The following is a 72,089-nucleotide window of genomic DNA, read 5'->3' on the forward strand; positions in this document are numbered from 1 at the left end:
AGATGGCTGTGGGGTTTGCTCGGGCGCTCGATGCAGGTGGCGGGCAAGTTCTTGGTCATCTCCTTCCCTTGTTTCTGCCACTCCAACGATCATGGAGAGAATGAGAAGGGGTGGATTACTAGAAATGAGCAGGCATACTCTGACTTTCTGCTGCCTGACATTTCGACAGGCATTTTCAGCCACCGTCAGGACCTCCCTGGTAGCATTATAATCAGGAGAGGACACAGTGAGTATCCTTGGGATGAATCATGACCAGAACTTTGACCTTTTTGAGAGGCCAAAAGGAGAAGTGTGAGTTTTGGACCCTCACGGCCCCACACTGTATGACCTCAATCCATGTTCATTCTCTTACAAATTTTTGTTTCTTTATTTTAAAATCTAGAACGGGAATACTAACCTTTGCTCTTTGTGAGCCTGAGTCGTATAGTTTGGTATAGAATCTGATCCCAGGCATATGTGGATTGAAATCTTAGCTGTATGACATGTGGCCAAGAGGCAGGATCTTCTTCAGACTTGGTTTCTTCATCTATAAAATGGAGATAATGATAGGCCGTGTGGTTTTGAGACAAGGCTTGCTAATGAGTTCTTTCACTTAAACAAGCTCTTATTGACAACCTGGCCAAGCCCTCCTGTAAATAGCTTTGTTGGGGAGCTGGGAATGAATGCTTGGCCTGTTCTAGGACAGACTGGAACTTCCAAAGGAGCCGGAAATCAGATCTATGTCCTGAAGGACCAGCAATCCGGAGACTAGTGCCCAGATGAAACAACAAGACGGTAAAGTCAAGGGTGTGATGATTCACAACAAATTCAGGACATTGCCAAGGGGACCAAACCGGCAGCAATTATGTCTTCTGTGTCTATGGCCACTGTGGTTCACAGACGCTGCAGGTGGATTGGAAAGGGCAGAGTGAGGAGCGGCTGCTTATGGAAAGCTTCTGGGGTGGGGTGGGGATAGATGCGGACAAGACAATGAATGGCACCTGTGGTGGAGCAAATCCAAAAGGCAGAGGCAGGGGATCCAGAGAAACCCTAATGGTAGAAGGGGAGCCGAAGGGAGGGCAGGAGACACTCTGGAGGCTCTGGCGCTGTTCCTTCTGACAGAGTGATATTTCTCTTAGCTGAGGCTGAGGCTATCTCCTCCACGCTCAGGACTCAGTGCAGATAGTTTATCCAGCGTTCTGAACTGGAGGCAGCAGGAATCTCACACCTGCCTCTCTATACCCATCACCCTTCTGCTTCACTACACTTTGGGGTTTTGAAATGATTCAGGTATGATGTCTTACTGTTTATTCTCTGTGGCCCTTAATAGAAGAAAAGCTCTGTACAGATGGGAGTAGGTGCAGCCATAGTGGGCACTCAGGACTATCTGATGGGTGAACACGTAGCAGACAGACAGACAGCAACCTCAAACCCTAACCTAAGGGATTAGGATTTTATAGAAAAAAGCATCAATAAAACCCAAGTGGGGACATGTCTGATGCCGTAGGCCCTTCTGGACAACAGTTCCCTTCTTTGATTTACAGGAGTCTAGGATGGGATGAAGGAGCGACTGGGGGGATCTTCTTGGAAAACTGCAGCCTGGGTTTTAGAACCTTCTCAACCCAAGCCTGTCAGAGCAGCAGGATTCCCTCTGGTTACACATGAAACTCTCAGTTCCCAGGCTGTACCACATCCCAAATCTGAATTTTTAGGGGTTCAGTTGAGGCCTCAGCATTTTCTGAGCATCCCAGGGAGTCACTATGTAGCCAAGGGTAGGAACCTCTTTGCTGGGTACCTCACGCTTTTCCTGGCTACTGTAGGCGTGATTCATTGCTTCTCTGAGTCACATTAAGACAAGAAGTAAAAGCCATTGCCTTTTGGGATGCTTTCCACAGGTGTTTGAACATTTGGTCCTCATCTGGGAAAACTCTTTTGAGGAAGGTTATAGAGCCTCTGGTATAGTAGGGATGGATGACAGGCATGGGTCACAGGGGTCAAACATTGAGAGCTGTAGCCTGGCTTACTTCTGGCATGACCTCTATAAAGTCACCTGATCTACCAAGATGTGAACAAACCACATTGTAGACACCTACAGCCCTCGGCAGATTTCCCCCAGTTCTCTACCTTGATGAACTTGACCCTCTGAACTATGAGACAAAACAAGCCCCTCTTCCCTTAAGCTGATTCTATCAGGAGTTCTTTTATAATGAGGAGGGGGCTAACTTCCATTCTTGTTTTTGGCATGAAGACCTTATCCAGTAGTAAAGACAGTGAGTTAAGTCCTTGAATGCATTTCCAGATTTAACAGCCTGTTTTGGGAATCAGTCAGACATTTCCTTCTCCTCACATGGACCTATGACAGACTACATGGCATCTTAATGAAACATTAGTTTGGCGGCCAGCTATGGGCAGCCCTGAGCTAGCCTCTATTCTGATAGCCCTGCAGGTTGGCTCAGGCCCAGTCTCCACGTTGACCGACTGCTCTTTGTGGCTTCCATGTTGTCAACTTGTATTGATTGTCCCTTCAGCAATACTGTGGATCCATGTGACTGATATCATTGCATGTGTTACATGCTGTATGAGAGGTGCTAAGCTGAGGTCACTGACAGAGCTCACATACTCGATAACCCACTGACCTGGATGAAGGCAGATGCGGGGGCTCCCTCCCGGGAAGAGGCTGTTAAAAGCCCTTTATTATTCTTGGAATCTGCATTGGAAACCTGTTTTCTGGATGTCCTCCCTCCTTCCTCTGCCTGCCAGCAATTTTGTTCGTCTTCTTGGGCAACTGCAGTGTAACCTCTGTTGAAACCAAAGAGCTAGGTGACTCCCTTAGGCCGATGGCTAAATGGTCTCATTGGACTGGAATTAGAAGAACAGTGGAGAGATTGAGGGATGCCTCTGCTCAGGCTCTTTCTGCCAAACAAAAGAAGCAAGCAGTCGGCAAGTCAGGCAGTAGCCCCCCAAAACACATTTTCCTCATTAGCTACCTCTCTTCTTATCCCTTCTCTAATGTCTGTTTCGGAATGTGATTTTTATGACTCATATTCCTGTGTCTTGTTTTGAAAAACATGAGTAATGACTGTAAACACGACATTGAGTCTTCTGGCTTTTTGGGTACATTGTGGAGGCTAATCAATTAATTATCCCTTTATTTAACAAATATGTCTGGTGACTCAATTTATCCACCAGTGTGCCATGAGTAACTACTACATCTCAGCTACTGTTCTAGGCACCAGGGAGACAGTGAAGGAGGCAGAGGAAAGATGAGTGAATGAAGTCACCCCATCAGTGAGAACGTTATGACGGAAGGTAAGTGCTGTGAAGTCAGTCTGTGAAGGAGAAGGGGCTGAAGGGGCATGCTGTTTAACATTTTTATACTTTTCTGTTGCTCCAATTGTGACCAAACTATGACCAAAAGCAACTTAAGGAAAAAGGAGTTTATTTTGGCTTATGGTTCTAGAGGGATATGACAGGGAAGGCAGCAGGCAGCAGGAAGCTGGCTGATTACATTTCATTTATCTATAGGAGTCAGGAGAGAGAGAGAGAGAGAGAGAGAGAGAGAGAGAGAGAGAGAGAGAGAGAGAGAGATTTGAGGCTATAAACCCTCAAATCCCACTTTCAATGATGCATGTCCTTCAGCAAGGCTGCACCTTCTAAAGTTTTCATAATCACCCCCAACAACATCACTGGGTATCAAGAGTTCAAATCCACGAGCCAACGGGGAATATTTCTCATTCAAACCACCACAATTATCTTGTAGTTAAAGAAGGTAAGAAGGTGAGGTGAGAGAAGGATGGAGAGAGTTGGTGTGTGCACTGGGGTAGAAAGGCTGAGTAACACACAGTCCTTACAGAGCCCTTGGTTTACTTGGGCAAATGGATAAAGATAACAATGGAGAATTAAGAAGTAGCTAAAAGGTAGCACACAGAGGGACTGAGGAAATTCATGGGAATGGGGAGGAAAGGCTTGTCTTCTGGGATCCTAGTGCTTGACCCATGACAGGAAGGAAAGGGATAAAGGATGGAGGAAGGGAAGATACACTATCCTGTGGGGGTTTGTTTGGCCAACCACAGTTCACTGAGCCCTACTCTATGTAAGTCAGCATTGTTCTAGGTGTGGGAGTTAAAGCCAGCCTTCTGGTGTTTATGTTCTAATAGTGGGTGCGGTAGACAGTGAATAAGTGAAATGGGTGATAATTTTGAATGGTGACAGCTTCCAAGAGAGTATAGGATAATGTGTTGTTGGTTTTTGCTCTTTTAGGGGGCCCACCACCCAGTTCCCAAATAAATCACATACAGAGGCTTGTTCTTAATTATAAATGCCTGGCATTAGCTTGGCTTGTTTCTTGCCAGCGTTTCTTAACTTTAAATTATTCTGGCTACCTTTTGCCTCTGGGCTTTTTCCTTTTCTTACTTCTGTATATCTTACTTTCACTCTTACTCTGTGGCTGGCTGTGTGGCTGGGTGGCTGGCTCCTAGCGTCTTCCTCCTTTTCTGGACACTTCTTCTCCTCCCAGATTTCTCCTTCTATTAGTTCTTTCTGCCTGCCAGCCCCATCTATCCTTTCTCCTACCTCACTGTTAGCCATTTAGCTCTTTATTAGACCATCAGGTGTTTTAGGCAGGCAAAGTACCACAGCTTCACAGAGTTAAACAAATGCAACATAAACAAAGGTAACACACCTTACAATAATATTCCCCAACAATAATGATGAAGGGAGAGTTGGGATGTGCTCTGAGAGCAGTCATGGGGTGGGACTGGGCTTGGAAGAGGTGACATGTATGCTGAGATGGGACTGTGGGAATGCCTAGGAGAAGGGGAATACTAGGTAGAAGGACTTTCAAGCTCTGAATACCCGAGGCAGGAAGAAATGTACTAAGTTTGAACAAGAAGAATATGCCCAGGGTGGCTTGTGCCTGATAGGAGAGAGAGAAAGAGACTATCATTCCAGAAGAATTTAGAGATGATACACCTGGAGAAACAGGAAGCCTGGTCATGAAGCCATTGTGGAATCCAGGCTAGAGAGGATTCTGTAGTCTCTCTGATTAAAGTGGTGGTTACTACAGAGATCTGAAACATGGGAACTCTAATAAGGTATTTGGAGCGATAGAATAAGTGACACTTTTGAAGAATCAAAGCTGATTCCTGAGCAATTATTTGAGAAGATAATTCTCTGTAGCTAGAAGTGGTGACTGGGTGGGAAAGAGAGGGCGAGGAGCTGGTTTTGGAGACTGAGTTTTCCACCGGACCTGTGCACATATATGGGATGCTGATTGGACACTCCGGAGGAAAGGAAACAACTATTTTTCATGAAAGCTTGAGATCTGAGAGTAACAACCCCTCCTATGGGGCTCATGCCTGGGGACCTCATGGGAGGGATGCAGTTAGGCCCCTGGCTGTGAGGTGGGAGATAGCCTGGAGGCAGGAGGTAACTAGGATGGAAGAGCAAGCAGGTCTGTTGAGTGAGTGGAGGAGGAAAGGACAAGGATCAGCACTCATCTGGCACCTGCTCCCTCCATGTGCCTCCTCCTGCACTGGGCTGATTCATGACTCCCATTTCAGGGTTGGCTACCCAAGACAGAGGATGGGATGGCTTGGGTGGATAACAGTATCTCCGACACAGTAGATTCTGCGTGACATGACTGCAGCCATCTTGAGTCATAACCACCATGATCACCCCTGAATGGTGCTAGTTGATTTTTGCTGTGTGGTTTCCCAGAAAACTGTAACTATTTGTAAATAAAACCATTAGCATGGCATGTGGGGCTTCACAACCCAACCCTGGCTCCACGGATTCACTGACTCTTCGGTGTTAAGATAAGCCAGGTGCATTCCAGCTAGGATGAAGTCATTTTTGTCCTAGACTCAGTATGTCTTTCTTTCCGACCCAAATTGCAAGGATCCAACTGGTTTGATGTCATCCAGGACCACACTTTAGTCAGGAAGTCTTCCAATAAATGACATTCTGTCAGTTTCAGGTCTGCTTGCCTCTTTGCCTTTGGGCTGGTCTTCATCCACTAGGACCCAGTCGGTGAAGAGTGAAGGTATATGAAGTTCCTGGACCGTGTTTACCTCTGCAAAGTGCTTCCGTTGCTTTTTGCCATTTAGTCTACACAAAGATTCTAGACGAGGTGGGTGCGACTCATCCATCTAGCATCAGTGTGGTTGTTCTTGCTGCTGTTTTGTTAAATGCCAAGAGACACTACGTGGGCTAGAGTGAGAGCTGAGTTGGTAGAGTACTTGCCTGGTAGCTTGAGGATGTGAGTTCAATCCCTAGAGTCCATATTACACACACACACACACACACACACACACACACACACACACACACAATCCAGGCATAGTGATACATGCTTGTCGTTCTAGATAGAGCTGGGGAGGGAGATAAAGGTGGATCTCTGGGACCAGCTTAGTCTATTTGGTCAACCCCAGGCCACAGAGAAATGATGTATCAAGGTAGATGGTGTTTGAAGAACAAGAGCTGAGGTTGTCCTCTGACCTCCACACACATGTGTACCTGCACACACATGGATATACACGAATACACAATACAACAAAAGGACATTAAACATATTTATCTTTTTAGAATATCTATTGTTAGCCAAGGGAGTTGCCCTGTTTTCTCCGGAGGTAGTTTGTTCTCATCAATGAAGGTTCTTTTGCTTTGGACACTTAAGTAGGGGAGCATCTGGAATGTTCATCCCCACGTTACAGATAAGGAAGTTGGCTCTCAGAAGGGCAAGGTGTGCAGACAGACAGGTCCCTCTCCGTGTCTTCTCATTCCTCCTCTGTTCTGACTCCAGTCAGGGCTAGGATGGGAGAGGCGGAGCTAGTGACAGGGGTCATGAGATCTTTGACCAGAAAAGGAGCTGGGGTGGCAATCACAGAGGGATTAATGTTTCAGGCAGATGGAAAGATGTGCACATGGTAGAAGCCTTCCCATCTAGCACAGGTAGATGAGGGGTGGATCTTTGTATTTTAGTGTATAGCAGTGACTCGGGATAGAACATCAACTACAGTTTTGTGTTTGAGATAAAAAAAAAAGTATATTGATTTATTGAGGATTTTCATTGAAGAACAAGCTGCATATGGGCATGCAGTGTTTTTATTTCTTCTTTCTTGTGGTGACAGAAAAATCAACTGAAGGAAGGGAGGGGTTTAGGAAGGTTCACAGTTTGAGGGCATATTCCATCATAGCGGTGAAGGCATAGAGGAAGGCGTGTGACGTAGCTGGCCACATTGTATACATTGTCAGAAAGCAGGGAGAGCAAGCATCCAGCCTGCTTCCTTCTTTGTATCCAGTCTGGGTCCCCAGCCTGTGGAATGCTGTGGCCCATATTCAAGGTAGGTCTCCCCTCCCTAGTTAAAACATCTCTGAAAATCCTCACACAGACATGTCTAGAGATGTGTTTCCTAGGTGATTTTCAATCTAGTCAAGTTGACAATAAGGTTAATCATCTCCATCATCCCCTCCTCCTCTTTTTCGGCGTCTTCAATTTGGCTTTCTCGGGAACGAAGCAGATCTTTCTCTTCATAGCTGATCAGCTTGTTTAAGAATTAATGACATTATTTTACAACGATGGTGAACACAGCAGCTATAAATAGGTCGGGACACAAATACAATCTGCTATTGCAAAATCCATAATCGTCCAGAAGATAGGGGACCCCCTACTCACACGTCACAGGCTGCCAACCCAGGCAGCAACCCTGGACCCACGAACAGGTTTTTGCAGAGAGAATAGGTCAATAGCTGTTCTGACAAATAGATTAATAGGACTGAATGAGAAGAACATGTATTCAGTTCACACTGGTGTTTGACAAACACATGAACACAATACTTGTGTGGAAATGATTTTGCTTTTATGGTTCTTCTTTTCTTTTTTCCTGGCCCAACCTTTTCAAAAGACTGGTTCTAATTTGAACTGGTTCAGTAGGATTTGAAAAACAACAACACTGATACTGTTTTCAGGGCAGTAAAAAAATTAATACTTGGGTCGGGTTTGGAGTTCAGTTAATTAGTGTCCATTTTGGTTGGTGAGTCATATTATCCTGGTCCACATTACTCCTCCCTGTGAGAAGTGATTCAAAATCAGTTCTTGTCTTCTAGTTCAGAGTCTAAAAATGCCTCACGTTTCTTTTGTCTTGAGCTGTCTGTATTCTAAGCAGTTCTAGTGTGCCACTCATTAGACACCCCAAAACCACTAACAGGCAAGTGACCCTAAGCCCACCGAAGCTGACAGTGGCTGGTACTTTATTGTATAGGTGTCCCACATACATCATTCTCATCTAGGTGCTCACAAAACAGACAGCTCCTCCCAGCTGTGGGCCTCTTTTGCTGGGAAGAGGCCCAGACCCCTCCAGAAACTTTGTAAACTTTCCAGGAACCGGCCCTAATTTGAGTTTCCCTGATTTCTTTGGTTTGTACTTATTTCTCTGATTCTCCTCTCCTTCCGTGGGGAGTCATCATTGGCTGAACATGTTTTGAACTCAGGGAGTTGGTTGCTTTAAAAACAGAAGGTATCAGTGTCTTTATTTTAGTTACAAAGAAGCCATGGAATGTTCTCTTCAGAGCCTCAGATACCATCCCTTAGGCGTGTGAGGATGGAAGTCTGAGGACCAATCAGCAAAGGCCCATCCTTTCTGTTACACACTGGACAAAGTTGCTGATGTCCACAAGTAAAATAGTGCGTCATACATTTAATTAATGCAAATGAAATTTATTTATGCAAATTAAATTCTCCCTGTGTGTGCACATGTATGTTGGTATACAGAATGTTGATGTGCTTCTCCAGAGTCCATATACTAGAGTCTTGGTCTGTAGTGTGGCTTGATGACCTGTTGGGATTTTGAGAAGGTGCCTAGTGGATTGGATCACAGGGGACTGTCTTGTAAGGACTAAGGCTTATCATTCTCACCAGGAGTCCAGAGTGACCAGATTGCGGTAAGCTAGACTGGCATCTACTTCTTGGCTCACACACGCACGCCCCTCCTGTATGTTCCTGGATTCCTTTCTACATCTCCTCCATGTTGTGATACAACCCCATGGCACTTACTGGGCTCCAACAGAGTACTGCCTGATCATAGAATTGAGATTTCTGGATTGTAGATTAAAAGGAAATCCTGCCACGTGGGATGAAAAGACAGTCAGTGGCAACTGCTGGACACTGTGATTTTTCGCGATTCTTATGACTAGAAATTTCTCACCTACTCTCTCGCCCCATTGTGTTGTTTTCCAGATGTCAGCCTTCGCCTCCTAGCAAGAACCATGTGGCACTGATGATAGCTGAAGACACTGTATAGACTCATTTCATGGAAACACAAGTGGATTTTGATCTGTTTATGCCTGCATGTGTATTGTGTATTTGCATATGTAGAGCCTGAGCATCGAGTATCGTTGTCTGAAATGTGTGGGACGACAGTTGTAAGTACCCAGCAGTAAGACCTGATCTGTAGGATCTACCAGTTCCCACACTGTAAATACCACAGCTTATTTCAAGATGCTGACGTGATGTCATGGAATGTGAGTTGGGGACAATAAACAATAGTACATTAGCCTCTAGAAGTCCTACCTCTCAAACACAGTGGGGGAAATGTGAGAGGTAGGCATGCATGGAAAGACTGCCTGGGACCTGCAAAGCTATTGAGAGAAATTTGGACAGTAGGGGCTAATGTCCCCAGAGCTTCTGATGAGTCTCCTTAGTTTTAGGGAGTGGACATCTGCTTGATTTGCCTGGGTCAGATCCCCACCCCCAAATTGCTTGCCCACAATGCCCCAAGAATCTCACTGGGGTAAGTGGCAGCATGGAGTGTCATCAGAACCTGAAGCAGAACTTCCTGGGAAAACGCATTCTGGGCTAACACAGGCATGGAGCAGTGTGCTATCCTCTTGTAACCTTGGAAGTGGGCTCAGGTGTATTCCCCAAGGTCTTGAATATTGGGGTGGCAGGAGGTAGCATTCCTCTGGTGACCCTGGAGGAATGGCAGGGTGGGGAAAGGCCTGTGCAGTGGAGGCCAAGACAGAGTGTTCTCTTCTCTTTCTGTTTCTGTTTTTTTAACATCCTCTCTTTCCATGGCCCCAGGTAGGTAGTTCCTCTCCTCCAACACTGAGAACACAGCAAGAAAGAGGCAGGGTCTAGGTAGAAGAGGAGTGTGAAAAAGAAAGAGAGAATTCCTTAGGTGGCCAGGGTACCAGAGGCTAGGGTGTGGGTGGCGATCCTTGGACAGAGCTGATAGTTTTCACTTAGTCAGACACGTAGGAACCCGCCCCGCTCATAAGTGGAGTGACTCTTCCGCAGTCACAGGGATGGGCGTTTGGATGCTTCATTCAGCCAAACTACAGACAAAAGCGCTTGTGAGCCCTGAGCTGGTGCAGTGGGGAGAGGCACAGGCTTTAGGGTCAGAAGGACTGGGGTGAAATTCCAGCCCTAACTTTGCCCTTGGATGACTTCGAGCAAATGACCTTGCTTTTCTGTCTTATTCATACTGATTCTACGGAACACCTCTCTCTCTCTCTTCTGTATGCAAATCGTGCCGATTCTGACTGGGGCTCTTCTCAATTCACTCTTTTGTTTCTCTGTCCTGATTCCTAAGAACTGACGGCTTTGTTTCTGTTTGGGGCCAAGTAGATTCAGTATGTTATGTTACTAGATTTGGTCCTGGAAAATAACTTTGTATGTGTAAAATCTCAGCTTTGACATGACTGTTAGGAAGGTATCGATGTTCACTTCTTGACTTGTGGGTCACCATTTTCTAAGTACTAAAAGGTCATTCCACCACGTGACATCTAGCCTCACACTGAATGTTTGGCTATTTGCTATAATGCTACTCAGGTGATTCCCAAAGGTCCAGACCTGATCATGTTCTTTGCACATGTAGACATCGCCTATGACTGGCAGTGTTCAAAAGATAAAGTCCTACCTTGGGAGAACATCCATTGCTCCTGGAGTCAACATAAAAACTCAGCAACCTTCCTGTAGCCTTGCCAGCCTGTCCTTCTTTTCAAACAGACATCTGTCCACTAAGGCTCCTTGGCCTTTCAACCCGCTAGAGACCACACCCATGAAGAAACTGTCCATGGGTCCTCAGTTTGGGATGTGGCTCATGTGCTGCTCCCCCATCTCTGCTGGAATGTTGAGTGCCTTGATCGTTCGTGTGCAGACCTTATGCAGGCAACCACAGCTGCTGTGAGCTCAGGAGGGCAATTTTGATGTCACGCTCAGAAGACACTGTTTTCCCTCAGTGGCTCCTACAATCTTTCCATCTCCTTGTCTGGGATGTTCCCTGAGCCTTGGCCTTGGCGGGAGGGTGTGTGACACAGATGTCCCATTTATGTCTGAGTGCTCCACAGACACTTATTTATTCTCTGCATTTGATCTATCTGCTTTTCTTAGTGTTCTTAAAATATTCCGTGCACTATGGAGGCATCTGTTTTCAATACTGGTTTGGAAATATACTAGGTAAGAAACAGCCCATATCTTCTTACCTTTGGTTCAGTGGAACCCACCACAGTGAATGGAAGATAGAAGATAAGCAGGTGAAGGATGACTGACTCATCCTCATACACATCCTTCAGGTTCCTCTTCTGAGAAACACGGTCAGTAGCACGATCTCTGCAGTCATCTAGTTTGGGATATGAATCCTAATCCTGTTGCTTACAAATGGGCTTTAGCTGGGTTATTTAACATCTTAGTTTCTTCAAGTCATATACGGAAGTCACACTAACCTCATACGGTTATGGATTAAGTATGAAATTGTGGTACTTAGCAATGCCAGACATAGCTCTCATCCAGCGGAGGACAGCTGTGAGGGCTTGCCCAAGGTGTGCAAGTTACCTTGACAGTCTATGCTTGGCCCCATGAGGCTATAAGACCAGTATCTCGGAACAGAGACTCTATTATCACAGAATCAATCCACCTGAGAAGCAGGGCATTGACTGTGATCCTGTGGGCACTTAGCTTAGTGTTTGTATTAGTAACTGTATTTGAAGATCAGAAGGAAGACTCAAGTGAGCCCTGTGTCTTGAAAAGCAAGGAAACCCAACTGAACCAGGAACAGTCAGTGCGTTTTACTTCTAGTATTGCACATAGGCAGGTCTTCTCTTTCCTCGATGCTGGCCTTGACTGCCATCCCTGGAGACTGTTAATCAGTGTCACTGTTTGCAATTCCCCAGTACATTTGAGTTTCACAAACTCTGTGTTTTCCTAGCAAGAGTTCAAGCTCATCAAGCCAGTTTGGAAAAGCAGCTGATGGAGGCACAAACCATGACTGTAATTAACAGAAAGACTTTGACCGAATACACAGAAGGGAGATGAACAAACCGTTTAATCTTGTCTTTACTGCGCTTTAGCCATTTAATCTCTGCTTTGGCTCGATACATCTGGGAGGCATATAATTTCCTAAACATTTTATTATGAATGTTCAGGGTTTTTATCACCAACTGCTGATTTCATATGTGCTTAGAAAGCACTCACTTACAGCGCTAAAGGAAGATAGAGAGGCAGTTTAGGTTCTTGCTAGGCCAGCATTCAAGGTGAACTGCTCAAGCATTTGGAGGAGGCTGCCGTTGACTTCAACTATTTGGCCTTGGGGTACCTTACGGTGCCCGCCGAGGGCACAAAGCAGGAGGTGAAGGGTTTCGTGTAAAAGCCCCATTTGTGCATTTGATGTGTTGCGTTGAAGAATCCTGAGGACGTGGCCTTTGCCCGAATTCCTGTTGCTCTGGCTTGACTCAGTGCAAAAGAGCCACCAGCAGCTTCTGGAAATCCCCAGAGGTGTCCGAGCGAACCATGTCCGAGAGAGACTTCTGATACTTCTCCTGGAACTTGGCTTTTATCCCCTGAAGGTCTACCTGTAGGAATAAAGACAACGGCGTGGGCGATAACACCGATGGTGTGGTTGTCGTAAAAGGCAGGCCCTCTCCTAAGCCAGCATGCTCATTTATTGTAGCTTTAAACAGCCCTCGGGGGCTGAGCTGGCATTATTTACATCTTGAGGATAAGAAAAGCAAAGCCTACTTCAGCTTCCAAAAGTAAAAGTGTCATACGTGTATTCCATTAAAATTTTATCTATCGAAGCTAAAATTTAAATTGCATATATTCTCATGTGTTACAAAATAGTTTGCTTTTGAATTTTTCGTAGGTCTTTGAGAAGGAGTCATTCTTGGGTAGCAGAGCTCTACACATGCAGGTAGGAGGTGGGGCCCATTTGCTGACAGTATCTGGTAGAAGGGTAAGAAGATTTTCTGGATAGAGATTTGAAATTGAGCATTGCAGGCGGGAAAGATGGCTCAGCAGTTACGAGCACTGGTTGCTCTTCCAAAGGACCCAGGTTCAATTCCCAGCACCCACATGGTGGCTCACAACTATCTGTAACTCCAGTTACAAGGGATCCTGTGCCTTCTGGCTTCCCTGGGCATCAGGAAGGATAATAGTTCCAGGTGACATGTTTTAAGCCAATCACCGTTTGTAGGGCTTATTTTGAGTCTAATTCGTAGAAAGCTTAAGGCCTGAAGGAAGAGAGGAGGAAAATACTCCAAAGATTGTGCTGTTTCAGACTCCTTCAGCTGTAAAAGTGGGAGCTACACCAGGAAAAAACAAAACAAAACAAAACAAAACACTCCAGTCGGGACAAAACAAGTCCTGCAAAGAAACAAAGTTTGGTTTGCCGTGTTTGGGTTTTGGTTTGAACTCTGCCTTACACTCCAGACCTAGGAACTGGAGACAACCGTCGGAGTCCCTTCTCTTGCTCCAGTGAGAGGCTGGGCTGAGACAGAGAGAAGGAAAGCTAGGCGAGGCCAGGGAGGAAGGGGGTGTTTGGAGAGGATGCTGATCTCCAGTGAGACTGCTGGAGGGCAGATGCTGTGAGTGACCCTGCTGCTCTGCTTGGGTGTCCTCTGCCTGGCTGGATGCCCAGCCCTACGGGAGGGGTAGGATGGGTGGAGTACAGGATTGGGGCGGCTGGCATTTTGTTTTAGTGCATATGGAAGATTAGCAGATCTCCTAAACATATATGTGCCTGGGCCTGAAGCATTCCAAAGAGACTGGCCCCAGGTGGAGATTACCCACACTCGCATGGGGTCCGTTCTGAGGTGGGATTGAACATCCCATGGTCTATATGCAAGTGAGCCAGAATGCCGACAAGCCTTCTGCTGGAATCCAGTCTCTCCAAGAGCCAATAGAACCCTGCTTCTCTCAAGACTTCTCTGCAACTTCGGCTAGGGGCTGTGTTGCTGAGAGCTGGAGCGATAAAGAAGGCAAGGCCCCTGAAAAACAGAGAGAGAGAGAGACAGACAGACAGACAGACAGACAGACAGACAGACTCACACCAGAGGAGAGAGTGCAAACTCCAGAGGAGGAACAGAGAGGCGGCTCACAGGAGTAAGGGGGTGGGGGGAGGGCACGGAGGAGGAAGAGGGGGAGGCAAAATTCCAGGAACAGAAATAAAAAGGAAAGAACTGCCTTGCTGTGGAGCTATATTTAAAAACAACGTCAGATGTTAAGTGTTTGTCGAAAGACGTGGATCAGAATTTGGGCTGGTACCTCTCCCTCTCCGCTGAACAAATTTTTTGAAAGATGTCTGTGGTTTTTAGCTCTTTAGCTGCCTTCATTCTCCAAGGTTCCTTCCGCGGCAGTGACACCCCTGCCACTTCTCCTTTATTTCACATCCCAGTCTGACCAAGGCGCTCACTGTCAAGCCTGGTGGCTGCTTCTGGCTACATCTTCCCCTCTCTTTCTGACACTCACATTCTTCTCTGAGATGGGGTGCAAACTGGTCCTTAGGGGGTAAAAGAAGCCCATTCTTTTTATGTGTAAGGCATTCATATGCATGTGGTGCGTAAACAGACAGTCAGCATTATCTGTGCTGTTAAATTTGGGGGCGGGGGAGAGATGGTAATTAGACATAAGTCTGTCTAAAATGACCCTTTGAGAGGGCCAGGATTGAGAACAAGACCAAGAAACTGTTCTATTGTTTTGTTTTTGCTTTTTCTTGTTGTTTTATTTTGTCTTGTCTTTCTCTGAGAAACGGTACTTCTAAGGTGTGCTCTGTTAAATAAAAGGACTGAGGACATCACTTGCGCATTATCTCCGTCTTGCTGAATGATGACCCCTTCCCGTGTCTCTGGCTTGTCTTCCCTAAAATAGAGCAGGGCGTAGCCACGCTACCTTGGAACAACTCCACCAGTTCCCCTTTACACAGCGCCACCAGCCCTCTGGAGCCACAGATGACAAAAATAGAAGCAACTCTTATTATTGTATTTTAATAAAAAGGAGAGGACTGAAGCAGAGTCCAACATGTTCTGCATATTCTGGGAAGGGAAGGGCTGTCTTTGTCTTACATTTTTGATAAGTAGTCCCATCATCAATCATCATCATCATCATTATCACCATCATATGATTTGCCAACGACATGAACTGGGGAAAAGAAACTGAAGTCCCCTTTGTGGAGTCCAGTGTATCTTACCTCAGCCCTGGTCACAATGATGCGAATGAGCGTCTCCTCGTCTGTCCCCATCCCCTTCATGGCCTTGTACAGTAGGTCAGCAAAATAGCCCTCGAGGTCCTGGGCACATCTCACTGGGAGGGAGAGAAAGGAGGATGTGAAATGTTCTCATGGTTTGTCCAACAACCCAGGGACCCTGCACAGGCACAGAGTGTCCCGGCTGTCCGTGGGCCTTCTGGACGTGACAGGCAGAGGTTTGGAAAGACCTGACTTTACACTATTGTGAAATGAGATCTAGAAGTTTCCCTGGGTCAGTGTAGCATGGCTTTCCAACCAGAGCTGAGTCCAATCCACTGCAGAATGAGGAGAATGGCCTCTATTCTCTGCAAGCTCTGGGAAAGGAGAGTGGCCCCCCTCACCCTCATACTGTGGAGGTCTGGAGTCTCACTCATGGAGGCACTCACGTGCTATTCAGGGAAACCTCTGGGGCTAAAGCGGGGCTCTGTGGGAAACACAGCGTGGCCAGCAGCCTTCCACAATAGAACCTTATTATCTAGAAGGTTTGCTCAGCTGGACCACGCCCTGCTTTCTGGGTTCGGCAACCTCTGCACCCTTTGTTTTCCTGACTGCATTTGTTTGGGCATCTTTTGTATGATCCCCTGCAGGTCCCCAGCATCTTTCATCTGGTCCATGAGATAAAGATGTTTGTCCCCACTCCTAAAGATCCCCTCTTTATTTTCTGCTGTGCACTCCTTTCTGCTCCACCCTAGCCTGCCAGCTTTGATGTTTGCAAACTGATGAGGCTCAGTGTTTGCTCATCAACCAGGCAATAGGGTGAACCTCCACACTGCATGTAAGTGTATGTTGGCTAGTTTTATGTCAACTTGACCCAGGCTGGTGTCATCTGAGAGGAGGGAAACTCAATGAAGAAAGCGCCTCCATAAGATCAGGTTGTTGGCAAGCCTTTGGGGCATTTTCTTAATTAGTAATTGATGTGAGAGAGCCCATCCCATTGTGAGTGGTGCTATCCCTGGGCTGGAGGTCCCATAGGATGGGAAAGCAGGCTGAGCAAGCCAGGGGAAGCAAGCCAATAAGCAGCACCCCTCCATGGCCTCTGCATCAGCTCCTGCCTCCAGGTTCCTGCCCTGCTTGAGTTCCTGTCCTGATCCCTTTGATGATGGACTGTAATATGGGACTGTAAGCCAAATAAACCCTTTCCTCCCCAAGTTGCTTTGGTTTTGGTATTTCATCACAGCAATAGAAACCCTAACTAAAGCAGGAAGGAAGCATTTCTCACCCCTCCTCCCAGGCTCATAGGCATCCCCCACTACAAAGGCTTAAGAAGAACGAACCACTTACTCCCTAGGTTGCTGACATTTTCCTAGAAAGCTTACCAGTATTTGGGTTCTTTAAAATTAGTTTTCTGGTTTTTTTTATTGTTGTTTTGTTTTTGTTTCTTTTTCTTTTTTCTTTTCTTTCTCTCTCTTTTTTTTTTAGACAGGGTTTTGGTCTATAGCCTAGGCTAGCCTCAAACTCAAGAATCTTCCTGCCTCAGATAGGAGTTACAGTGCTAGAATTATAGCAATTTTCCAAAGTTAGTGATATTAATAAATTCAGGATAAGCCTGGAATGTGAGCCTTGATCTGTACTGGAGCAGTGATTTCATTTCCTAGGTTGCTACCTGTGTGGCTGATGTTTCTGGGTAAGAGAGAGGAGCAGAACCTAGGTTGGGAGCTAATTTCTTTTTTTTTTTTTTTCCTCAGTCCGTACAGCAGCCACCTAAGTTTCAGTGGGAACCTGGAGGGCCAGGTGTTTGGTCTCTTTATCCTAAGAACAGTTCCCAAATTCCTGGTTTGAGGTGGGTGGGAAGCCGGGTGCTACTCTGACAAGTGCATACTTGAGACTCGCTGGGGTCCCCAGGCTATTGGAGCTGCTGGCATCCACAAAGTTTTTCTATGCTGCATAGCACTAATGGATGTCCAAGGTCATCTCTCTGTTAATAGCGAGTAGCAGGACTCCCTCAAAAGGTTGGGCCATGACAGCCAGGGAATATCGGAATATCGCTAATAAAAATGTTTATGTTGAGTGGAAGCCGTGACAGCCGTGGCTCTCCATACTTTGATCCTCTTGCCTTCAAAGAGCAGGGCTTCGTAAACCTAACTGAGCACAAAACCATCAGGGGGGAGCTTGGGACAGTGGCTTTCCAGGCTCCATCCCGTTTCTGGTTTCTCTGTGGTAAACCTGGGGTGGGGTCCAGGAAACTTTCCTCAAAGGGGATTTTGAGGCAGGTGGTTCATGGCCCTATGGAAGAAGTGTATGTGGTGGTGATCACGGGATCTCAGCCCCTCTACATTTGTGTGGTCAAGTGATGTCTTTACAAGGTAAGTGGAGTAGGGTTAGGGATATCGAGAAAACAGCCATGAAGCTGTATGCTTTGTGAGGTGGATGTGCAAGGTCTTATCTAATCACTTTTACTTTTGGAACCACAAGACTATCAGCTCCTGTGGTTCACAGCGCCCACTTTTTCCTTCCTCTTCACCATCCTTGTTGTCTGTTTTCTGTCTTTCTTCACTGTTACTTAATATATTTATTTGTGCTTGTCTTTTGTGGACATTCTGCTCCTCACAAGCAAGAACTGGGTCTTTCATGCCTCTGATCCCACACTGAGAACAACTCAGGAAAGTGCTGTCCCGGAATGGTGGCACTGGTGTCTTCTGACTGTACTCTGGGGTCTTTCTGGTTCTCATGCCACAAGTTCAGGGAAGGTCTGGACCCTCGGATCTAGTCACCACTAGCCAATAACTAGCATTCTATCCATTTGGGAGCTCCTTCATGAAGCCCAAAGGACAGCTGTTCGCACAGGGCCCATGTGTGTTCAGTTGGGGCATGAGTAGTGTGGGTAACATTTGGAGTTCTGTACATCAGATTAATGTTTGTTAATCTGAATGTAAAATGAACACAGTGGGACATTGTTTAAAATAAAACACATACCAAAAAAATGCTCCCAACTCCACAAAGGGGTTTGGCAATGGGAGCACATTTTTTGGGGTTCCAGGGCTACTAGTTTGGTTCTTTTTCTTCTGGAGGGACACGTCTCTCCATTCCTGTGCCATTTGGGATGGTTCCCTGGACTCTCTACCACAGCAATGTGGATAATGGGCAGTGTCTTCATTCCGGGACTTACAAAAAGGAAAACAGAGCATGCCAGATATGGCCCCATGCCCATCTCTCTGCTATTTCCTGCCTTTGGGCAACACCTGAAGAGAAGGTCCTGGGGTTGGCTTGGCATGGCCAAGATCTAGCCCCCGCCCCCCTCTGTTTCTAAACAGACCTCATTCTTTGAGAACACTGAAGGGAATCCAGTGGGAAAAGGAAACCCTTTGGCCATCGGGCATGTGCAAAAACTTGTCCATAGGTCCTATCTGTGGGTACTTTTCAGTGTGTGTTATATAAACTGTCATCACACTGCTACCTGAGCTTAGGTAATAGTCCTGGGCTTTGACAGATGCTCTCTGAGACCCACACTCTCAGTACAACCACAGGAGATGCTGTGATGGACCACTTAGATGCTCTCTTTAGGATCAGGCACTCAGTGCCAGGGGTGCTTGCTGACTGCTAACAGCTGGGTCCCATCTCAGAAGTCACCTTCCAAGCAAGAGAGCTGACTGCTCAGTGTTGCCAATGGTCCTGCGGGTACAGACCGTGTCCAGTGACTGGTTGGTGTACAGTCATTAACAGAGTGCGGAGACTTGGCTCCTTGCCTCACTTTGGACACCCACCTTCAGAGCTCCCTGGAGAATAAAACTCCATCCCATCCACCTCCGGCCTTGCCCCGTGCTGCTTAGATGTGCTGCTTCCGAAATGACTCCTGTAAGGAGACCACTATCTCTCAGCATGGTTCCAGGGAACCCACCCTGGGGCAGCACTCCCCTAATTTTACTTTACCTATAGTTAAATAGGCCTTCTTCAAGTCTCCCGATGTCTCTTCTTCGATGGCTTCTTCCATGGCTTTGCCAATGAGCTGGAAAGACAAACAAAACCCAGCTATTACTCCAGGGTTGCTCTGGCCTCAGCATCCTTCAGCTTCCTTCAGAAGAAGTGCTGCACTGTTCCAGACTTAGTGCTGTGCCCTAAGGGTGCCTATCCTGCCTCTTGCATTGCAAGGTAGGATGGTTGCCCCACCCCATTCAAGGGTGGGGGCTCTCACTGCTGAGGAGTTGACCAAGTTGACCCCAGTCAAGGCCACTTCTTCAGCTTCCATTTTCTCATCTGTAAAATTAGAGAGTAGAGGGATAATGGATGCATACTACAAGAATATTTTTTGTGTATGTGTGTGCCTGTGTGCATTTATGAGAGAGAGAGATAGGGGAGCACACCCATTCACAGACAGTGTGTGTGCAGAGGCCAGTGGAGGACGACTGATGCCCTATCTCCACCTTATTATATATCTCTCCACCTTATTCCTTTGAGACAGAGTCTCTTACTGAATGTAGAGTTAGGTTGGCAGGCAGCAAGCCCAGGTGATCCTTCTGTCTCTCCTCCTACCCCCACCGTAACTCTGGGGTTACGGGTACTTGTGGCCACTCCTGGTGGTTTTTTAAGTGGATATAAGACTCAAACTCAGATTCTCGTGCTTGCTCATCAAGAGCTCTTATCTATTGAGCCATATCCTCAGCCTGCCACAATAATTCTTTGCATGCTGTAGCATTATGTTTTCTACTTTTCCCATGGCAAGTTCCTGGGGGAAGCTGTGGTTGAAACTCTGGCCTATGTCTCCTTCTTCTCACCTGTCTTGGGACTGGAGACTCAGTCACTCACAGTTTGGGTAAAGGAAGGAGAGAGACTGTGAAGTTCTTGATGAAACTTGATCTAATGGTTCATAACAGAATGGGGCTTCAAGGGCTGGAAGCCAGGGGCTGACCACATCAAAATGCCACTTTCCTTTACTGCTGGGTGATTGCTAATGGTCTTATACATTCACCACTGGCTCACGTCGCTTGGCCCAGTGTTACACGTTAGGTTTCTTTCCAAATATTTACAGAAACTAAAGTTAAAGTAAATTGTGCCTATCCTTAACACAAACACTGTAGGGCCAAGCTCAGAGAAGGCAAATAGAGAGAAAGGAATATGCTCTGCTGAGTTCGAGGGCTTTTGTCTCTTTCTTAGAAATTGTCTTTTGAAGACAGGACACAATTGATCCTAAAAAATAATTGAGACATTTGAGCACACACTGATAGATTTGGGGGGTTTTATTGGAAAAACAAAGGCAAACCAAACATTCTTTGTGATGTAAGGACAATAGTTGTGTGGGGGTGGGTGGAGGAGAGATTTAGCAAAGCTCTTCCCACCATTCACATCTCTAGAGGTCTTTTGTGATGCAGAGGACACCAGATCAGAAGGGGACGGGAGCTTTCGAGCTCCCCTCCCTGGGCTGCTAACCACCCATCTAGGGTTTGATGTGGGAGTCAGTGCTTTGGAGGGAGGGCTATCGCTTTCCCGGAAACTGGGCTCTTATTGTGAAGACCGAGATTGTATTTCATGAGGATGTTTTGTTCACACAGGTCTGGGTTTAAAAAGCAAAAAAACCCACATTAAGCCACTTTTTGTTTCTATTGTGAGGACGGAGCCAGAATGGTGGCTTTCAATTTTCTGTAGTAGACTCTCAGCCTCCAGAGCGGACAAAAGTGTCCGGAGTGCAGTTCTAAAGAGGCGGAGGTGGGTTTCTTACCTGAGTTCTAGGCATCAATGCCATGCTCTGACCTCTAGGGGGCGATACTCACACAATGCCTTTCTTCCTGCCTCACCCCATATTTGCTGCTCCCCAGGTAGGGACCTGTGTGGACTCCATGAACATAATCTTGAAGACAGTAGGCTGGTCCATGCTATTGGGACCCTCCTTTGCAAGCTTTGCATATCAGTTCTTGGAACACCTGGTTCTTAAGGTGCTCTTTGGGTGAATCTAGGTTTTCCGATCTTAACACCAAAGCAGTCTCAGGTAGATAAATGGGCGATAGTGCCTGTATGGAGCTTACAGGAAGAGTGGAGGACACATGTTCTTCTTGTCAAATGTGTTCCCCCAAAGTGACAGTGTGCCCGCAGTGAAAGGGCCAAAGCCTCTTGTGTGGACTTAGGGATATGTATGTGACGACGCTGACTAGTGAGGTACGTAACATAGAGGCCGCAAGGCTGTGCTGTGGGCGTGTGCATGTTCTGTTCTTACTGATCCCTGCTTGCAGAACTCACTGTGGCTCTGTAACTGTGTAAGTCTTTTGTGCTTAATGAAACCAGGACCGTGATTGTTTTGCACAGTGTGGCAGTTTGAGAGACTCTGTTGCTTGACCTGGAATCGTGGAGGGAGTCAGAAGTTAAGACTTGGGCTTAGAGGAGGTAGCAAAGGGTAAACCCCTGAGCTGTAGTGCCGAAGATCAAATCCACCTCTACTCCAGGACAGCTTACTGCGTAACGCTCCAGTGGTCACACACTAGTATTTGTGTGCTTTTGGCCCGTGACTTACAGGGCCTGGTTTCTAACAGCAGGGTAAGTGCTTAAAGAAAAATAGCAGCAAAGCTCATCAACAGTCGATCTAGAGCTACTTTCCTATAAATGATCATGAAATCAGATGGTTCCCTAATCTGTCCGTTGTCACTGTTGGTTACAAAGGAAAGCAACTAACAATTGCTGGTGTTTATTGAACACCGACCACATCCAGGCACTAAGTGCTCTGGTTCATTCATTCAACCCTTACGAATCCTAATCCTACCTAATGCAATCTAAATCCTGTAGGTAGTATTAACTCTCTATTTTACAACCGAGGAAACCAAGGCACAGAGCCCCAATAAGCCTTGAGCCGACTTCTCAAACCTCAGCATGTGTCAGATTCAAGACCCGGACCCAAGGAAATGTGGTTCAGTAGGACCAAAGAGAGGACTGAGAATTTTCATTTCAGTGGGTTCTTAAGGGATAATTGTTTATCGCTGTTTGGGGATGAACTTTGTGGTAATGGCCTAGATCCTAGCCGCTTGTTTTTAGTAGTTTATTGAGGTAGTTACTAGTTCATGGAGACAGAGAGAGAGAGAGAGAGAGACAGAGACATAGACAGAGACAGAGAGACAGAGAGAGACAGAGAGACAGAGAGAGAGACAGAGAGAGACAGAGAGAGAGACAGAGACAGAGAGACAGAGAGAGAGAGAGATTCTAGTGATCTCCAATGTCAGCCATCCTCAGAAACTCCATCTGTGGCCCTTGTGACGTGGAAAGAGGACATAGATCACATATAAGTCCTCCAGCTCAGTGACCACGGGCTTCAGGCATGGAGAATGGGGGAGGATGGGGTCAGCTGCCTTTGATCATGACACTGGGCACGATTTGAAAGCAGGAGGCCCTTAATGCTGACATACAGTAAGGCTACAATCCCAAAGCTTTGTCTTTTCATCTGGGGCCGCACACACGCGAGGCTATTTTGAGTGAGGAGCAGCCAGCTCCAGCCGGCCAAGGTAGAGCTCAGCTGGGGAGTCCTGGAGTCCTCGTCCACTTTCTGCTACCGACTTGCTGTGTGGTCCTGATAAGTTACAGATGGCTCCTTGCTCTGCAGACTGGCCCTGTCCAGCCGTTGTGGGCCACCATCAAATAACCATTCAGCCCATGCGATAGTTCTGATACTGTTGTGAAATTGAAATCAGGTGCAGAGCACAGAAATGTTTTTGAAGAGGTGAAAGCATTCCCCCAGAAACAAAACAGAAGACAAAAGAAATCTAAAACTCCCTGTAATCTTTTTGCCAATTAAAGATTTTCTCTCAGAAAAGGACTTAATCACTAAGTACCTTGGAACAGCCAGCTCATTTTGTTGGCTCATGGCGACCATGAGATTAAAAACATAATTTATGCATGTTTTTCTCAGGAGCCTTTTTCTGAGGTATAGCACATCAGTCCTGTGAGGCCGACGGTAAATTGTAATCGTAAAAATGAAAGCAAACACTTGTATGCTTGCCTCATGCCAGATATGGTCCTGAGCCTGCATCTGTTCCCACACTTGAGATGACTCTGTGGGGATGATGATGCCCATGGTCTCTGTCTCACAAAGGAGGAGGGGGAGGTTAGTCGTTGACTATTGGTAGATCCAGGATTCGCACATGGACCCTCTGAGTCTAGAGCTTTGCTCCTAAACATGACATTTCTCTGCTGCCCTAGCTCTTCTGTAACCTGGAATATCCCAACCACAGCTCCACAATCGGGGCTGGTCAATTCTGCACAGTTGAGCTGTTCTGTGTGTGTTTAGCAGTACCCTGGGCCTTCCTTCTCCTACCACTGAGAACCACTGATGTAAACGACCCCATCCCCAACGCTCAGTCCTACATCCCAGAGCTTGGCCTCCTTTAGAAATAGCTCAGGACCATGCCAGAAGGAGCCCTTGAGCCTCAGGGCTTCACTACTTACGATCTGATATGCTTGAAAGGTAGCACGCAACTGCTTGTAGCTCCTCTTGGCCAGGACCTCATTGAAGGCAAGCTCGTCCGTACCCCAACGGCCTTCCCCTGCCTGAAGGGCCAAGTGCCGACAGTGTGAAAAGAAACCATGTGAGAAGACTGGACAGAAATTGCTGCTGACACTGGGCAGGCAAGCACTCACATATAACGTAGTGGAGAAGGCTACCACTGCCATGTCACATACAATGGCTATGTCTCCTGACTGTCAGAATGCCACTCGGTGGTTGAACACCCTTGAATCCGTAGTTAGGTTGTTCTCAACATATCAGAAACCGCTTTCGCTACTGCTACACACGCACGCCAACTAAAGGCCTGTGTCCTCCAAAGCCCCTGACGTTATTACAATATCACTTACAGTGTGGTTTTTCACTCTCTACCTTGTGGGCTTTTCTAGAGGCTCATGAGAAGAAATACCCTAAAAGAGAGATCTGGTCCATCATGATATGAGAGAGAAAAGTCACTATCTCATCCCAAGAGTGTGCCACCCATCTCATAAATACTCAACAAAACACTCTTAAAACCTGCGAAGCAGACCCCACTTGGGGTATTCTTTTGGGGGGAATCCCATTCTCTTTGGGGTACTTGCTTTATTAGTAAACTTCTGCATACACTATCTATGCCTTTCAGCCGGATTCTTTTCTTTAAGAAGGCAAGAACCAAGAGATGCCCTCATAAGACTGTGAGCAGGCCTCACATACAGATATGTACAAAACATGTAGGCAATAGAAGTCGAGTGGCAGATGAGTTCTTAAAGCTTCCAGCCCACAGTATACATGTATATAACAATACATATCTGCCTGCATTGTTATCTATTCCATCCTGTGTCCCAAAATGGATCACAGGTGGTTAACTCCGGAGTATAAGAACAGGAACAAGTCTTTATAATATGATCTAGGCAGATTGTAGCATATATTCACTTATCAAAGGACATATTTTATTCTACAGTAACTCTCATTAAGAAATGCCTGTTAAAACAATGCCAATAAGTGAAAAACCAAAAGAATGTGTGGAGGCAGGTGCATGCAAACACTTACATCATACAAGTCTTTGGCATCCTGACCAGCCAGATCTTTGTCCACGGTATCTTCTTCATCTCGACTGGCCTACAAAGATGCATGTATTGCCATTAACTTAAGTACCTGCTTGACCACAGAAAAGCCAATGAGCCGTGTGATAAGGGGTGAGTTTAGGGGAAAGGTCGGGGGGGGGGGGGGGGGGGGGGGGATGGCTGAAGCTTAGCTCAGTCTGGCAGAGTAGCAAGGACTGCTCTTTGCTGCCATCTTTTGGGAAAGACTGAAAACAGTCTAATTTCTGTGATTTCTCTCTCTCTGTGTCTCTCTCTGTGTCTCTCTGTCTCTCTCTCTCTCTCTCTCTCTCTCTCTCTCTCTCTCTCTCTCTCTCTCTCTCTCTCTCATACCCGACAATGGTAACTCACCAAATCTACAGTCTTCAGTGAGAGCTAATATAACTTCATATCCACTAGGAAGCAAGCATTCTGCCTCCCCAAATACCGCATTCAGTGGCCAATGCCAAAGAACTCTGAAAGTTGGTTGTGGGAGACTACGGCATCTAAAGAAAGCCCTGGGTGGGTGGGAGAGTGCTAAAATGACCCCAGTGACCTGACCCCTTTCCTTGGGTGTGGATGGAGCAGTAACGCAGATGAGATGGTATCTCATGATGACATCATGTCAGATAGCATGGCAGTGTTTGGCTTATGTAATCCATGTCTCTAATCAGGCAAATGAATCCAAAGGGAAATTATCCTGGGTGACCCTTGGCCCAATCAGATGAGAGTTCTTAAAGGTCAGAGGTGGAGGCCCTGGAGGAACTCTTGCTGCTGGCTTTGGAGAAAGCAGGCTGCTGGGCTGTAAGCTGTAGGGAGCAGGAGAAAGTCCCCGGAACTCACAATGGCCTCTGGGTGACAGCCAGCAGAGAACAGTCACATCAGGCAGAGGGCCCCAAGGAAACGAATTCTTCCAGAGCCTTGGGTGGCTGCCAGGCTGCCAGGTTGATTTCACCGTGATGAAACCCTCCGTGAAGGGCTCAGCTAACAGATATCTGGACCCTTGGCCCATGGGCATTGGTGGATAACGGGCCATGATGCATTGAGCTGTGATGTTTGGAGCAGGGAAATGTAAGGGGATTATCCAGTCTTCCTTCTGTGGTTGAAATCTACACACTCATGTTCTCGGCTGTCAGTATGCCCAAGTGGGAGCAGCGAAGTGGGGAGAGTGGACCGAGGTCTGTCAGTGAGAACTGGATGATGTCTGTCTGGAGCCTCAGGGGCCCATGTCACAGAAGATCTTAAAGACCCATTCTTCTGTTTATTCTCACCTGGAGCAGGGACACCAGAATCTTTCTTAGATTTCCACTTGTATCGTCTTTGACATCAGTTTCAAGGCTCTTGCCAAATACTTTTGAGGAAGAAAAAGGGAAAGAGGAAAGTGGATGACTGAGTTATCAGCAGTGTTAAAAACAAACAAAAATGAACAAACAAACAAACCCAAAACTTAGTCCAAAGCCAGAACAAAAATTACTTACACTTTTGGTAGGCTTCTTTGATGGCGACAATTTCCTAGGAAGATGGATGAAAAAATTAGTGTCCATGCCGGGAGTCAATAGGAAACAGAGATGAGGCAGAAGTTCGTCTCCAGATGCAGGAGGCCTTTGTGACTTTCTATTGAGATGGTTGTCCCTACAGAGCAGGGCACACAGGCCTGGAGAATCTGGTAGTGTAAAATGACCTTCTCTGTATAAGCATTTCAAACATGTAAGTAGTGTACGCATACAGTCTCCTTAGAAATGGAGACAACTTGGGGGACCAGTCACCAGACAAATGAAGACAATATAGTCTATTTATATTATGGGATAACATTCATCCATAAAAAGAAAGAAATTCTGTCATCTGAGATAACATGGTTGACTCTGGAGTACAGTGAATGAAATAATCTAGACACAGAAAATCACGCACCCCGTGAGCTCATTCATTTATGGAATATGGAAACGGTAACCTCATAGGTATGGAAAGTAGAATGGTGGTTACCAAAGACTGGGGAGCTAGGGGTCAGGGAGGGGTCAATGGTACTAAGTTACAGTGTGTGGTAGTTTGAATGAGACATGACCCCCGTAACTCAGGCATTTAAACACTTGGTCCCCAGTTGCTGGCTCTGTTTGTGGAGGCTGTGGGTAAGTACAGCCTTGCTGGAAGAAGCATGTCACTGGGAGAGGGCTTCGAGAGTTTACAGCCTCATGCTATACTGCTGTTGAATGCAACTGAAGATGTGATTGGTCAGCTTCCTGCTTGTGCTGCCATGACATCCTGCCGTGATGGGCTTTTTATCCCCCTGGAACCTTAAGTTACAATACCCCTTTCCTGCCATGAGTTGCTCTTGGTTTCGGTATTTTATCACAGCTACAGAAGCCCTGAGACGCAGTGAGGCGGGAGGGAGAAGTTCTAGTACGCACAGTGGGATGGTTGACGCTAACAAGAATGTATTGGCTATTTCAACACGGCTAGAAGAGAGGGCCTTGAATGTTCTCACCATAAAGGCAATGATGAATATTTAAGGTGAGGGATTCACTGGTTCTTCAAACTTGACCATGACGTTTTGTCTACGTGTATCAAAATAACACACCTTAGCCCAAACATAGCTACGACCATGACCAGCAGTTAGTAATCGGAAGGTAGAAATATGACAGCGGAGCTAGTGCTCTGCCTGGCTCCCAACCCAGTCTCATTCCCTCATCTCCACCCATGCAGCCAAGGTTAGAGTTCAGTGTGTATCTCTCTGTCCTGGATACGTGTATATATGCTTTCCTGTACTTCCTCCAAGCCAAACGTCAGCCATCTTTGTAAGCTCACCCACACCCACTTGCAAATGCTCATCAGAGCTCGGCCTGTTGACTGTTGACCTTCCCTCGTGGGATAAGGGGTGGAGAGGATCATGGGGTCCTTACCTAACTACACAGCCGCTCCTGCCAACCAGTTATGTGTCATTCTGCCCTCACTGTACCGGTGACATCAAGGGAGCTGCCTCTCCCTTGATGGGCATAGTGGGGTGGGCATCCATGCTGCGTGCAGACCTTCCAGTGTGGCTGTTTCAAGGCCACCCACACTCCTGCCTGTAACCCCCCCCCCCCCCCCCCCCCCCCCCCCCCCCCGCACTGTCTGCTCTCTAAGCAAGCCTAATAAACTCATTGGTTCCCCAGAGTGAATTCTGTGGAACTGTACTTTGGTTTGTCATTGGGACCTTAGCGGAAGGCGTTGTTCACATCTCCCCGAGGAAAGAAATTTTAGCAACAGAATTTCTAGAGTTATTTTGTATGCATCCTATGTTTAGACAGTGGAAAACAGGGCTTATTGTTTTTGTGGCTTGTTTTTAACTCCATGTTGCCTTGAAGGTTCGGCTACAATCAACTTTTTTTTTTTTTTTTTTTTTGGAAGAGACAGAAAGTGTCCCCTTAACTTGCTAACATAAGCCACAGTTGATTCAGCTAACCTCCCCCCGGGTGGCTGCTTCGGTGGTTTCCAGTTTGCCTCTGTTTTAAAACAACTTGCGGGGTCAGCAGTACAAGTTTCCCTCTAGAATGTGTACGGGCAGGAATCGTTTTACATCTGTGTGGAGTCTCCCACCTCAGAGCTGTCTCAACTTACACTTGAGCCAGCAGTGATTAAGAACAGGCATTTCCCGGTCGGTCCCCCCAGCTCGGAAGTGAGTTAGAAGGAAAGTCAGAGAGGAGCAGGTGTGGGGAGGGCACCAAGTGAGCAGGTGTGGGCTGCGGTGGGGGTGGGAGGGCAGGCCAGGTGGTAGGGCCAGCTCATTTGTTTATGCAGCTCCCTCCCCTTGGTGTTTTCCACCTAGCCAGCTCTCCCCACCTTCGTGTGTGTGTGTGTGTGTGTGTGTGTGTGTGTGTGTGTGTGTGTGTGTGTGTGTGTAATTCTTTTTACCGCCAGGTCTATTTGATTGAAAGAAAGGCTTTACTGGTTGCTTGGATCTTAGAGGAACCATGCTAAGATTAAGAAAACAATAATGAAAGGAACCATTTCATAAAAGCAGGTACTCCTTTCTCATGACATCGGGTGCTTCTTTGCAGGGACCTGGGCATCTCTGGGAAGGGTGGGCATGAACAGAGAAAATGGAGTGACTTCAAATGGGGTCTGTGCTAATCCTCCTCTGAGGTTCTACCCTAGCTCCTTGAGATGGAAGGGTTATAGGCTGAGGATTTAGCTCGTTGGTAGAGCATTGGCCTGGTAGGTGTGGGTTCTGAATTTAATTCCTAGCACCAAAAAGGAAAAAGAAATGGAGGGATTTTATTAACCCCAGAGTTTCAGAGGACTGGTGATTTCATCAGTGGCTTGGTTCATGGCGGTGCTGTGGGGACATGACTGAGCCTGAGTCTCCGTCAAGCAGGGGAAGCAGGTGGTCAGCAGGTCGTCGTTACATCAAAGCATGGTGGCAGGGCAGTGCTTCAAATTTTCCTTGTTATCTGTTCTACCCACAGCCACTGTTCCCTCCCGGGAGCTTCAGAATGTTGGGTTTTCTCTGGCACTTTCTTTGTCATGCCAACCCACTCTACTGGGAAGTTGTGGAGAAGGGCAGGTTCTCTAAGAATGATTTGGGGATCTTATTCTCGACCCTCCTGGCTTGGGAACCAAAGATGAGTTGGCTTGTGCCAGCACCTTAACAAATGTGTTGCACAGCTCCTAAAAGGGTGGTGTGTTCTCAAGGGTAAGTGGAGAGACTACTAATAGAAAGACCCAGGATCGGGCTTGGGGGTGTGGCTCAGTTGATAGAGTGCTTGTACGAAGCCCTCAGTTTGATCTCGAGTACCACATAAAACTGGGTTTGGTGATGTGTGCCTATAATCCCAACACTCAGGAGACAGAGGTAGCAGGATTAGGAGTTCAGGGTCATGCTTAGCTACATTTAGATGAGCCTCTGTCTCAAAACAAAACAAAACAAAAACAACAACAACAAAAGAAAAGAAAAAGCCAAAACAGCATCATCAAACCCCCCAAGCCCCAAACCCCAAAGAAAAACAATAAAAAACCCACTGACACAGAATTACCCAGGGAGATGCTAGTGGCCACTGGGGCCCCTCGCTGGAATCCCTGGAACCACCCACCTTTGCCCATTATTGAAGTTTTCTGCTCTATGCTAGGTGACAGCCATGTACGAGGCAGTGACACAAACATACTTAATGATATTCACAGCAGAAGGCCTACAAAGTCAGAGCAGGAACAGATAAAACAGAATCCTGCCTCCTGAAAACCACATCCATTAGAAAAACAAAACCTAGATTGATGCAGCTTTTCTGTCAAGCCAGGGCCAGCAACATGATGATGGACCTCCTGAGGACCAGAAGAGTTATTCTTCTTGCTTGAGCTTAGCAGACATATTTCTGCCCAGAATCTTATCCGCTTATGGATACCATGTAGGGGATGAGCTTCCTGGGGGGGGGGGGGCGGCACGTGGTTGGGGAGGCTCAGTCATCTCTGAGCAGGAGTGACCTGTCTCCTCCAGGAGCTGGAACCAAGGGCTCAAGCGAGACTGACCTTATTGCTCCTGGTGCACAGAATCTCTATGAGCAGAGCTTCATCGGTGCCCACGCCCTTCATGGCTTTCTGCAGCTGCCGGGCGGCGTACTCATTGGGGCGATCCAGAAGGGCCAAGGCTGTCTTCTCGAAATTTCCACTCAGTTCACTCTTGAGCACTTCCTCTAAGTCCTGCAAGAAGCACAGAGCCGTTGACTGCAAGAGTCATGGGAAGAGAAGTTGGGCGTCTGCCTACATTACTATGTGAGTTCCAGGGACAGGACACCTGCCCCAGACAGCCATAGCAATGATCTTGAGGACGGTGGTCACCACAATTGCCCATTCATCTCTCTCCTACCCCTAAATCTGGCCGAGAGGCACCTTGCTCAGGGCTGATGCCTCCCCACCCCAAGATGACTTGCAACAGCAAGAACATGTACAGAACATTTTAGAGTTCTGAGAGCTTCTCTCAGCTGAAGTTCCACACAGCCCCGCAAGGCTGGCAGGTGAATCGATGCATCTCATTCTCTCCACCTAATAAACCTCAGAAAATGAAGAATGTGCCCCCAAACATTCAGCTAGAAAAGACTCAACAATTTCCACTAATGGTCAGTGTTTTTATGGGGAAGAATAGCAAGACTTATGTCATAGGGTCATGGGGGAATGAGAATTCGTGAAAAACTCAGCATGGTGCCCACATTCAATGCTCAAAAAATTCATGGTAATATATATTATGCAAGAATATTATTGTTCCATCCTGAAAAGAATTTTCTGAGAAAACACAACTCAACTATTTCTCTTTATTGATCTCTGAGCTCTGGGTTTGGGAGAAAAAGCCAGAATATTTTATGCAAGGGGGTCTGCTGTGTTCAAAGGGGACTGTGGTATGATGCCTCTGTCCCTACTGTCACGTCCCCTCACACCGCGTCCTACCAAGGCAGGCCTTCCTCAAGACTACACAGTGTGGGTCCACTGAGATATTTGAAATACGTTTTTCCAGGTCAGAGAGGCATAGGACTCTAGAGAGGCCCAGCTCCTCAGTCTTTTGATCCACAGGCATGAAAGTCAAACTGGTATTTTCTATGCTTCTGAGCCCAAGAAGCAGGCACAGGAAGCCCCGACGCCTGTCCTGGCTTCTCTGATAACTGGCCGTGGTTCCACGCTGTCACTGTTCCCAGGGCTCAGCTGATGTGAGGACTTATGGTTGAGTGTTTTTAGAATCTCTTTGGTGGTCTCAGCTCTGTGTATATGGATACACACACACACATGCACACACACACACACGCACACACATAGATCCATACATATATGTGTATGGATCTATGTATGTAACAACAATGAAAAAAGAGGCCATGAATTTGAAAGAAAGAAATGAGGATTATATGGGAGAGTTGGAAGGGAAGAAAGGGAAAGAGAAAATGATGTAATTATGTCATCTCAAAAATCAAAGAAATAACTTTAAAGTTTTCTGAACCAATAATTCATGAAGAAATATGAATCTCAAAGACAGCTGAATACAAGAATATCCCTCTATTAAGCCCCACTTGTGGAAACTGGTTTTCAAATCATTGTCCCATCTATAAGTTATTATGTGGGATTAGTCCACATTGAATGAAAAATGAGTAAATGTAATAGAAAAACGAGGTCAATTAAAAAAAACGAGTTAAGGAGTACTGATTTATAGGCATTAATAACAATGTTAGTCTTTTGTCTAGTCAATGAAAAGTTCCAAATGCATTTTTCTCAGACTGTGTTCTGACGTCAACTGTGTTGTCCTTCCAGGGGTGTGTAGAGGGGGCTGAGGCTGACACAGCCCTGCGTACCTTGCCATACTTTGCCTTGTACTTCTGCTTTATCTGCTGCCTCTCCTCCGATGTCCTGATTGACAAGACTTCGATGATGGCCGCCTCATCCGTCCCTGAAGTGTAGGAGACAGACAAAGTCACAGTGATCAAGAAACGCAATGGATGTTGTTGTTATTCAGGTCTGAAGAAGCCAGCCTTAAAGGGGTCAGAGGCTAGAATGGGACTAGATGGACCTGATGGCTTTACTGTCTGGTGCTGAAAACCATATTCTTTCCACTCAGACAAATACCCATGGAGACTTCACTCTGTGCGCAGGGCAGTAAGAGGCATGGTTAGAAAGAGAAATGCCTATGGCATGTTCCCTAACTTAACTCCCAGGGGAATGAAAAAAATCTATACAATGTTCAGAGCAGCATTGGCCAAAATCAGCCAAAGGCAGAAAAATCCCAAAGTCCATCAGGAGACAGAAGGCTAAACAGAATGTGGGGTATCCATATAATAGAGTACTACTGGGTCACAAGAAGGACTAGAGTACAGAAAAATATGAATGAACCTTGGAAATGTTAGACTACGTAAAAGGAACCAATCACAAAAGACCACGTATTGTATGATTCTATTCGTATGAAAATCTAGAACAAAGTGGGTTAGGGATTGACATAGTGGACAGGGTGTATGCAAAGATGATAGTATTCTAAAATCAATCAACTGTCTATGGCCATACCACCCTGAACACATCCAGTCTCATCTAAATCAATTAACTGTGGTAGGGTTGCATATATTTATGAATATAGAAAAACACTTGTAGGGGTTTGAAAGAAAATGGCCCCAAAGGGAATGGCACTAAGGAGAGGTGTGGCCTTTTTGGAGTAGGGGTGGCCTTGTTGGAGTAGGGGTGGTCTTGTTGGAGGAAGTATGTCACTGTGGGGGTGGGCTTTGAGGTCTCCTATGCTCAAGCTACACCCAGTGAGACAGACCACTTCCTGCATATCATGATGTAGAACTCTCAGCTCCTTCCCCAGCACCATGTCTGCCTGCAGACTGCCATGTCCCACCATGATGATAATTGACTGAACCTCTAAACTGTAAGTCACCCAATTAAATGTTTTCCTTTGTAAGAGTTGCTGTGGTTCATGGTGTCTCCTCACAGCAATAGAAACCCTAACTAAGACAACATTGGACTGTATATTTTCAATGGCTAAGTTATATGGTATATGAATTCTATCTCAATCAAGTTATTTTAAAGACCTAATAAAGAGTATGTTTTGTTCCTTATCCTCTGGGTACTTATAACTGAATAGATAATATTGAAGCCCAAATTGACAGAATATTAATCTTATCCACAAATGTGTATGTGTGTGTGTGTGTGTGTGTGTGTATACATGCACACAAAAGACTTTGACACACCTCTAGCTCCTCACCTACAACCTAGTGTCATGTAGTTCCAAGGTATGTGAGAATGAAAAGAGAGTCCAAAGAGAGGTCCATGGTGCATATAGCAACAAGCTGTATACCACAGACAACAAGCAACGTAAATGCCCAAGGACCTGGCACTGTCTCACATCTGCGGAAGGCTTGTGTCCAGACAACCCTGCAAGGGATGCTCACCAATGATAGAGTATGCTAGGGTCCCACAACAACACTCAGCAGTTGTGAGCTCTACAAGGCACTTCTGAGGCCATCTAGTTCAAAGTCTTAATGATAGACGAGGAAACGGAGGAAGGAACATTTTATTGGTCCCTGCATGCATCTTTCTGAACTACAAACACTGTACTAGTTTACCCCTAGACTCCCATTAGTTTCTTCCCTCCCCTCCCCCACCTTCTTCTTGGCATCATATGCTGACCCGCCCTTCTTTTCCCTCTCCTGTAAGCTCAGTTTCCAATTGGCCTTTCTGGTTGTGATCTTCCTGTTCAGATGACCACTGATCTTTGCTGATGTGCTCCAGACCAACCAGTCTAGCCTAGCTCTCTCCTCTGAGTTCCTACCTTATTTCCAGCTGCCTGTAGCCACATTGTCATGGCTTTCCAAGGCATTTCTACTTGCAGGGTTTCATCGCTGGATTCCTTTGGTAAAGTCTTAAGTCCATTCTCTGCCCTATTATTTCATTTCCATGCATGACGTCACCTTAGTTGGAAAATCCAAAGTCACCTAAGGGTTCACCTCTGTTGCCTTTGCTTTCCGATGCCACTGCCAACAAGTCCTGACTGCCTTTAGTGTTCCTGATGCAAGGCACTGATCCCTGCAATGTCCAGATCATCTCACCCATAACCTAAATGTCATGAGACTTCATGACTCCTAGGGTTGGATCAGAATCCCCAAATGGAACAAGACTTCCTGCAACTTGGTCCCAAGCTGTTCTTCTAGACCCATCTCTATGATGACTAACACAAGGCTCACTTAGCTTCTCTTAAAGATGTTTGTTGGTAGCTCAGTTACCTTCATAAGCCTCGAAGAGTCAATTTCCTGTTTTCTGTATTTTTCCATAACCAGTTATATCACCAGTGTTAGGACCAGTTAGAGGATTGAATAGATGTAAAGTTGTGAGTCTGGGGTCTGGGCCCTAGGCAGTGGTCATTCAATGGCAGGGGCCACTGTTGGGTTGTCAATTACATCTATATTGCTTGAGCCATAACTGGGAGCTTGGGGGAATCGAAGGTTCTGCCGGGTCCACTGACCTGTGTTCCCTATGTCATATGACTGGAAGTATGAAACTGACTTAGAAAGGCTGATCTATGACTATTTTTACATTTAGTAATTATGATTTAATTTTAATGTGAACTTGTGTTTTGTGAAAGAACAAGAGTTAAGAATACATTGAATAAGAAGGAAATGCTAAGTCAATAATATTTGTATTGGCAAAACTTTGGGGAAGGTCAAACATTGGTGGTCCAGATCCCTTCTAATGGATTATTGACTCTTCAGGGATGTGGGTGAGTATGACATAGCCTTAAGTCTCTTTACACAGTGGATTATGGTGGTTCTAGCATGTTCTGTGAAAGTGCCTGTTGCATTGTCCTGCACTGATTTACTCAAAGAAAGTGATGCAAAGCTGAGCGCCCGTGAATTTGGGTTAGTATTTCTCCCACTCGGTCAGTCGCCTCTTCTGAAATGGCCACTGCCCATAGAAATAAAATGTGAGCCACAAACCCTTTCATGGGGGGCTTCTGCCATCCAGACCTGTAGTATCAACACATTTCCATTGTTTGAAGCCATGTTATTTTGGGGGAGTCATTATGAGATTCTAAGATATGAATACAACTGCTCTCCTCAGTATTGCCTCCAGATTTTGTAGCAGGAAACAAGACCTCTCTCTACAACCCCAAACCCGGTGAGTCCTGCAGTTGCTGGTGACTACCTTCAGTTGAAGGGGAAGGGGATTGGTGCAGTGACCTGTGAACAGAGCTGAATGAATGAACTGGTGAATGAATACTACCCTGCTAGGAGACTGGGATCCTAGGGGACCAGTAAATGGAGCTGACACATTTTGATGGAAGAGTTGGGAGCAGGAGATGGAAAAGCTCTGGCTGGAGGGAAGAAGATGGAGCCTGGCATACACCTATGATGTTTTACTTTCACTTTGGCTTTGCATCAGCACTTATGACTGTCTTTGGAAAGACCCAGCCAGAACTTAGAAGGAGAGAGCCAGTGCGGGGGACAGAGAGCCGTGTGGTAGCTACCAGCTTTGTGTCCTTGGACCAGTCATTTCATCTCAAGGGTTGTTTCCACCTCTGTAATTCTGGGAAGATTTTAGCTATTTGGGTCCAACCAGAAAAAGAGAAAATCCTAGGATGAGCTCACTTGCAAAAACAGCAGGAGTTAATTGCTGCCTCTTTCTGGTTTGGTTCCAACACTGTCATTCCTGCCGTCCCTCTTGGTTTCCTCCAGGGCTTTCTCCTGGGTGACGTGGATCTGTGTACTCGACGATGTTTTTGTGATTAACTTTTAAATGTCTGAGTGCCAGAAATCTCACCTCAGAAAAGATTTCATGTTCTTTGAAATATCACAGAATGTACCCTTTCGGTTCTGTGGACCCTCCTTCCCTTGGGTCTCCTCCTGTCCCTGTCGAGGGCCTCGGTACTGTAGGGTTAGGTCCTAGAGCCTCCCATGCCTTCCTGCCTCCATTTGGTATTTTCATGTCTTTCTGAATGAATTAATTAATGACTGAATGAATGACTATTTGTATGTATGAATGGAAGGAGATGTTTGCACACCCTTAGGATAGAACTTGTCTCCGCATTGGTGTGAGTTGTGTGTTGTACTCAGAGGGACTGTATATAGCAAAGGCCAATAGTAAACATTCTCCTCCACTGTGATGTCATATGCATCCTATATCTGGATAATCAGGGAAACTGAGTTTATTAGAAAAATATCTAGTTCTCTGGATTTTCCTTGCTAGAAGGCTTTTAAACAAGAGAGATCTTAAGATGAACATATTGATATACCCCTGTAATTCAAGTACTGAGGCTGAGGTAGGGGGATTACAGGTTGGAGATCAACCTGGGCTATATAATGAGTTCAAGGCCATCCTGGTTTATGCAAGACCTCGTGTAAAAAGAAAAAAAAAGCAAAACAAAACACTGAAAAACGCAGACACAAGAGAGCAGAGTGGTCGCAAGATGGATGGTTCAACACCAGCCTGCCGGTGGGGGAAGGGCAGGACAATGGCACCTAGATAACCTTGAAGCCATTTGAAACCAAGTCTCGGGTTGATCCTGGAAGCTGTTTTTACAACCCAAAGAAGAAGCCGTTTGCTGAAGGTGACTTTCACTCCAAATTTCAAGGTCCATGTGTCTCAGAAGCAGGTTGTGCTGCTGAGCGATTTCCTGTAAACATTTGTAATGGTTTGAAGCACTCAGGCCAGGCCACAGTGGTTCTGGGAACGATTTTAAAATTGAAAAAAAAAAAAAAAAAAAGACCCTCCATGCTGGCTGTATGGGGAGTAATTACATAGCTCTCTCAGAGCCAAAATGATCACCAGCCTGGAAGGACCTGTGGGCATCTGTGGTATGCTTTCCCAGCAATTTTCTGGAGAGCAGCTGGGTGGTGTTGGAGTTTTGGCAGGATGCGACCACAGTGTTTGAAGTCCACAAGGTTCTGTGTTTCAGATAAACAATGCTAAACTGGTAGCAGAAACTCCAGCCCACACTGACCTGGTTGACCCCAGAAGGCTGTGTTCTTAGATCTGGTGCTTGAGGCCAGGCCCCTCATTCTCACATGGTGGGGAAGAAGGGCCCAGGGGAGGCAAGAGAAATGATGAGTGGGGCTGAGGGGACCAGCGGTTTGCACGTGTTCTCTGCATTCCTTTCCAGAGGTCCTTGTGTCAATTACCACAAATTCAATGCCTTCGAACAATACAACTTGCACCCCTACAGTTCTGGGTACTGGAAGTCTGAAGTCACTGTGTCAATAGGTCCATAGTCCTGGTTCTCCCAGCTTCTTGGTATTCTTTGACCTGTGATTACATGAGAGCAGTCTCTACCTGTCTTCACAAGTCCCCAACCCACCGCCGCCATCTTTCTCTTCTATCTTTCTGAAAGACACCGTCATTGGATTTAGAACCTACCCAGGTAACCCAGGGGGCTCTCTTCCTAGCATCCTTAACTCAATCACATCTCCAAAGACTGCTTTTCCAAATAAAGACAAGGCCGCTCTCCTAAATTCTGGGGTCCTAAAGCTTCTAGAGGCCTCCCTTCAACCTTTTGTGATGGAGAACAAGTTGGGCCTGCTTAATGCACAGGCTCACCTAATTGAATCAGAGCACACTGTTAAGGAATGGCTTAATGGTCACCATGTAATGAGGGCCAATGGGGTGCTGTACACAATACATACTGATAGTGCGGGGAAACAGTGCTGGGCTGAAAGTTAGGACCGGAGTTCTAGGCCAGAAGCATGCTCTGAAGTGGTTGAGCAGTTTAACCTCCGTGTACCTCAGTGGACCTGAGTGTGACCCTAAGATGTGGTCCCAGACTCTGCAGTGTTCTTACTAACTGAGACCTATTGGAGATGCAAAGTGGACAGTCCCCTTCTTCCCCATATCTCTCAAAGATGGCTTGATAACTGGTGTGCCTTTGAACATCTGAGAAGCCATGAATTAGACCATCTCTGGTGGCTTTGATATCTAGGGGGCTGTTGGTCCATACACAGTTATATTAAGGCATTCTCTTTGGTGGTGTCAGTTCATGGTGATAACTCCATAAAGAGTAACTATAGGCAGAAGCAGGTGGAGGGTGTGGTGCCTAGGAACTGGGATGGGGCAGCAAAGGAGCCCAGGCTGAGAAAGAGTGTCAGGGTCAGGGATAGGTTGGGGACCGTTTTGGGTTGCCCATAACCCAGATTGTCCACATACTTAGGGCATCATAAGACCCCAGGAGAGCAAAAATGCCCCAAACTGGAATCTAAGTTTTGCACCATTGGGAGGAATAAACTATCATTTTATTAGGGACCATTATAAATTTGACTTGCCTGGGTGGAAATGCATGTAATCTTTGCTCTGCTTGGGGCTTCCAGCCCTCCATTCAACCCATCAGCTACTGACTAATCATGGCTATTTAGTACTTGAAGGGTGATTGATGCATACCAAAATATTCTATAAGTACAGAGTACATGCCAAATTTCAGAGAATTAGTACAAAACAAAAGAAAACAAATAAAAACAGAATGTAAAAACCTCATTCATAATTTTGTCAATATTGGGGTAAAATGATAATTTTTTATAAATTGGGATTAATGGGATTGTATCATCAAAATAATATATATTAATAATATTCTTTTTTCTTTTAAAATTTGACTTCTTAAAAATTCAAAGTAAAACTGGGTGTGGTGGCACCTGCCTGTAACTCCAGCATTTGGGATGTAGAGGCAGGAAGATCAGTTCAGGCCAAGCTTGGTTATATAATGAGTTCAAGGCCAGCCTAGACTACATGAGCCCCTGACTTCAAAACAAAAACAGAGCTGGGAAGATGGCTCAGTGGGTAAGGTCCTCGCTGTGCAAGCACGAGGACTTCAGCTCAGATCCCCAGCCCCCATGTCAAACACGGTGTAGACCTGAAATATCGGTACTTGGAAACAGGAGCATCCCTGGGGCTCGATGGCCGCCCAGTCTAGCCAATTGGTGAGCTCCAGATTCAGCGAGAGACCCTGTCTCCAAACCAGGTATAGAGTGGTTGAAGAGGACACCCGACAGCCGTTGCTGGCCTGCATATCCACGACTGCGCATAGCTGCAGATGAAACTTGCAACACTGCATGGGACGGCACGGGCCTGTGATCCCAGCACTAAACAAGGAGAATGGCCACCAACTTGAGGCTAGCCTGGGCTATACAGCAAGGCCTTATCTCAAAGAAACATTTGAAGTAGTAAAGTGATCATATGACTTGTGTGACCATTGGAGAATTTCACTCTAGACATTTAAATTCTGCTCTGGCAGGACTGCCCCACAAAGTCTCGAAGGCAAATTATCCATGATGTTTACTTCGGTGTGTTCTTGTCAAAAGAGGTGAGATTCTATACTTTCAACCAAATCAGAGACCTCTCAGATGGCCAAGTGTCTAAAGGCTCCACCCTTGTTTCACAATTTTATGATTTGAGGCCAATATTTCACACCAACCCTTTCATTCTCACCTGATATACTATAATAGTATATACATTACAGGCTTGTTCGGGAGACTAAACAGGACAATGATGGATGAGTGACATTGAGCTAGGCAATGGTCACACAGGCACTCTACTCAGTAAGAGGCACCTTGGCTCCATTCTGAGGTCACATACAAAAGGGACATGAGAACTCTGATTTTGGCATTCAGTAGATGCTCAGCCCGGATGTTTTACAATGAATTTTAGGAGAGGAAGTAAGAGTTCATGTTAAGCATGCTACATCATTACCGTACCCAATAGCATACTCCTGTCTCCATCCCATGGCCAGGCATCTGGACTTCACCACAGAGCATCAGGAAAGTGTCAGCTGCCTGGAAAGTACCCTGGGGTTCCCTTCCACTCAGCAAACCTCAGGCATAAACATCCTGAGGCTTCCATAAAGGCCTTTCCTGGACAGCTGTCTGCCTGACATGAGACTAGAGATGAGCCGCAGCAGGATGTAAGCAGGAAGCTGCATCCTCTGTGCTTTTCTCTGATTTCCCCAAGCTGTCACTGCCGAGCAGGCCTGTCTACTTCCAGATGCATCTTCCTTGCCCTGCACTCAGCTCCTGTCAGATCTGATTCCTCACGACCTCCCACGGAAAAGGCCAAAGTGATTGAGACAAGATTAAGATAGCATAAGCTTCAATCCTAATGAAGTTCCCCATAACTTCAAGATCAAAGTAAATGTCACAAGATTTAGCTTGCAATACCCTTCAAAGTAATGAGCCCCCTATGGTAACTTTGAGACCTCAAATAAAGAAGTTACTGGAAGAGATCAACTTGAATTAGCTTAGAATACATAGGACAGGTAGGTCACCTTGCTGTCACTATGGGAAAGTAGGTCATGACATCAAGCTTAATCAATTTCAAAAACAAATAAATGAACAAAATTATTTCATACCCATTCCTTTGCAGGCTTTGTACAGCTTTTTGGCATCTCGGTCTGCATCAAAACCCTGAGGGCTTTTCTCTTTGGCCTGGAGAGGAAATAATTCAAAAGGGGATAATGCGGTCATTCTTAAATTAGTTTTGCTAGAATAGAAGACCAAGCCATCATCTCAAGAAAGGACAGATGCCACTCTACAAGGAGATGCTGGTGGAAATCAACTTGGGTAAGCTTTGGCCCCAGAGAGATGGCTGGTACTCTTTGGGGCCAGATGGCCGTGGGTGATCAGGGAAGAAGTGTCTCCTCTGCTCTCAAGGACAATTGCTCAGGCCAACTCTAAGGCAAATGATTTTCATACCAACCCATCTTTGTGTGTCCTTTTCTCTCAAACAAAGCATGACACAGTGGGCCACTGTCCCTGGAGTATCTGTCCTCCATGACAGATATAACAAATACATCTAGGGAACGGGGTTTGCAGGTCAAAGCTGAGGAAATCTTATTACAGATTCTTTTGCTGGCCTGGATTGGTGCCATCCACCCAGGAAGAACATCATTAAGTTTGCCGGAGGCTCTATGTGAACCGACAAGAGAGTAGTTCTTAGTTTTTTCATTCTCTTGGGAGAGAAAAGTCCTATTTATATATTGAGCTGTATCTTGTATTTCAGTCTTTGGAATTAATGCATGCACTGATGTGTTCTTTTACTTATGCTGATAGCCTTATTATTTGCATAATAATAAGGTTGTGAGTGTGAAGGCTTTCCTTCCCTTATTCAACAGACTTTGTTATTTTAAAAAGACATTTTCATTAGCACTAAACTGGAAAACCAATATCATTTGCATAAATAACAGATCACCATAAAAGTAAACAGATCGTAGCCAGGCGGGGGTGGCGCACATCTTTAATCCCAGCACTCGGGAGGCAGAGCCAGGTGGATCTCTGTGAGTTCGAGGCCAGCCTGGACTACCAAGTGAGTTCCAGGACAGGCACCAAAACTACGCAGAGAAACCCTGTTTCGAAAAACCAAAAAAAAAAAAAAAAAAAAAAAAAAGGAAACAGATCATGATTAAAAATGTAAAGGTGGGTTAAATCGCCATTCTGCAGCTAATAACCTTGGGTACACCTGAGTTCTCTCAACTCTTTGCCTTGCCTCACTCCACAAGGCACCTATGTATGTCCTTCAATGAAGCTGGCTTAGGGGACAGGGTCCACATCACCTTCACTCTACTTCTGCTCCTTGCACAGAGGAAATGAGGAGCAAACTGCCCATGGGACAACGGGCATGTGGTATTTATCTGCTTGGCATCACTGTTTCTTTGGTGGATTGCTCTGCCCCCGTTCTCGTTATCCCAAATGAGATTGTCAGTCATGAGGCCTGGTCGGCATCATTGTTGGTCAGCAATGTGGACACCTGCCCTGTCACTCTGGCTGTCGTGACTGGTTCAGGACTAAGGATGCAGCTGAAAGAGTCATCCAGTCCTTCCCTTGGTCAATATACCGAGAGAGGAATGAGACTCCCTCTACTGGCCTCGTGGAGCAGAGCGACTCTTAACTGAAAGCTGTTTTGGCGGCCATTTTGCCCATTACATACCATAGACAGAAAGTGTGAGAGGAGAGAAGATGAGAGCAGGAGCTAGCGAAGAGTGAGGAGAATGGGCGAAGGAGGAGGAGGAGGGCAGGAAGAAAAATATCCCCAGCATGGCAGTGCCTGGATCCTTGACTTTCTGTCTCATCAATGACAACCATAAACTCACCCTTGGCTCAAGAGGTTTCCATGAATGGAGAATCATAGGTTCTGAGAGTCAAAAGGGGGGCCTTTGGGCCACCCCTTACCCTTTTTGGCTTGTGAAGCCATGGTCCATTAGTTTAAAAAAATAATTCCTATAGAATTTTCTTACATTTACTTACATATGAATTGATTGTATGTATTAACTGATTATGTATTAATTAACTGATTGATTTTGTTTGTATATGTTTGTGGGTGTGGGCAGGTGAGTCTATGTAGAGGACAGGATAATTTGCAGTGTTCTTTCCTTCCATCATGTAGGTCCTGGGGACTGAACTCAGGCCACCAGTCTTGGTGGCAGGTGTCTTTACCCACCGAACAATCTTGCCAGCCTAACATGACCTGTACTGAAACAAGCCAGGAGGTGGGCTGGCATCCTTAGAACACCTGCTACATACCAGCCAGTTTATAGACCTTCTTTTGTTATCTATAGAGAATGGACACTACACTCACAGTGTTCATTATAGGCAAGGACACCTGGCTTCAGGTCATGCACCATCCTGCCGCTCACCCCACTTAATGCCTCAGGCCTTCTGCTCAGGCAGAGGACTGACATTCCCACTCTCCTTATCCAGATCTCACATGGGGTTGAAAAAGCTTGCCTGCTGCTGTTGGAGGCTTGTTGGCAAGAACTGCCACATTATTTTCAGGACTCACTACCAAGCGATGCTCAAAAGTGATGAATTCCAACATGATGTTATCGGAGTATTCAGGCAAACGTGGGGTTCTTTGAGCATGGTTTCCCATGAGGCCACACTACTCCATACTCATGGAGCCCACTCTACTTTTGAAGAAAAGTATGTGTATATGTGCACATGATGTGTGCATGTGTATGCTTGCTTGTGTGTATGAGCAGGGACATGGATTTAGCATGTCGCCAGTGAGGAGGATAGAAGTCGGCCTCTGGAGAGATGGCTCAGAGGTTAAGAGCACTGACTGCTCTTCCAGAGGTCCTGAGTTCAATTCCCAGCAACCACATGGTGGCTCACAACCGTCTGTAATGAGATCTGGCGCCCTCTTCTGGCCTGCAGTCATACATGCTGTATACCTAATAAATAAATACATCTTAAAAAAAAAAGTCAGCCTCTAGTGTCAGCCTTCACCTTTCACCTTGTTTGAGACAGGTCTCTTGTTTGCCACTGTGCTCCCAGGTTAGCTGGCTGGGAGCGTCCCTGGAGTCTTCCCTTTCGGTCTCCTGTCTTGCCATCGGAGCACTAGCGTTACAGATGTGTGTTACCGCGTTCGATGTTATGTAGATTCTGGTGATCTGAACCCAGGTCTTCACACTTGTGAAGCAAGAGCATCACCCACTTAGCCATCCTCCCCCCAGCTACCCACCATATTTTTTTTTTAAATCAAACTCCAGGAAAAGGTGGTTCTCTGCGGGTGGAAGTAGGAGTCTCAGAAGAGCACATGGTGTGCTTTGCTCTTCTTCAGGGGCAAGCCTGAACCTGGACAGCAGAACGTGTCTCTTCAGGGGTCCATTCCCAGACTGCTCCACGGGTCCTGTTGGCCTCAACAGCACTCAGGACAGGTGTTAGCCGTCCCACTTCAAAACTAAGAGTGGAAGCTGAACACAGGGCTTTGGAAAAGGCTGTGGAGCTTAAGCTCTGCCTCAGGTCCCTATGAGTCAGGTCACACTTTTCAAGTGCTGGCAGGGTGGCTTACCCTCAAAGGGACGCCTTTTCCTCATGGGCACAAAGAAGTTTCGAGGGCTATCAGAGGTCATGTGAAGATTTGTCTGAGATCTCCTGGTCAGGGAATGGCTGAGTGGGAACTAAGGCTAGAATCAGGACTTTCTGACCATGGAAGATAGTAAATTACATCCCTGACCCCAGCCCTGTCCTGTTTACAAGTATCATGGAAGTATAACTGAGGGATGGGAAAAGCATCCCCTGTACTTTCCCAACAAGTTCAAGGGCAAAAGCTGAGTCAAAGTGTCATTTGGTTCAAATTATGATGCCTGGGGACTCAGTGAGAGGGTGTGGAACCATGTGTTAGGAGTGGAGGTGATGCTCCACGTGGTGGTTTGAATGAGCATGGCCCCCTATGAGCATAGGCTCATAGATTTGGATGTTGGGTCATCAGGGAGTGGCACTATTTGAAAAGGATTAGGAGGTGTGGGCTCATTGGAGGAAGTGTGTCACTGGGAGTGGGCTTTGAGGTTTCAGAAGCCCACACCAGCCAGGCCCAGGCTCGCTTGAGCTCTCTCTCTCTCTCTCTCTCTCTCTCTCTCTCTCTCTCTCTCTCTCTTCCTCTCTCTCTCGTGTGTGTGTGTGTGTGTGTGTGTGTGTGTGTGTGTGTGTGTGTGTGTGTGTGTATGTGTGTGTGTGTGTGTTTAAGCGTCAGGATGTAGGTTTCAGCAATTGCTCCAACATCTGCCTGCATGCCTCCATGCTTCCTGACATGATGATAATGGACTGAACCTCTGAAACTGTAAGCAAGCTCCAATTGCATACATTCCTTTATAAGAGTTTTTTGGTTGTGGTGTCACTCAGCCTCCACATTCAAAGCAGGCAGGGTATCTATCTGTGTGCTCACTCAAAACCTGGGGAATATGGCCACCCCGGGCTGGCATCCCCTGACACCAGCTCTGTCGCTAACCCACATTCCTCCCCTGTGAGAAGTTCTGCACCATGACCTTGGTTTCAAGACTGAAATCTCCTGGCTGACAAACAGGACCAGGCCCTGAAGTCTGCTGCCCATTTATCAGTGAACAATGGCTATGGCATGCCTGCTACCTGCGAATTCCAGAGAAAAACCTGTACCAGTTTCTCCAGAGGAGCCCCAGGACATCCTAGGATCAACCAAGGAGCCACTGACAAACATCAATACAGTCATTGTGGAGACAGACCCAGCCACACAGAAGAAAAATCCAAACAGGCTGAGATTCCCTCTCTTTCTCCTTCCTCCTCACAGCAGTAGAACAGTTACTAAGACCCTGGGACTTCTTTATGGGTGTGGATGCCTGGCATATAATGTAGAGTGGACTCCATAGCAGAAACACCATCATTGGCAGGGAAGGACAAGGACCCAGGCCCAGCTCCTTGTAGGAATCACTGTTAGCCATGCTGTCCTTTCCAACCTAGTTGAGAAGAGAATAGAGTCTTGTTCTTTGTAACAGCAGGGTTAATGTTGTTCCATGTCATGATTTAAGAGAGAGAGAGAGAGAGAGAGAGAGAGAGAGAGAGAGAGAGAGAGAGAGAGAGGCAAAGGGGGAGGGGAGAGGGAGGAAGACAGAGAAGAGGAGGGGGGGGGGGGAATCTCAGCCTGTTTGGATTTTTCTTCTGTGTGGCTGGGTCTGTCTCCACAATGACTGTATTGACATTTGTCAGTGGCTCCTTGGTTGATCCTAGGATGTCCTGGGGCTCCTCTGGAGAAACTGGTACAGGCTTTCCTCTGGAATGTGCAGGTAGCAGGCATGCCATAGCCATTGTTCATTGATAAACGGGCAGCAGACTTGGGGGCCTGGTCCTGTTTGTCAGCCAGGAGATTTCAGTCTTGAAACCAAGGTCATGGTGCAGAACTTCTCACAGGGGAGGAATGTGGGTTAGCGACAGAGCTGGTGTCAGGGGATGCCAGCCCGGGGTGGCCATATTCCCCAGGTTTTGAGTGAGCGCACAGATAGATACCCTGACTGCTTTGAATGCGGAGGCTGAGTGACATCCTTTGTGTTTTGATGGCTTTGTTTTGAGCAGCCCTGGCACCCACTGACACTCAGGAAACAAAGATGGCCCAAGAGATTAAATGCCAGCAACCATCAGTATGAGGGCTTGGGCCTGAGCCACAGGAATTCTGGTTCAACTCTGATTTGGCTACTTGGCTGCTCACCTGTAAGTCAGTGTATGCTAGCTTTATGCCACGTGACTGCTTCACGCCAGCACTAAATAGCCCACTGTTACAGAGCATCTGTGTGAGTCCTTCCCTGCCTCCTCAGGCACCTCTTGCCCTTCTATCTTGCGGTGGTGTCTCCCAACGTTTCAGAAAGTAATATTTATGTAGCTATCAATTACACATGTGTTTTCAAGACAGGATCTCACACATCCCAGGCTGTTCCTGAACTCACTGATTCTTGAGACTCCAACCTTTACTTCCAAGTGCTGGGATTATAGGTGTCGCCACAATGCCATGCCTGGCTCAGTTATGCCTATTTCAGCAACAAGCCTGGGAAGTTAAATGCACATATATTAAGATACCTAAGTTTCATATTCTACATATTTTGATTCACATATATTTGACATGTGCAGCGGGCCCCAAGAATATATTATGGAGATTCAGCTATATAACAAAGCTATACCTAGAAAAGTCAAGGCATTTTTCTAGAGGAAGCCATTTATCAAGGAATATTTGATGTTACTCAGTTTTTAATATATCAGCTGTCTTCTGCTGTGAAATTCTTGTGTGCTCATATACTACTAGACCATATGGCAAACAGTTAAGCTTCTCAGACTTACTGCTGATTCAGTAGGTAACACCCCTGCAGAGCCTAGGAGACAGGCAGACTGTAGATGCATAGCTTTGTTTCTTGTACAAATGAAGCTCAGACCATCCCTTGCCTTCAGGACTAGTAGCATTGCAGAGCTATTGACTCAGGACAATGGGGCTTTTTGCATAACCAGGTGCAGTAAAGACTGAAGTGGAATTCCTGGCCCAGGCAGAGTGGCATGGCCAGAGAGAAAGGAACAAGGCAGATCTTTGTAGAGAATAAGAATCAGGTCAGGAGAGAAGAAGAGGAAGGAAAAATGGAGGATGAAGGAACAGGGGATGAAGAGGAGATCAAAAACATAAGGGCTTAGTTATTACTAGGGCTATGAGGGGACAGAGAGGAGCTGAATGTGAGGAAGGAGCTGAAGCTGTATAGATAGAATTTTGTCTTAGAGAAATAAAGTATATGGACGAAAGAGCATGGTGTACATAGATTCTTTCCCCGAAAATAATTCTCACCGTTCATAACCTGTCTTCTGGGCTCCTGGGAAGAATATTATTAAGGTTGGTCCTCAATAATACTCAAGAGACATACATCTGTGCATGAACACACACACACACACACACACACACACACACACACACACGTATGTATGTCTCTATATCATAATGTCCAAACAGTATCATTTATTGCCGTTGGCCACTAAAGACCTGGTAGTTAAGGTAAATAGATTGTGAAATGTTACCCATTACTAGCTGTATAATCTAACTGCTAGCAAAATATTCTAATTTACCACACTCTTTGTTGACTTTATCATCATCTAACATTTAAGGAAGAGAATTTTTTTTTTATTTATAGTAGAGCAATTGCTACTTTGCTTTAAAATTTTTTATGGGGCTAGAGAGGTGGCTCAGTGATTAAGAACACTAGCTGATCCTCCAGAGGACCTGGATTTGATTCCCAGCACCCACATGGCACCTCACAATGGTCTATGCTTCCGATTTCATATGATCAGGTGACCTCTTCTGGCCTCCCCAGGCACCAGGCTCACATGTGGTGCAGAGACATACATGCATTCAAATGCCTGCCCCGTCCACCATTGGTCCCGAACACTTGGGGAAGAAGAGAAGAAAGAAGGAGGAAGAAAACAAGGTGAGAAAGAGAAGCACTGTTCAGAGGAGAGTTTAACTTGTTCTGATGTATTTTAATTAATCCATGTGGCTCTGACACAGCTATTTATTCCTTTTCAGTCTTTTGTTGTCCTTGTTGTTGGGTATTTTGTTTTTGAAATAGTCTCATTCTAGCTCAGGCTAGCCCGAAACTCACTCTATAGTACAGATGGGCCTCAAAGTCAGAGCAATCCTCCTGCCTCAGCCTCTGGAGTCCTAGGAGTGCCCAGTTCTTTAACAGTATACTCTTATTTTCCAACCCTGATGTTCCCTAAGCAGAGGATTGGGACTGAGAGTGGACAAGTCTGAGTTACTGGAATTCGAATTCAGCCTGACTAGAAAGCCTTGTTCTTCAGCTTGGCTCGTCTTTTCCTCAGGAACAATACTTTCTTGTCCCTTTAATGAGAGTCACCAGCTCGTCTTTAAAGCAGACATGTACCCGCTCATGTGTCATTTGGTGTTCAGATGCTGTCGTGTCTCTGACAGAGCAGCACAGTGCTAGGTTACAGTCATCACTTGGTTGGTGGCACGTAGAAGGTGGGCTGCCTGGTGACGTAAGGATGCAAGGGTCATTTGTGACTCTGAAGTCTTGTTGAACTGTGATGGGAGCGGCCCTGGGATTTAATATTTCCACCACAGGTGTCTGGAGGTCTTGGTGTGGGGGCACTCTGCTCAGTAAATATTTGAGAGTGGTTGCCTGGTGTCCAGGCTCTGAGCCAGCAGGGCTCAGGAAGCGCACAGGGCAGAGGACTGCTGAGCTGCCAGGTGCTGCTGCTGGGGCCACTGTGAAGTAAATGAAGAAGCCGAGGGTATTAAAAACAAGGGCTGGGATTAGAAGAAGGTGACTTCTGGGTCTAGGAAGCAGGAGCAAAGTGGAGGGTGGTTGTGCTGGGGACAGACCTGGGCATGCCTGGATCCTTCTCAGACATAGCAATTCCTGTCGCCACCATTCATGGTACCACGACCAATGTTGACTATTCTGGCTGAACTTGCACTAGTTTTAACAAACAATATTCTTGAAAAAATCAGCAATTTGATTTAAGTGGACTTGGTACAATACAACTTGATGCCTTTACACATAAACCCACGGAACTATCACCATGATCAAGGGTTGAGATACACCATCATCTCCCCAACTTTCTGTGTTCCCTTGAACGTGTGGCAAGAGCACTCTGCATTAGAGTCACCTGCCTGACTAATTTTAAGTGTGTGCAAGAATATCATTGACTAGTGGTTGCATGCTGCACAGTGCATCTCCAGAACTAGCTTGTTTTGCATGGCTGAGACTGTACCATGACTGACCAACACCCCCCCTCCCCCCGTGCTGTGCCTTGACTCCTGGGAGCCACAGCTCCATGCACCATCCCTATGAGTTTCACTATTGTAGGTACCTCCCGTAGTGGAGGGATGCAGTGTTGATCTTTTAGTGATTGGCTTATTTTACTTAGCAGGGTGCTTCCTAGGCTCATCAAAGGTGTCACAAATGGCACAATTGTTTTCTTTTTACATGCTGAATCCCATTCCATTGTCAAATTGCCTTGTGTTGATTTTAAGAATGTTGTAAAGTTGAGAAAACCCGAGGTCTAACTTGGGAAAGCACTTCTCAGACAGCCTAGTTGCCCCCTCTGCCCTGGAAGATATTTCCTCTTGATCCAGATACAAAGCTATCTCCTCTCTTGTCTTCTCTAAGTCTGTTTTCCCCTCTGAAAGTCAGTAAGAATCCCACCTCTTACGGCCTGTTATAGGGACAAGGACACAGAACCTTTGGCATAATGGTTGGCGTATGGTGAGCATGTGGTATTTCATTTATTGCCTTCTGTTTTTACTTGGTTTGCACTGGGTTGAGTGAATTCCTCCCCTGGTGCTGAGCCTGGACACTTCAGAATTGGAACTTGGGTTGTTGAGATAGCTTCTTTGGTAAAGCGCTTGCTTTGTAGGCACACAGATCTGAGTTCAATCCCTAAAGCCCACGTTAAAAAAAAGACTAGGTATGGTATTGCACATGTGTAATCCTGGCACTGGGGAGGCAGGCAAGTCCTCACTGGCCAGCCAGCCTAGCCTGACCTACCTGGAGAGATCCTGTCTTAACAAAACAAACAAAAATTAAAAACAATATATGGATAGCACCTTAGAAATGACATTTGAGGCTGTCTGGTTGTCTTTTGGCCTTCACACAAATGTGTACACGCTTGAACCTTAACATATAAACATTCGAGTGTGCACACACACATAAAAATAAAACCTACCTTTACCATAGTGAACTAAAAATTACTAATTGTACATTTTGTCAAATCCAAAACCACTTTATACTTTTAATTAGCATCCGGGACTAAAAGTCACAGAGAAATCTGTGGGAGGAAAACTTAGCCCTGAGATTAACAGCCAAGAACAGATCACTTGCTACATGGCAGGCCTTGGTCTAGATTAATTACATCAAACCCTTTTTTTAATCCTTGCACCAACTGTGAAGACAGGTGTTATGACTGGCCAAGTTAGAAGACTGAGAGGTAAATTACCCGTCCAAGGTCAAGCGATGGAATGAGTCTTCATGCCTACACTCTGGGTCCAGAAACTCTGCTATTGACTTGCCATTATTGATTCTTTGGGCCCCTATTAAAATTAGTTTTCAGAATGGAAATTGCAGCCCAACTCTTTGAAAGGTCGTCTTTCACAGAAACATCATTTGACACTTGTCCCCTGGCCAGAGAAGTCAAGAGCCTCTTGTCTAGTTAGCTGTGGGATCAAGAGATGTTGAATGGAGCAAAAATAGAAAGTGGAATGGAAACTGAAGACTGGGTACCGACTCTTTGCAAGGTAGTATGGGTTTCCATCTCTTCTTAGGCAGACTCGGCATACAGGAGGGACACTGTGGCCAGAACCTTCTCCCAGTGTTCCTTTCCACTGGAGCAGAATCATGTGTTCTGCTTCTCATTGGGAAACTGAGATTAACATTTGCCCTACCCAACAATCTCAGAGAGTTTAAATAGCGGCCATTTGGCACGATGACCCAGAGCTGACAGGGGAGAAATCAGTTTTTCAATCCTTCCGTAAGTTCTGAGGACACTTCCTCCTCCTCTCTCCATCTCACCCTACACTTTCAACTTTCTTCCAGAACAGGAAGTACTACAGCATGGTGTGTGTGTGTGTGTGTGTGTGTGTGTGTGTGTGTGTGTGTGTGTGTGTGTGTGTAATTTTAGCGAATGGAAAGGTATGGCCAATAGACGGCCACTTCTACTGTGTTTATTTGGGGGTAGGTGAGAAGTGACTAACGCCAGCCTGACAAACTGTCAAATATTGACATAGTTAACATGTCATTGTCTGTCTGATAGAATCTATGTAAATCTATGTGTTATTCCCAAGGGGTCATCACGATGAGGCAAGGGAGGAAGAGGAAAGATATTTCGGGTGGATTCCTCACTGGGATTTCCTGGCTGGGACCAACTGCCAGAATGGAGCCTTGTGAACCTCCATTTCTGTTGTTGTTGTTGCTGTTTTTGCTTTTTTGAGACAGGGTTTCTCTGCGTAGTCCTGGCTGTCCTGGAACTCGCTCTGTAGACCAGGCTGGCCTCGAACTCAGAGACCCACCCGCTTCTGCCTCCTGAGTGCTGGGGTTAAAGACTTTCACCACCACCACCCAGCTCCATTTTTTTTTTAAATAAGTGGTTGCCATGGCCATTGATTCTGTTCGTAGTCATGGAGAATGTAATTGTATATGGGAATATACTAAAACTTCAACTCTGATCTGCAGCCGTCTCTAATCTGTCTGCCTAGAACTGGGGATTTCTTGGGAGACAGGACTGTCGGTGCTAAATCTGTGACAGTGCTGGGTAAACTGAGGTTCACCATCTTGTCTGAAGCTGACTAGGTAGGTTTGCAAGGGCCTGTTGTGAGCATCTCTTCCGAACTCTGGGCCCAGAGAGGTCATTTTGGTTATGGGAGATCAGCCATATGATTGACAAACCTATAAATTAGGCTTTTGATTATGGTTTCCTTTTCCAGCACACCCACTGATTTTGTCTTTTGTGGTTATAGTCTAGATTAGGGACGTCTCGCCTAGTCCCTTCACTGTAGACATTTACCAGCCTGGCCTTTTCCTTCGACTGTAGACTCCTCCGTGGGAAGAGTCACTTCATGTCCATTGTCACATCCTCAGTACCCAGCACGATGGCCACCCACTGAGGCACTTGGTCCATGTGCGTGTATTCACAAAGGGAATGGGGCCACATGCTGCCAGTTCCAAAGCATATGGCATGTGATGAATGGAGGAACTCTTTTAGGTAGGCAAGACCTGTCTCTGTCTTTTCAGGAGAAGAGGCTCCTCTTCCTTATACAATGTATAGCTTGCCCTTGTTCATGTCATTGTCGGGGGTCAAGGACAATAGTGAGGCCAGGGGAAGGGAAGAGAAAGTTTATCAACATAATATCCTGAGTTGAAAATAACATCAGCCTTCCTGGGGTGATGATCAGGGAAGGGAAAGACAATGCTAGCTGAGAGGGAGTTCCCTCAGACCTTACCTGAGGGAAGACAGAACCGAGAAGGGAAAGAAAGGCCTCAGATATTCGGATGTGGGCCAGTTTGAGCTAAATTGTGCTTAGAGCTTCAGAATTAAGACCATACGGAGGGAATATGGGCTCTGAGGAAGACGGCCTGGCCAGGATAATGGTGAGTAGTTTTTCAACCCTGGCTGCATAGCACCATCATTTTGGAGGTACAAAATATACAAAGGACAGAGCCCCACTTTGGTGCTACTAAATCAGGAAAGGGGGGGTATTGATCAGTCTTGTGTATGTTTGAAATTCTCCAGACAGTTCTAATGGACAGCCAAGGTTGAGAGCCATTGATCTAACAATAATTATCAGCATTTCCTGGTCATATTCCAATGAAGACAAAAGAAGAATGGAAATGTACTGAGGATTTGCATAGGTAAGAAAGCCTGGACCTTATTCAAAATGCTGAACACAGAGGGGAGAGGTTTAGCATAGAGTCTTATAGTGGAGTATAACTAGAGGCTTTTAAAACAGGTGATACAGGACACCAAGACAGGGAAGTCATCAGGACTCCCATTAGAAAAGGAATTCCCAGGCCTGGGAAATGACCCAGTGGGTGAATGTGACTGCCGTCAAGCCTAATGACTTGAGTTGGATCGCTGGGACCAACGTGATAGGAAAGAACTGACTCCCACAAGATGGCTTTTGAAGTCTACTCATGTGCCTCTGACCTCCTTATGTGTACTATAGCATGTGATTGTGCATGTACACACACACACACACACACACACACACACATACACACACACGCATGCACGCACACATGCACACACCCCATAAAATAAATAACGATGTAATAAGAAAAAGAAAAAAATTCCCTTTTAAGTTCTCTCTCAATTCTTCTGGTTGTCTTTGATAACATTAGGGTTTCACACCCTTCTAACCTAGCAGATGGACCATCATGAGCTGAGGGCCATCACCAACCCATCATTTGTTTTTGGAAATAAAGTTGCAACACTCAGCCTATCCAGGTATGTCTCCATGGCTACTTTTGGATGATAACAGGATGTAAGTATTTGCACAGCGGCCCCCAAGGCCTCTGATATTTACTGCATCAACTACTATTCTTTTTCGTGCAAACTTCTTTTTCCCCCTCACTTTAAAATCTGCGAGCAGGTGACAGGACCAGAGCCATTAGCAGGCAACACCAAACTTAGTTAGAATTTGATACGGTCTTTTGTTTTCTCTCATACATACACGGATGCTAGCTCACTATTCATGGGGCTAGTCTAGAGTTTCCTCTTAAGATAAATTCAGCGATGCAAAAAAGCAAACAGATTTAAAGGCGTAGAACTGTTAGTCGATCAGGTGACATGTGTGTACAGCCGACATCACGGAGGCAGTACTTAGGTTTGCACTTTGGGAAGCATTGAGGACTGTATCTAATCCTGTCCTTTTACAGGTAAAGAAACTGCGGTCTAGTTATCAAGTCACCTGCCTACGGTCACCTACTTGCTCATGGAAGAAACTTCTGTCCCTGTAATGACCTCGTACCTCTAAATGGTTAGTCATTGGTGCTTTGAGCCAGTTAGTCTGAACACAAATTACTGCACAGTTAAAGTTCATGAATTCTGAGCCAGAAAAGATCCTCGTGATGTATCCACAGACATGGAGAGTAGAGCTTGGGAGACAACTTGAAACAATCAAGAGGCCATTTGCGTTTTAAGCATGACATATTGGTTTCATTAAGTTGATTGTTTCTTGGTCATGGTTTCTTCTGGTTAATCAACTTGATCAAAAGTCTTATTTTTTTTTTAATCAAAATGCACTTAAGTGCTTGTATGGCAAACACCGAGGTTACTAAACAGAAAACACTGTTTTTCTTTGTATTCTGCTGGGCAAATTCAAGCACAGCTTGAATCTTACAGGAATATTTGGTATTCTGCCCTGTGGCTATTGCTTTATTTCTATCGGGGTTCTCCACAATCACACCAGCTCAGAGCAGGGCTTTCCTAGCCCCAGTGCCTCTTCCCACTGGTATCTATAATTACCAATCTTGGGGTAAATCAGAGAGCTGGGAAGTGCTTGGAGAAGCCTGAGCTCTGTCCACAGAGGGGCACTGGAGTGTGACAGAGCCATGTATTGTCCTGGATTCTGCTTTCAGAGACTCAGTTTTGGAGTGACACTATGATCATTAAGTGATTGGACATTACTCTACATGAGTAAGCTATTTGGATAATTTGACAAATAAGGTTGAAAGAAGACAAATGGGGCTAGAAAGATAGCTCAATGGTTAAAGTGTTTGCCTCACAAATGTGAGGCCTGGGGTTGAGATCCCCAGCACATGCGTAGATGTCTGGTGGGTGAAATGGTCCTCCTGTAATTCCAGGGCTGGGAAAGCAGAGACAAGGGATCCCTGGAACAACCTGAGGAGGTAGATTAGCTGAAGCGGGCAAGCTCTGGGTTCAGTTGTGTCTCTATGTACAAGGGGGAGAGCACTGAAGAAGATTCCTGATCTCAGCTTCAAGCCTCCACACACATGCACACTCACATGTACCCATACACATGTGGATATGCATACATACACCACATACACACACACACACACACACACACACACACACACACACACACACACACACACGCACACACACACACAAGAAAATAAAAAGACATCAATTTGGATCAGAACTCAACATGCCTTATTTACATGGATTGACTGTGTATTGAAAAAAATGAGTGAAACTTCTTATATTAGAAATAAACTTGCATTTACATCCATTCTATATGTTGCTACTGTTTTTTTAGTTAATTTTTTTTGAGACAAGGCTTCTCTATGTAGTTGGCTGTCCTGGAACTCACCCTGTAGACCAGGCTGGCCTGGAACTCAACAGAGATCCCCCTGCCTCTGCCTCATAAGTGCTGGGATTAAAGGTGTGTATTACTATGCCCACCTTACTCTTTAATGGCAATTAGCATAGTTAGGGCATTTTCTAGAAAGACACACATTCATAAGCTACATGTGTTGATGTGACATGTACCTATCAAAGGCAACTGTGGACTTGGCCAGAAGCAAGGAAGCCTGACCTAAGACTCTTCTACAGCCAGTACCTTGAAGTGGCAGGTACCATCGTTCCTGAAGGTGGCAGTGGACGTTCAGAGGTATAAATGTGTGGCCAGCTTATTATGCTGAGTGAGGACACAGGGAGATGAAACCGGGAAATCTTTTGTGGGCTGCAACCAAGCAGGAGATGTGTGTAAATGAGCTCGTGAGTGATTACACCACCGTCTTTACCCCATAGTGTCACTGTACTCAGGGACACCTGCAGCCTAGCAGTCTGCCAGCCTCCTCACCGACTGTACAGTGAAGCCTCCCCTGGCCACCATAAATCATTGACGTCGAACACCTGCTGCCCCAGAGCTGCCATTGTCTTCATGCGGGGGACAAGGAGTGATCTTCAGGAGCTTTGCCCCTGTGATAAGAGACAGGGTCAATGTGAAGGCAAAAGGCAGCAGATATGACTGCTGACGCAGATCCAGAGAGCTGAAGACATTATGGGGACAGATTGTGCCCCACGGTCTTTCTCTCTCAAAGGTGTGGAACAAATGCATTGGTTCTCAGCTAACCAGGCGTGATTTCTCCTTCTGGGAAATATTGGCACTGCCCAGAAACATTTACAATGATCCCAAACAGGGGACAGCTACTCTTCCAGCTAAGGATAGAAGCCATGGCTTGCTAAACATTCTCCAATACATAGAAAACCCCTCACAACAAAGTATTATCTGAGCCCAAATGTCAATAGTACCAAGGTCCTACGTGACCAGGGTCTAGACCAGGGCCTGCGCTTGTAATGATGCTGTCAACACATTACTTTAGTAGGTGTTGAGAGGCTGAGCTTCTAGTGGTAAAGGGCACGTGGGTCCTAACTAAGGCAAGATCTCCAGGCACCAAGAGCAAACAACTGGGCTTCCATACAAGGGAAGCTTAAAAGCGGACTGTGTCTTTCTGAGGATAAATCTGAAAGATGAGTAACAGGATAAGGTAACTAGGAAGACAAATTGGAGCTGAGTAGAGATCTCAGTGAGAAGTCGGCTGTCACCTCCTGATCTGCTGTCTGCCTCCTGATATTGAGGGCACCACAGCCTGCATGGCAGGATGTCACGACTACGTGACAGCTCTCGGTTGGCCCATTTTGGTTCTTTTAGTACTGTGTTGGGGCCCAAGAACACAGAGTGTCTGCTAGAAGGGGAATAGCATTAATTATCTAGAAACGAGATTTGTGTCATGGGGATAATGACGGTCTACTCAAAGGATGTCTGCAGATTGTTTTGGGAGCTGGGGACCTTGGAAGAGTGTTAAGCTTCCAGATATCCAGTTGCCACTGGACTGCACCAAGGAAAGGAGCTTAGAGGGCAGAGTGGCTGCTGGGGGATGAAGGTTATTTCTCAATGGTGGCAGGAGCCATGACTTCAGGGGTTATTGGCAAACGAAGCATGCTTTTCATGAGAAAGGAATGATCTACTTCCTTCTTATAATGCCAAAGACTGTCTTTAGCCAATTCACCCAGAGTGAACACTTGGGATTCATTTCCTATAAGATAAAAAATAACTGGTGTATTCTAGAAAACTCAAGAGTCACAGATAAGTGGGCAGTTGGAATCAAAGAGAGAAAATATTAGGGGCCGAGGCAGGCAGTTGTGGTATTATATACACTGGACAGTGAGAGCTCTAAACACCAGTGAGGACAAGTTCTGATTTGCTGAAAAAGAAGCAAGGTGAAACAGCTGAATTCACTTTAGCAAATTCCTATCTCAGTCTGTATCAAAACAATGAATGTTATTCTTTCCCCCAGTAAGAGAGTTTGAATGTGCATTGGCTCCTGGCCTAGTAATTCTTTTCTTTAAAATTCCTTTTTGTGTGTTTCTTCTACCCCCCTCCCCCGCCCCCACTACAACTACTCACATCCCCCATCACATGAAGAGGGAGTTGTTTTACTTCCTGTCTGTTCTTGGAGTTTTTATTGTCTCTAAGTCATCTGAAAGTTAGTATGAGTAGTGGGGGCATGAAGCATGGTATTAGTTAAAAAAAAAAAAAAAAAAAAAAAAAAACAACAACAACAAAAAACCCACCACACTTTGAAGAAATCAGGCAATGCCCCCACTCCCAAAGGTAAACTCAGCCTTGGCCATGGCAATCATCCACCATGCAGGACATGACCCAAGCCAACCAGAATTCTTGGACGTTTAAAAAAGATGCTTTATTTATCTGTGTGTATGTAAGTCTGTGTGAGTGTGTGTGGGGGTTACGTGTGTCTTTGAAGGCAACACAGGGCACAGACGAGGGTGTTGGGTGTCCTCCTCTGTCACCCTCTGACTGTTCTTTTGAGGCAGAGGCTCTCCTTGAACCTGGGACTTAGGTTTTCTTGACTGAACCGGAATACAACAAGCCCTAGGGATCCTCATGCTTCTGCCTTCCTTGGGAGCTGGGTGGTGAGCTGGGATTGCAAACGTGCACAGGACACCTAGCTTGTTAACGAGTACTGGGATTCAAACGCTCATCTTCAGGATGTTCAGCAAGCACTCCTGGCCACTGAGCTATCCCTCCATCCCCTCCCTGATGTATTATATATACAGATGCTGAGGGGAGATGATGTACAGTCTTTGTACATTGCCCATTGACTTTGCTTCTACAGATTCAACCAACCACAGGTAAAACATTATCTGGAAAATAATTGCCTCTGTCCAGAACATGTACCGGCGTTTTTATTGTTGTTAATTTTGAAATAGTAGAGTGAACAACCGTTTACACTTCATATATAATACAGTGCTATCTAGGCACTAATCTAGACAGGACTTAGTGTGCAAGAGGATGTGCATAGGTTACATGCAAGTGTTAAGCAGTTTTGTATAAGGGACTTGAGAGCCTGTCTCTGTCTGTCTCTGTGTCTCTGTCTCTCTCTCTCTCTGTGTGTGTGTGTGTGTGTGTGTGTGTGTGTGTGTGCGTGTGCATGCAACATGCATGCTTGTGTTGGAGCCAATATTCATGGACTCTGGGAGCAGACCCTGTTTTCCTAGGTTGGACTGTCTGATCAGGCCTCCCTCTTACCGGTTCATTTGGGCTGTCACACCATTTCCAACAGCATGGAGCCAACGCTTCTCCTGCCCCAACCCTTCCTCTCTCCCCTCTTTGTAAATGGATGGTTCACTCTATCCCAGGGACAAAGGACTCACAACCCTTCAGTCTCCCTTTGCCAGCCTAGTGCGAATCTGTTGATCAGTCTGCCCTGTGACATGGGATGCTGGGGACTTTCAAAAAGATGTTCCTCATATAGGAAGGCGGTACACAAGGAGAAAGATCTATTTTCCTCCTTCCTGTGACTCATGACCATCCTTTTGTGTCATGAGGAGGAGGTATACATACATGGAGGTGTCAGGACAGAGAAGCAGCTATAGCTTGGTCCTTAATGATGTTACTGAAACACCGCATACCCTCATGAGAGCCTCATTAAACCAGGCCCCCTAACATTCTCTTGAAGACTTGGGAGAGGGCTCATGAAGCAGCCAGCTCATGGATTGTGTACTAGGCCCCCCAAACTAGATTCCGCCCCTCCCCATGACATATTAATAGTTAACAATTACCAAAGGGTGAAACTTGTTTTTAGTGCTATAGCCACCAATTCATACTCTTGCAGGCAAAAATCCACTCTCCCGTGTCCTTGTAAGTAACCCCAATTAAGTTCATTGATTCATGCTAAACTTGGGTAAAATCGTTGATTTGGGTTTTCTTTGGCGCCATATCTAAGGTGAGTAGCTACTGGTTCATGTCTCCCCAAGAAAAGTCATACAACAGACAGATCAATAAATGTGTTGGTTATTGAAACTATTTTTAGTCCTGCTTATAAATCAGACACCTAATTGCTCAAGGACAAACAGAGAAACCTGCTCTGAGCTCATTCTTCGCCAGTTACCTCAAGGCCCCTGTTTTTTGAGGTGTCGATCCAGGTGCCTGCTGGGTGTATGGAAGATATCCCAAACTCATCAGACCCCAACACTGAACTTACTCTGATTTTGCAAACCTCCATGTTGCCTTCCATCTCTGAGATAGATGGCCATCTACCTGGGTACACACGCCAGACGCTTAGAAGTCGTTGTATTCTCCTTTTTTTTTTTTTCCATAGGCAGTTAGCAAACCATGGTGACTTGACCTTCTTACCTGCCCTCTTCTCTCCGGCCCAGTGTCATCGTTTTGGTTGCTGGAAGGGGTAAAGGCTTTTCACTGTCTCGGGACCATTGCTTCCCTGTGCTGTGCTTGCTGACGATTGTCCATCTCCCAATCTTTCTCCCCCACGTCTTAGCGTGGCCCATCTGAAGGCAGCCCCGCACTTGTTACTCCATGATGTGGGATTGACTGGGGGTTCCCTATTGCCTAAAGCAGGGAGGAAGGCTGGAGCTAAGCAGACTTTGGCGGCCGTTACCTGGGCATCTCTGGAGGCTGCTGGGTGCTGAGAATGGTCCCCAGGGAAAGCTGAGACCCAGCTCTACCTTGGACCTGGGAGAGGTTTTATGCTTTGACCAGAGTTTTGGCAGTTAAGTGTGAAGGGCTCTAGCAGGCCTAAGCATGGCAAACACAGGCCTAGAGGGCAAAACCTGTGGCAACATGTTTGCATGAAGTTGGCACAAAACACCCCAAGACCAAGTTCTCGGCACAGCCGGCGATTTTTCCCCAGAGGGACAAAGGGCAGAGAGTAAGAGAGAAAGACGGGAGACAGAGGATGAGGAAGAAGGGGAAGGGAACAAGGGAAAAGGGAAGGGACCTTTGCTCTGGAGGGACAAAGGACTGCCTCTGGATAGAGAGGACACAGGTGTGGCACATAGGCAAATGGTACTCTATGAAGGCAAAGGGGGAAATCCTGTGTTAGGATGACATGTTTAATTTCGATTGGGCATGTTAATTAGGTGAACCAAACAGGGCTTTTTTTTTTTAATTCTTTTTTTTTAAAAAAAGATTTATTTATTTATTATGTATACAGTGTTCTGCCTGCATGTGTCCCTGTGGCCAGAAGAGGGCACCAGATCTAGAGGGCACCCAATCTCATTACAAGTGGTTGTGAGCTGCAATGTGGTTGCTGGGAATTGAACTCAGGATCTCTGGAAGAGCAGTCAATGCTCTTAACCACTGAGCCATCTCTCCAGCCCCCAAACAGGGCTTTTGATTGCTGGACTTCAGTACTTCGATAGCTGGACCTTGGTAATCAGCCTTAGGAGGAGGAAGTGGCCAAATAAGGGAATGGGCCTTGGTGACTAGCTTTAGGGACGTAACCTATTTTTTTGTTTGTTTGTTTGTTTGTTTTTAGCAAGGCAGAGGGGATGGGGAAGAAGGGGACAAGGCAAAACCTGTCGGCGACATGTTTGCCAGGCTTAGACCTGTGTTTGCCATGCTTGGGCCTGTGGTGTTTGCCATGCTCGGGCCTGCTAAAGCTCTTCAAAATGACCATCCGAATCACCCACAGGACTCGTTCAGATGAGGTCACTGGGCTTTGCTCCTGCAGTTGCTAATTCAGTGGGTCCTATGTTATACCCATGATGCCGATCTGCAGATCCCACTTAGGAATCACCACCCTAGATGTACATCTGCCGCTAGGCCCATGACTCTCATCTATGGTTAGTACAGAACCACTTGGGGGTCTTAAACATTGTTAGTGCCTCACTCATGAATTGATCTGGGAATGGAGCTGGATAGAAAGATTTTGGCTACAATGATGTAAAATGTTGGCTTAATTTAGATGCATTTGGAAGTTTTTGTGGTGGTTTGAATGATAATAGCTCCCATAGGCTCATGTATTCAACATGTGGTTCCCAATTGGTAGTACTGTTTGCAGATGCTTAGGGGATTGCTGGAGGAGGTGAAGACTTAGGAAGGGGATGAAAGAAGGTGAAGAAGTGATGACCCTGTTTTCCCACTAATTATGACAGTTAAGTTAGCTTCTACTATTAATACGAGCCGTAAATGAACCTAAGACACAGTATGAGAACTTGCTAAATCCAAATCCATGCTGGATCTTTTGTGTATGTATGTGTGTGTGTGTTGCATATATATGTGTGTGAGGGCGTGTTCACACTCCTGTGTGTGTGCGTATGGAGGCTAGAGGTCAATATTAGTGTCTCCCTTTATCATGCTCCACAGGGGCTCTTACTGAATCTGGAGCTCACTATTTTGCCTAGGTTGGCTGGCTAGCAAGCTCTTGGAATCTCCTGCCTACATATCCCTCACCCTGTACTGAGGGTTCCAGATACACATTGCCATGCCCACCTGTTACATGGGTTCTTGGAATCTGAACTCAGATCATTCTGCTCAGAGAGCAGACACTTTACCCACAGAGCCATTTCCCCTGTTCCCCATGATGTATCTCTTAATGGATGTCTAAGTCACCCCACTTTCCTTTGCTTCACTTTCTTTCTCTTTGAGAGAGGAGTCCTACCAGCGTCTCCCAGGACTGTCATGAGGACTCTGTCCAGAGTGTGGTCCAGTGAAAGCTCAAACATCACAGTTCACAGTGTGCACCCATGTAATTCCCATTCTGGTAAGCGCTGGAGAGACATTGGGCTATCATCAACACTTCTGAGCCGCCTTCTTCTTCTCCTTCTCCTTCTCCTTCTCCTTCTTCTTCCTCTTCCTCTTCCTCTCCTCCTCCTCCTCTTCCTCCTCTTCTTCTTTCTTCTTTTTGGTATTTCAAGATAGGGTTTCTCTGTGTAACAGTCCTGACTGTCCTGGAACTTGCTTTGTAGACCAGGCTGGCCTCAAACTCACCGAGATCCGTCTGTTCCTGCCTCCTGAGTGCTGAGATTAAAGGCATATTCCATCACTGCCCAGCTAAGTTTCAGTTCTTGCTTCTGTGCTGAGATCACGGATGCCAGGCTGTGCTGCCAAGTTGTGTATGAACATGTCTGCATTCTAAGTGGCTCCTGGTCTGAGTTTCACTTTCTTCCTTGTGTGAGTGTATCAATACTTGCCCTATGTGTTCCAATCAGCCTTCTCACTACCTTTTCAACGTGGCTGCTTTTATCTGCCATTGACCAGAAATCCCCAGAAGCCCAGGACACATAATTTCACTTGAAAAGTGTCTAGACCTTGAATGAAAACCTGTCTGTAGGGGCTGGAGAGATGGCTCAGAGGTTAAGAGCAGTGGTCCTGATCAATTCCCAGCAACCACATGGTGGCTCACAACCATCAATGATGAGATCTGGTGCCCTCTTATGGTGTGCAGGCATATATGCAGGTTGAACACTATATACACAATTAATAAATAAATTAAAAAAGAAAGAAAACTTGTCTGTAAATAAAGATGGCATACTTTGTACATGGAGTATTTTGCTGTCATGGGTCCTTCTGAGAACTTCCTTTACTCAGTGTGGTGACCCCAAACACTAGCTTTCCACTATAAATGTTTTCCTGCGAAGGGAAGCTTGGTTGCAGGGTGTTTCTGCTGGGGGTTGACTGTGGTACACTGGAGTAACAGGTCACAATTTAATGTACACACTTGGTTAAACTTGTACCTTCTTCCCTGAAACTCCCTACAAGATTTTCGCCTGCCTCCAGAGCTTGCCTTCTTTCCCCAGAAATCTAGGCATGTTCCCCGACCTGTTGTGTGCTTCCCAAGTATCACTTGGTCCACCTTCAACCGGGGCTCCCTTAGTGTGCATCTGCCACTGATCCCGAACTGTTCTCCACATTAGATAATGTTTACGTTGGCTAAATATTAGCACAAGCAAGTCATTCCCTTGGCATGTTCATGGGCAACACAGCAGGCCGCTGGACAGATGTGACACTTACAAGCTGGTCTTTTGTAGACACTCCCAGTGACTCTGCTTTCATCAGCAGTGTGCCGAGCTCTCCTCATGGTTAGGCGTATGCATGGGACTTAAGAGTCACTTGAGGGAACACTTAAAAGTCCTGATGTCTAAGACAACAGCCACAGCAACTGATTTCAAACCTCTAGGGTGGGACCTGGATACCAGTGGATTTCAGAACTCTCCCACGTCCATCCAATGTTGGAAACTTGCACCCAAGACTGTAACACTTTCATATGCATGAGATTCACTGATACAGATTGAAGTTCAGTAGCTTTGGGTGGCACTGAGATTCTGTGTGTGTGTGTGTGTGTGTGTGTGTGTGTGTGTGTGTGTGTGTACCTGTGGAGGTCAGAGGTTGATAGTGTTTTCCTTAATCACTTCTCTGTTTTTCTTTTATTGAGACAGGGTCTTACGATGTAGCCTTGACTGACCTGGAATTCGTTGTGTACACTAGGCTGGCCTTGAACTCATAGACACCCACCTGGGATTATAGGGGTGTGCTACCATGCCTGGCTTGGCACCTTATTTTTGAGGCAGGGTCTCTCAGTGAACCTGGAACTCCCAGGTTCATCTAAACTAACTGGCCAGGAATCTCCAGGGATCCCCCAGTCTCTGCCTGTGCCGCCCTGGGATTACAGACGTGTGCTGCCATGCCATGCCTAGCTTTTTATCTGGGTGCTGGGACTTTGAACTCAGGTACTCATGCCTGTGAAGCAAGTAGTTTTACCAATGAGCCGTCTCTATAGTCCCAGTTTCGCATCTATGATAAGAGTCCTGGCAATGCTGATATTCTTCTAGGTCAAGGGCCCAGGGTTGAATAGCAAAGCTGTGGGTCTTTCTAGACTCTTCATCAGTGTTGCAAATAATTTCCCAGAAACCACTCGTCCGTTTGGCTTCGTGAGCATTTCCACATTTTTAGTGTCCCTCCCAAGTCTTGCTTCCTGCCTCTTCATTAGTTTGTCACACTTCAGTGGTCAGCTCAATTTTCTATTTTCCACTAGATACCAGTTCTCTTGGAAACAACTCACACAACAAAGCAGAACTGATGAGCCATCTAGCTAAACCCAAGCACAATTTTCTATTTATCTTATTTTTCTATGTGTGGCGCTCAGCCGCACAGGGACAGCTTAGGCTGTGCGAACTCTTTGACTATGTATGGTGTGATGTTACTAATCCAGTATCTTGGTTACTTCTGTTCCAAACAGATTACTCACAAAGAATTATGTCTTTAGTGCCAATAAATCAATAAAGAAAGGAAGGAAGGGAGGGAGGGAGGGAGGGAGGGAGGAAGGAAGGAAGGAAGGAAGGAAGGGAGGGAGGGAGGGAGGGAGGGAGGGAGGAAGTGAAAGGGAAAAAAAAAGAAACTCAGGCCAGGTGAGATGGCTCAGTGGGAAAAGGTGTTAGTGGTGGAAGTCTGGAGACCTAAGTTCGATCCTTGAAAGTCATGTAACGGTGGAAGGAGAGAACTGACTCCACAGAGTTGTCCTCACACCTCTATGCATGCATCATGACATGCATGCTCACACATGCACACATACAAGAGTAATAAATAAAAATAAAAATAATAGAATCACTAATGGGGAGGAAAAAGCAAAGTACAAAGCAAAAGTCTAAGTGTTCTTCAGTTTCTGGCCTGGCTGAGATTCCAGCACTTGGAAGACGCATGTCCTGGCCGTTGCTCTCTTGATTTTGCAAGAATATTGGTCTATGGGTGTGTTCTTAGGGAGGTATGACTTTCTCAGTATTAAATGATAATGATAGCCTAAAATTTAGTGTACAGCACCCTGGATCATAAAGATGAGCAAATGCTGGTACATGAGGTCACTGTGCCTTTTTGTATGTATTTTAATGTTTTAATAAGTCAAATTTTATTTCATAGTCACGGGAGAGAAAGAACAAAGATCAGAGAGAGAGAGAAAGTGCGTGCTCGCATGCGTGTGCGTGTGCATGTGCGTGTGTGTGTGTGTGTGTGTGTGTGTGTGTGTGTGTGTGTGTGTTGATGTGGAAATCAAGTATCAGAGCCAAGAGAAGAGCCCAATGGCCTTGCAGGAAGTACCATGACTAAAACTTTCTCGCTAATTTGACTGGAGTAAGCACAACACCACATCCAATTTTAGGTTTGCAGGAACTAGTATGTTAACTAGTATTTTGCAGGAACGTACATTTTACTAGTATTTTGTGACTTGGTTTTGGCATTCAGGTTTTGGTTTGTAGATACTCAAGAGGCTTGCTAGGGCTGTCAATTTGAGCCATTTCTGGGATAATACTTTGTTCTTTAAGTGGGTTTTACATCTACTCTTTTGGGATGTAGTCATTCCTTCTGCACTTGTTAAATTTCCTTGCTGCATTGTAACTTAGCTTGGGGTAAAGCATCCTGGGGCTTGTTAAAGGGATGCTGCTGGGAACTGTAAAGTCCTAGAAAGCTACATTTTCCCATTAGCTGCAAATATTGTAACAAGCCTTTTGCCTGTGTGGGTGTATGAGTGCTGGGTGCATGGGTGGGTCGAATGCATGTATGGGTGCATGTGTGCATGAGTGCATGGGTGTGTGCATGCATGCATGAGTGTGTGCATGCATGTGTGAGTGCACTCGTGTGTGTGTGTGTGTGTGTGTGTGTGTGTGTGTGTGTGTGTGTGTGATCCCTGCTTGCAAGTCATGCCTTATAATGAGGTTTTCAGCCTGAAGCAAAAGACCGTAACTGGGTGATACTGCATCTGTGAGAAATCTTATAATTAGAAAGGAAAACAAAGTGCCTATGGGCTGTACTTGAGTGAGTGCAGGGCTACCGAGGGTGGGATGTCTCCTTTGGACAACGGTTAACGGCCTTCTCAGAGGAGTAAGAAAGGGCCTGGGGATTCAAAAACGAAATCTATAAAAATTCTGCTCTAGTCTCAAAAGGCAGCTACCCTAGTGAGGGGTGATTTTTTCAAGGAACAATATTGTCCTCCAAAGTGCAGGTGTTGGGGCCAGTGGTCTCCTGAAGTCCCTTGTGTCCATTTGAAGAATTTATTACTATAAGTAGTTTTTGGCTTCTGGGAGAGACAGTGAATAGATAACTCATCATCTTGGCTAGCTCGAAAAGGCTATTTACATAGGATTTAAAAGTTAATGACCCCCTGAAAGCAACACTTGTAGGTTTCTGACCACCGAGTGTCCCTTTCATACCAATAAAGGCAAACTCTTATACACAAAGCTAGTTTGCAGGAAATATTGGAGTTTTACTCCCTTTACCTATGACACTTTACCCTAATGTCATATTCTATAAATATCTATATTAAATATATTGTATATATGAAATCTTGCCATGAGAAGCTACAGCAGCTGTGCACAACCTTATTCAAATTCCTACTGGACTAGCTTAAGATATTCATATCTCAGCTTAAAAATCTGATTCACTTCTTATTTGCCTCATGCACCAAAGATTCCAAACAGTAAGTGTTTTTAGTCAGTTTTTACTCATTTCGGACATGATATTCATAAGCCTAGACACGTCAGAAGGAAAAATGAAACGCTGTGAACAATTGCAAATATCTGGGTGTTTGAAGCTGCTTGGAGGTAACACTGGGAAATTTTCACCTTGTAGTCTAAATTATACGGCTGCACAGGAGTATCTTACCTCGCTGTATTGATATTTTCAACAGAAACCCCTCTATCACACAAACTCTAAATAGGAATAGTCTATGAGGTTTTGTACAATTTTGCCACAAACTAAAAGCTTTACTTATACATCCTACAAATACATGCAAGCCGTTTGCCCTCTGTGAGGCAATCTTTATTACATTATTTTTAAACACCTTTTAAAAGCCCCTCTTACAAGATGTTTACCCGGCAGGAGAGAAATATATTCCAAATAGCAAGAAGGGGACCATCTAAGCGATGAAGCATGAGGTTATCAATCATGAGTTTAGACATGAATTCTTTCCCCGGCGAAACAACAAACAAAAAACTGATTCCCAAAGGCAGTGAATACTTACGTGATGGCTCCCCATGTCCTCTTCTCTGAGATGGCTGTCCTGGGTTTCAGGAAGAGATCTGTTCTCCCACAGACAAAGTTTATAATGGGTTTCTCAGGGCACGATATCTCTTGTGTTTAATAAGTAACTTTTGGCATTGGATTTGAATACACTGGTGGGGATGGGTAGGGAGTGGTGATAGCTGAGAATGAGCTTTAGCTACCGGGGCTGTGTGGGCCAGCCATCGAGAGAAAATACACCATGAGAAATGAAGCTTGGACTTTTTAAGTTGAATTACTTAATCAGAACTGAAAGGTTAAGCTCGCCTCACTTCTAATAGCAGAAAGAATTCGAGAAGATTATGCCTTCCTTTCCCCTTCTTGTCGGAAATAGGTTCTTGTTACATATATGGCCTGTACTAGTCTTCAGCTGGATGCAATCCTGCTTCAGCTGGTATTACAATTCTGTACTACCACTCTTGCCAAGAGGGGTGTTCTTAATTAAAATTTGTATGTATGTATTTTGTGTGTACATCTGTGTGTGTGTGTGTATGTGTGTGTGTGTGTGTGTATGTATACATGTGCATGCCATAGGGACCATATGCACGTCAGAAGACAATTTGCAAGTCAGTTCTCGCCTTCTGATATGTGTGTCTGGGGGAAATCAAACAAACGCAGGTGATCACACTTAGAACCTTGACCTGCAGATCCATCGCAACATCCCCAAGCTATTCTTGGGTTGTTTTTTTTTTTGATATATATATATATATATCAAAGGCATTGCTGGGTGTGGAGGCACACACCTTTAATCCCAGCACTTGAGAGGTAGGGACAGGCAGATCTCTGTGAGTTCAGGGCCAGCGTGGTCTACAGAGTGAGCTCTAGAATAGTCAATGCTACATAATGAAAGTAACCCTGTCTCAAAACCCATCATCATCATCATCATCATCATCATCATCATCATCATCGTCATAGCATTAACCAAGCAGTCTGAAAATTCCATTTTATTTGTATTACTATTGTTATTTTATTACAAATAATTTTTTGATGGATACATTGAGTTGTACAGGGCTATATTTATATAATCTGAATAGTTTCTAAATTTAAAAAATTATAGCTGCAGATCTGGGTAAGTATTTTTTTTCACTAGAAAGATAACCATTAGAAGTAAGTCTACTGATCTCTCAGCCCCTTCTTCTAGAAGCTTGCTTCTATGAATCCTCTCAAAAAATGATCTATACATATGCACCCATGTCTGTTTCCTTATTTGCATACATACATCTATCTACCTGTCTGTCTATCCATCTATCTATCTATATCTAACTATCTATCTATCTGTCTATGATCTGGTATGTGCATCTACAACAAAAGGATTTCATGATGCATTTTGCTCCATGCCTTGTCTGCTTCCTATACTAAAATATGCTAATCTGTTACAGGCACGAACTCAGCCTTATTTAATCAGTCCATCATTACAATCCGTTTAGGTTGTTTTGGGGTCTTCTGCATCAATGTCTTATACCTTTGATTTTATTTGTCTATTTGTTGACTCTTGAAATGAGATTGCGTATAAAGAGTACAGGTACTTAACAATTCTAGTAATTAAGTTATCTTCTACTACAGGCATTAGAATGCTGACTACCGCTGAAGTCCGCTGAACCACCGTCGTGCCTTGTGCTGAAAAGACAGAGCAGACGCCCTACCATGGCACACGGGGCTCCTTCCCGCTTGCTGCCCGCATTCATACAGCCCCACTTTTCACTCCTGCCAATTTCAAAGAGGAAGAATGGTGATTCGATTTATATTTCTTTTGTTTCACATCTTTGAAAAATATATTCAGTTCCCTTGAAGCTGTTCTGTGAACTTCTCTGCTGTTTTCTTGGGCATGTTCCTGTTTTCTGATCGAGTCGCTGGTCTTTGCATTTCTATTCATAAAACACTTTGCAGTAAGACTGAGACCATTGCCAAGTGGAACAGTTGTTTTTCACCAGGTTTTTTGTTTTTGCCTTTGGTCTGGTTTGTTTTAAGCATGTAAATATGTATGAGAGGAAATGGTGGCGTTTTAATTGTTTAAATATATAAATGTTTATTTTCTCTTGCTTGGAAACCCTTTTTCTGCATTGAGATGCTTAAATCTTGTGTTTTCCAAGGTTTGGGTTGTTGCTTTGTTTTTTTATTTGTTTCGGTAACAGGGATTAAATTGAGGGCCTAGGTCAGCCCCCTATAACTGAGTGGGATCACTTGTTTCTTTTTACTTTTTATTTTGAGAGGTTCTTTGTGGATTTCACATCATGCATCTTGATTTCATTCATCTCCCTGTCCCTTTTCACCTGCCCTCTAACCTTGCAACCCACCCTTCCAGGATAAAAAACAAGATAAAATTGAAAAGAAAAGAGAAAAAGAAAAGTAAAGAAAAATCTTGGTGTGGAAGCTATAGTGTGACACAGTGAGTCACACAGCCCTTTAGTCCACACACTGCTACTTGCAAGCATTCATTGCGTTGAATCTTTGGTCTGGTTCGAGGTCTCTGGTTTTTGCTACCCTATCAATACTGGGCTCTCACTGGGGCTCCTCTTGGATTATCCCGTTGTCCTGTGTCGTGGAGATCTTGGAACTTTGGGTCTGCAGCACCAACCCCGTCACGTGCTCCAGCAAATCATAGATTGAGTGGATGATGGGATGGGCCAACTCATAGCTCTGGTTCTGGGTCTGGGTGGTTGCTGGGTTGGTCAGCCCACCTGCCAGCTCTCCTTCATCCTCAACACCAGGGTGAGCTCTCCAGTTCTGCCCCAGCTAGCTCACCCTATGTAGTAAGCAGCAAGGGGCGGGGCCGATTTCCCTGCTCTCATGTCCTGGAGTCGGCTGGCCCACACCTACAACACCAGGGCCAGCTGTGTTGCCCAGTTGAGGTGTAGAGGCCACTCTGCCTAGGGCTGCAGCTAGTGAGAGGCAGGGCCAGCTCTCTCCTTCTAGTGACCTCAGGGACTCCCACCTACCACAGTTCTTGAGGGGCATGGGGAGGGGGCTTCCCTCACTTGCCCATACCACTATATGATAGATGAGGGACGGGGCTCAGTCTCTCACACTCACGTTCTCACAACCAGCTCACCCATGCCTCCATCAATGAGGTCAGCTCTACTGTGTTGCCCAGGTGAGGTGCAGGGCCCACTCTTCCTAGCTCTGCATCTGGTGAGGGGCAGGGTCAGCTCTCCCGTCTACCACTAGTAGCAAGGGGCAAGGGGGGAAGGCATCTTTTCCTCTCCCTCAGGTGGTTCACACTTTTAATCCCAGAATTTGGGAGGTAGAAGCAGAAGGATACACAGTTCAAGGCCAGCACTTGGGTACATAATGAGTTTGAGGACACCCTGACTACATGACACCCTCCCTCAAAAAAACAAAACAAAACAAAAACCATTTGTGTTAGGTAATAAGATCCCTACTCTGAAGCCATGGCTGGGGGGCTGTGAATGTGTAGAGCCTTACCTCCGACTCTTGTACCCCACTCACTCTGTCCCAACGCTAACCAGCCAGGAAACACCATGAGATAGCCAGGGTTGTGAAGACTTCTGCTGCTTTTTAAAAATATAAATAATGTGTGTCCAAACATGACGTGAAAATATTACTTCGCGTCACAGAGAAGACGGCAAGGCTTTGTTATTTACATTAACAGGCATGCACCTTGCCCTCCTCCCTCAGATAAAAAGCCTAATCACCCTTCTCTAACATGCTACTCAGAAGGGACATGGCATCCCCTCTCCCAATGCCTAATACCCATACTAGACATCTCACATGTGACTGGGCATGTGGAGAGAGGAAGAGGGAATGAGGGAGAAAGGGATAACCAAGTGTGGCCAGGGAAATCCAGCCTCTGTCCCTGACAGCTGCCCTCGGATCCTTGCCTAGCTCTACTAACCCTGGGGGATAGCCGGGGCTGTCTGCCTGCCCAGGCCTCTGGGATCAGGATGTCGATCCAGGGACACTTGAGTGTCGGGGGGCTCCTTGCATCGCTCACTGCTTCAGAGCAAGTGAGTCAGCAGCCCCTCTGTTGGCCACGGGTAAGGGCCGTGGAGGATGGTATATAGGTGTATAGTGTAGCTGTGCAGGGTGGAACTGCCTGTCAGGGTGGGCTCCGCTGCAGTCAGGCTTGGCTGTGGAGCAATGGCCTCCAATGTTTAGGGCCTACATCTTCGATCTGCTAGGAACTGATTTTGATAAAGATTAAAGAAGAAAGGGGTTGGGTTAGTTTTTAGTTAGGTAGTTGGGACTGGATAGCTTGTAAATAATGCATGAGCAAATGAGCTGGGAAACATGCAAAAGGTAACCGAAGGTCTGGTTCCTTTGTGCACTGCCCTGCTGGGTGCCCAGACTCTTCCTCTCTGCTCTGGCTGCTTCCTTCCTTTGAAGTGTCCTTTCTTAATAAATCCTCTCGCTTTGCTTGCTACTATCCGTGTGTCTCTGACCGATCCCTTGCTCTGAGTCACGGGAACCTGGAAATATTGGCAGGTGTCCAATAAACCCCAATATCTGCCAGTATCCAAGAGAAGGTTCTAGATAAAGAAAGGATGTCATAATAGAGATTACCGAGTTACCGTGTGTGTGTGTGTGTGTGTGTGTGTGTGTGTGTGTGTGTGTGTGTGTAATATTTCCTTTTAATGGGGACAG

General features: G+C 45.8%; 1 protein-coding gene across 1 annotated transcript; it reads right to left on the bottom strand.

Annotated features, from left to right (window-relative positions):
• Positions 1-9,218: 9,218 nt before the first annotated feature.
• Anxa13 (annexin A13) lies at positions 9,219-43,289 on the bottom strand. Its single transcript, XM_052749204.1, has 11 exons — positions 43,125-43,289; positions 40,774-40,849; positions 32,258-32,352; positions 30,456-30,626; positions 26,441-26,474; positions 26,234-26,313; positions 24,934-25,002; positions 23,850-23,951; positions 19,362-19,437; positions 15,438-15,550; positions 9,219-12,825 (listed from the first exon to the last, which is right to left on the bottom strand). Exons 1-11 carry the CDS (start codon positions 43,287-43,289, stop codon positions 12,706-12,708), a joined length of 1,101 nt encoding a protein of 366 aa, XP_052605164.1. The 3' UTR covers positions 9,219-12,705.
• Between the last annotated feature and the right edge of the window lie 28,800 nt (positions 43,290-72,089).

The sequence above is a fragment of the Peromyscus californicus genome, unplaced genomic scaffold (genome assembly GCF_007827085.1).
Source record: "Peromyscus californicus insignis strain IS unplaced genomic scaffold, ASM782708v3 Scaffold_20__1_contigs__length_68692818, whole genome shotgun sequence".
Taxonomy (NCBI): Eukaryota; Metazoa; Chordata; class Mammalia; order Rodentia; family Cricetidae; genus Peromyscus; species Peromyscus californicus.

Coding starts and splice junctions, on each gene's coding strand:
- Anxa13 (XM_052749204.1), bottom strand. CDS start 43,289: ATGGGAAACCATGCTCAAAGAACCCCACGTTTGCCTGAATACTCCGAT. Junction 30,627..32,257: donor ACAAGGCAAAGTATGGCAAG/GTACGCAGGGCT, acceptor TGCTTCTTGCAG/GACTTAGAGGAAGTGCTCAA. Junction 26,475..30,455: donor TGTGCACCAGGAGCAATAAG/GTCAGTCTCGCT, acceptor CCATCTTCCTAG/GAAATTGTCGCCATCAAAGA.